This window comes from Gadus morhua, chromosome 4 (assembly GCF_902167405.1).
Source record: "Gadus morhua chromosome 4, gadMor3.0, whole genome shotgun sequence".
NCBI classification, from domain to species: Eukaryota; Metazoa; Chordata; class Actinopteri; order Gadiformes; family Gadidae; genus Gadus; species Gadus morhua.
The window spans coordinates 5,053,207-5,125,295 of NC_044051.1; the positions used below are offsets into that span (position 1 = coordinate 5,053,207).

The window sequence follows — 72,089 nt, forward strand, 5'->3', positions numbered from 1 at the left end:
TCTTGCATCTCTAGTCAAAGCTCATTGGTTTCAATTATCCTACTCCGTTTAATCTAAATTTGAAACCCTCTTGGTTTAAATTTGCCTAGTCTGTTAAATCCAAGTTTGAAACCCTTTGTGTTTGAATTAGCCTACTCAGTTTAATACCAGATTGAAACCCTTTTTATGTAAATTAGCATATTTCGTTGAATACCAGTTTTAAACCTCTTTTGTTTAAATAAGCCTACTCTGTTTAACACATTAAAAAAAGGGTTAGAATTGGGTTACATTTTTCTAGTCCGTTTTATCCCAGTTTGAAACCCTGTTTGTTTAATCAAGCCTACTCTGTTTAATACCAGATTTAAACCCTTTTTTGTTGAAATGAGTCTACTCTGTTTATTCCCAGTTTTAAACCCTTTTAGTTTAAATGAGACTACTCTGTTTAATCTCATTTCGAAACCGATTTAGTTAAAATAAACCTACTCTGTTCAATCCCAGTTTGAAACCTCAGTTTGCTCCTGTTGATTTCTAGTGTCCCCTAAGTCTTTTTTTCATAATTGAATTGGTTGAGCAAATGTTGTGTTGTGTTCTTATGCTGCACTTGGGATCTCTAAACCCACATACTGAGGGTCAACGGTGTGTGACGTTTCCTGCAGCACGGTGGATGTAGAAGCGGTGTGCTTTGACACCATGACGCGTGGCCTCCAGAAGGTCAGGCGTCTCTCCTCCATCTCCTCGGTCCTCCAGCCCACCTTCCTACTCACCACCGAGTGGCTCTGGTACTGGGAGGACGAGCATGGGAACTGGAACCAGTACTATATACCGGTGAGTTCAGCACCATCGCAAAGCGGTGCCAGCCTGTATCGGCTCACAGCCGCAGACCTAATAATCCAGCCGATAGTAAGTCTGTGGTTTTTAAACGTTAAGTTTTGAGTACCTGCTAGGGGGGGCAGGGTAGATAATTGGCGGTAGAGTAAAAATATGCCATCAATTGTGCTTAAACATTTCATTCGTAGAACTGATTTCAACAGACAAATAAACAGAAGTTCTTCACCATTGACAGCATTACTTAATGTGTTTAAAACCATTACTGTGTGTGTGCGTGTGCGTGTGTGTGTGTGTGTGTGTGTGTGTGTGTTTGTGTGTGTGTGTGTGTGTTAATTCGCCCACTTGCTCGCTCCAGAACAACAGCAGCACAGAGCTGGAGAAGAAGTTCCAGAACAACCCCCAGGAGGTGGTGGAGTTCACCGCAGGGTCCCAGACCTACACACTCAGCCTCCAGGGTGAGGCCACCGTTACCCCCCCCCCCCCACCCCCGAGCCACCCATCGGTGTACGGTACACCCCCATGAGTTGGTATTCTCATACGACGGGGGGAGGGATGGTGACGTTGCTGGGGAGTTTCAACCCCTTGGACCGAAGAGGTTGCTGGTTCAAACCCCAAGCTCATTACATTAACATTTAGGACAATTAGCAGACGCTTTCATCCAAAGGGAGTAAGCGATATACAACCACACAAACTGGTCAGGAGAGGTTAGGGTGAGGTGTCTTGCTAATGGACACCTCGACACTAAGCTAGGAGGAGCCAGGGATCGAACTAGCAACCTTCTGGTAACAACTCAAAATTATTAATGATCTGTTTTGTGAACTTTCTGTGAGTCACTCCAGACAGCCTCTGCTGGTTGACATAATTGAAACGTAGCATTATAAAAAATGTATTCCTTTGCATTTTGCAGGCAAGATCCAGACCAATAAGAGTTACGGCACCAAGAGGCAGGTGAGGCGACGGCCTCGCTTCCTGTCCTCCGCCGACGTGCAGGTCATCAGGACAAGGTGCGTTCCACCTGGAGGACGGACTGCCTCTCTGTTCGCTTTTAGAGAAGTCGAACGTCTTGGTCCCGCTACACCAGTGGCTCTCAAACTTTTTCTAGCAGTGTACCCCCTCTAAGATACTTTTTCAGCTTAGTACCTACCCCCTTCACCGGCACAAAACATTTCGGGCCGAAAAAAAACGAAAAAATATGAATAATATATGTGCCTTCTGTTTGGCAGCATAAACATGAACATTAAAAGGGTCACGTTTCAACCACTTGTCCTTATTCTTTATTTTCTAGAGCTGGTTTTCCTGGCCTTGTTCCTGTTGCTGGTGCTGGTGCTAGTGGTGGTGGTGGTGCTACTGGGGGTGGTGGTGCTACCAGAGGTGATGGAAGGAGAAGCCCGCCTCGAGGTAAAGCAGAACGTTTATTTGATATTTTGACGTTTGTTTTCACAGTATGTTTTTTGAGTGAGTGAATTAGTACATTGGCGGCACATGGCTCAGGAGGCAGAGTGGGTTGGCTGTTTGGCGGGAGGTGATAGTTCAATAACCCGGCTACTCCTAGCAGAGTGGCGAGGTGTCTCTGAGCAAGACACCTAATCCTAACTGCTCCCGACGAGCTGGATGTCGCCTTATGTTGCTGACACCGCTGTCGGTGCGTGAATGTGTGCATGAATGGGTGAAAGTTGAGCAATATTATAAAGCGCTTTGAGTGGCCATTGGTTAGAAAAGCGCTGTATAAATGCAGTCCATTTTGATAGATCCGCGTTTCAAAACAACGACGACTAAATATTATTTGAAATGCAACACAGTGTCATAAATGTAATATATTGTGACGTAGTAAAAAAATAAAAATAAATGGATCTGTCCATGGATCTGAAAACAGTTGTTCATTGTTTGTTTTGTCTTTCAGATAAAATCATGATTTGCTTGTTCTTCCTCGAAGGCAAATGTTCCCTACCCATTGGTGAGTTTAAAATACTGAATCGTATTTTAGAACCAATCGTAAAACAGACAGCGTTCAAACCTGATGCCACCAGAGCACCCGAGATGACCTGTTGTGTTAGCCTCATAAATCACTGATACATAATGAATTTTTCCTCTTTGTCTTCTTCAGAAAAATGTTTCGGAGCTCATTACAAGCTGCCTTACAGCTGGGAAGTTCTGGAGGGGGATCAGTGGACGCTGCTGGATCGCTCAGAGGAGATAGAAGAGGATTACTGTAACCCCAACAAAACATACAGGTACGCAACACAGGAAAGTGTATAGATTTGAAGGTACTGATAGGTGGGAGGCTCGAGTCGTTACAAGCAGACCTGCCACTGCTCTAACATCTCTAGTCAAAACACTTTGGTTTAAAATACCCTACTCCGTTTAATCTAAATTTGAAACCCTTTTGGTTTAAATTTGTCTAGTCTGTTAAATCCAAGTTTGAAACGCTTTTTGTTAAAACTAGACTGCTCGATTTAATACCAGTTTGAAATCCTTTTTGTTTAAACTAGCCTAATCGATTTAATAGCAGTTTGAAATCCTTTTTGTTGAAATTAGCCTACTCGGTTAGATCCAGGTTCGAAATCCTTTTGGTTTAAATAAACCTACTCTGTTGAATCTGAGTTTGAAACCCTTTTTATTTAAATAAACTTACACTGTTTAATACCAGTTTGAAACTGCTGTTGTTTCAATTAGCCGACTAAGTTCAATACCAATTCAATGGCCTTTTGGTTTAAATTTTTATCTATTCCGTTTAATCCCATCTTGAAACCGTTTTTGTTGATTTAGTTTAGTCTGTTTAATCCCCATTTGAAACCCATTTAGTTTAAATGAGCCTACTCCGTTTAATCCCAGTTTGAAATCTCAGTTTGCTTCTGTTGATTTCTAGCATCCCTTAAATCTATCTATTTTTAGATCGATTTTTCATAATTGAATTGGTTAAACAAATGTTGTGTGGTGTTTCTATGCTGCACTTGTGATCTCTAATCCCACATACTGAGGGTCAACGGTGTGTGATGTTTCCTGCAGCACGGTGGATGTAGAAGCAGTGTGCTTTGACACCACGTTGCGTGGACTCCAGAAGGTCAGGCGTCTCTCCTCCATCTCCTCAGTCCTCCAGCCCACCTTCCTACTCACCACCGAGTGGCTCTGGTACTGGGAGGAAGAGGATGAGAACTGGAACCAGTACGATTCACCGGTGAGTTCAGCACCATCACAAAGCGGCGCCAGCCTGTATCGGCTCACATCCACAAACGCAAAAATCCAGGCGATAGTTTGTGGTTTGTAAGTAGAGTACCTGCAAAGGGGGGCAGGGTAGATAATTGGCGGGAGAGTAAAAATATGTAATAAATTGTGTTTTAAATATTTAATTTGAAGAACTGATTTGAACAAATAAACTGAAATTCTTTACCAAAGAACGCATGTGTTTAAAACCATTACTGTGTGTGTGTGTGTGTGTGTGTGTGTGTGTGTGTGTGTGTGTGTGTGTGTGTGTGTGTGTGTGTGTGTGTGTGTGTGTGTTCGTTTGTCCATTTGCTCGCTCCAGCCCAACAGCAGCCCAGAGCTGGAGCAGAAATTCCAGAACGACCCTCAGGAGGTGGTGGAGTTCACCGCAGGGTCCCATGCCTACACACTCAGCCTCCAGGGTGAGGCCACCGTTACCCCCCCCCCCAGCCCTCGACCCACCCATCATTATACACCCCCATGAGCTGGCATAGATTGTCATACGACGGGAGAAGGGATGGTGACGTTGCTAGGGAGTTTCAACCCCTGGGCAGAAACGGTTGCTGGTTTAAACCCCAAGCTCATTACATTGACATTTAGGGCATTTAGCAGATCGTCATTTGAGGTTAGGGTGAGGTGGCTTTCTCATGGACACCTCAACACTCATCTAGGAGGAGCCAGGGATCGAACTAGCAACCTTCTGGTAACAAGTTAACCCTTTATCAATGATCTGTTATGTGAACTCTCTGTGAGTCGCTTCAGACAGCGTCTGCTTGATGACACAATTAAAAGGTAGCATCATTAGATTTGTATTCCTTCCATTTTGCAGACATGATCCAGACCAATAAGAGACATGGCACCAAGAGGCTGGTGAGGCGACGGCCTCGGTTCCTGTCCTCCGCCAACGTGCAGGACATCAGGACAAGGTGAGTTCCACCTGGAGGACGGACTGCCTCTCTGTTCGCTTTTAGAGAAGTCAAATGTCTTGGTCCCGCTACACAAGTAGCTCTCAAACTCTTTCTACTAGTGTACCCCCTCTAATATTTTGTTTTTGCCAAGTTTAATAAAAATGTGTGAAAATATGTGTGCAAACATGAACATTAAAATGTTCATGTTAAATAAGGTTTTCTATTATCTACCTTTCAGAATTTAAAGTTGCTCAAGGTGAAAAAAAAAAGATAGTTAAAGATCAATTTCTGAGGATTTCTAACATTAATATGAGTTCCCCTAGCCTACCTATGCTTCGCCAGTAGCTAGAAATTTCGTTGGGTGTAAAACGAGCACTAGGCATTCTGCTTTGCCTTTGAAAAAACGAAGCTCAGACGCGCTGTTTTGGAATTTTCCCAGTATGTCGTCATAAGGGGAGATGCCACCTCCCCTCTTTCTGCCGTGTCAGCCCAGAGAATTTGGCCCACCAATGAGATACGGCCGTGCGAGCGCCACGTGTGTGTGTGTGTGTGTGTGTGTGTGTGTGTGTGTGTGTGTGTGTGTGTGTGTGTGTGTGTGTGTGTGTGTGTGTGTGTGAGATTATACACACTGTAACGTAAGTGTCTTTGTTATTTGATTTGGATAACCGTTCTGCTGTTGAGTCGGACTCTGTCTCTGGTATTTCCACAACGAGACTCGTAGAAGGGGTTACCTCAGCCATGGTTGATTTGGGCGTGTTGCGGGTACTGGACTGGATGCCTGGACTCTCCTCATGGATAACCGGCCAGAACCCCATCACCATTTTAATATGATGTGCATGTATTTACCTGTATGTCAATTGTGGTACCCATTGCACTCCTGACCATCCCTGGAAGAAGGGATCCCCTACACTGCGTTTCTTCTCAAGATTCAGATCCTTGCTGATTCAAGGGAGTTTTTTCTTGCCCGTGTGGGGGCATGGGTAAAGGGGGGTGTCACAAATATTTGGCCTGTTAAGCCCTTTGAGACTGTAATGGTGATTAAGGGCTATACAAATAAAATTCAATTGAATTGAATTGAATTGGGGGAAAGGAACTTTGGCTGTTAAGGAACGGGGCGAGGGGACCCAAGCGCTGGACACAGGGAGGCAGAGACGGGGTAAAAGGAAACAGGGTTTAGGACAAGCGGTAGGGTTCGACAGACGCCTCTCGGTGGACGCCCAACAACAGACGGGTGATCCCGATGGAAGTCCCGGATGAGCGAGGCATCCAGAGTACGACTCCGGGGAACCCAGGAGAGCTCCTCAGGACCATACCCCTCCCAGTCGACGAGGTGTTGGTGACCCCGGCCGCGGCGTCGTACCTCCAGATGGGTGGAGTGGGGGCGGAGCGGGGAGAGACAACGGGCTGGTGGAGACGGGCTTGACCTGGGAGACGTGGAAGGTCGGATGTACACGGAGGGATGGGGGAAGTCGGCACAGGGGTTGATAATAGTCTTGATCTCAAACAGGTCGATGAAGCAGGGGGAGAGTTCGGGAGGAACTCCCTTCAAGGGAAGGTCCCATGCCCGAAGCCACACCCTCTGCCCGGGAGCGTACTGGGGGGCAGGTAGACGGCGCTTATTGGCCTGCCATTGGGAGCGGGAGGATGCGCGGGGAAGCACAGCGCGTGTGCGCTTCCAAGTGCGCTGGCACCTGCGCATATGGACCTGGACCGACGGGACTGAGATCTCGACCTCCAATTTGGGGAACAGGGGTGGTTGGTAGCCCAGTGAGGCCATGAACGGGGATAAGCCGGAGGATGCGTTGACTAGCGTGTTGTCGGCATACTCTGAGAAGCTGAGAGTTCCAGGAGGAGGGACTGGCGTGGGAGGTACAGCGGAGCGCTGCCTACATCTCCTGGTTTGCCCGCTCTGATTGTCTATTGGACTGGGGGTGGAACCCGGAGGAAAAGCTGGGTGTGGCCCCTAGAGGCACGCAGAACGCATGCCACACGTGAGAGGTGAACTGGGGACTTCTGTCGGACACGATGTCCGCAGGGATGCCATAAAGGCGGAACACGTGCCTGACCAGGAGATCTGCTGGCTGTCTTGAGGAGGGAAGCTTGGGAAGAGCGACGAAGAGCGACGAAGAGCGATGAAGTGCGCGGCCTTGGAGAAAAGTTTGATCACGGTGAGGATGGTGGTGTTGCCCTCGGACGCAGGCAGACCGGGGACGAAGTCCAGGGCGATGTATGACCACGGCTAGGAATGGGTAGGGGCCGAGGCAGACCGGAACGGGGACGGGTCGAGGTCTTATTCCGGGCGCAGGTTGCGCACGCCGCAATAAACGCACGGACGTCTACGTCCATGGTAGACCAATAAATCCGCGGCGGATGAAGTCCAAAGTGCGGGCGATTCCTGGGTGGCAGGTGATCTTGGAGGAATGGGCCCCGACCAGTACCCTGGACCGTACAGGGACGGGGACGAACAAGAGATTTGGGGGCCGGGGCCTGGCTGCTGTCTCTGCACGAGGCGTACCGCGGACTGAGTGTGAGTGTGGTGATCTGACAAGCGGGGGGCAGGATGGTTTCGGGATCAGTACAGGGGTTCTCGGGGGAGTACAGGCGGGACAGGGCAACCGGCTTAACGTTCTGGGACCCGGGACGGTGGGTGTGGGAGAAATTGAAACGACCAAAGAATAAGGCCCACCTGGCCTGTCGAGAATTCAATCTCCTAGCAGACTGAATGTAAGCCAGGTTGCGGTGGTCGGTCCAAACTATAAACGGGTGCTCCTTGCCCTCCAGCCGATGTCGCCAATCCTCCAAGGCGAGCTTGACGGCCACGAGCTCGCGGTTGCCGACGTCATAATTGAAGTGACAAATTTGTCTTATTGTGTGCAGTAGAATTTTGATGCATCGCAATGCATCGTAGAATCGAATTGAATCTAATCGAGACCTGGTGAATCGTAATCAAATCGTGAGGGCAGTGCCAATGCACACCCCTAGTGTTTAACGTGGTCTTCCACTCGTCTCCCTCCCGGATGCGGACCAAGTGGTATGCGTTGCGCATATCTAATTTGGTGAAAACCACGGCTCTGTGGAGGGGAACGAAGGCGGAACTAATGAGGGCCTACGGATACCTGTTTTTTACCGTGATATCGTTCAGACCGCGGTAGTTGATACAGGGACGAAGCGAGCCATCCTTCTTCCCGACAAAGAAGAATCTCGCTCCTACTGGTGAAGAGTGATTGCTCCAGTCAGGCGACTTTGTATTGCCATTTCTGCTGTCACACCTCTGGCCTAATATTGACCCTCACATTTCAGTGAGACACAGCTAACTTTTACATCGGGCACTTTGGACCGCTGACCATAAAATTGACACAGAACGGTTCCTTTCTATTATGCTTCAGGTGAAGTTAGACAATATAAAAAAACGGTACCGACGATTGTACGACCTCAGAAAGTGCCGCTGAGTGCACCAGTAAGGCAACTTTGTATCGCCAGATCTACCGTCATACCTCTGTCCTAACGTTGATCCTCATATTTCAGTGAGACACCCACTTTTACGTCGGGCACTTTGGACCGCTGCCAATAAAATAGACACAGAACAGGTCCTTTCTATTACGCTTCCGGTGAAGTTATTGTTATTTTTTTATTTCAGTAGAAGGCCTCCAAATGGTCCACCAAATGTCCAAGCTTTTCCCAGACACTGGGACAAGACCCAGGTTCCTGAGATTGGATGCAAGGTAATTATAATCCTTTTTATAGGGTTACATAGTAGGGTTACATGCAACAACTTTACCTGCCTTTTTAGGTCGAGATCATAAATTCCATGTGCTTTTAGAATATTATATTCATTATTAGAGAGATGTTTTTAACCGTATTCAGATTTTTATCCAGTATTGATGGTGATGACATTCTGGTGATTAATACAGTTAGGATGTATTTAAAAAGATTAGTAAATAGTATTTAAAAAGATGAGTCTCATGACCAGGGCCGTAGCACCAAATCCTGGGCCCCTATACTATAGGTACTAATGGGCCCCCCTGCGCTAAGTTGTTGAGGGGGGGGGGGGGGGGGGGGGGGGGGGCAATTGTTGACGGGGGGGGGGGGGGTTGTGGAGCGATTGTTGACGGGGGGGAAGACGTGGCCGATCGGTCATTTTTTTTTTTCATGGGCCCCCCCTCTGCCTTGGGCCCCCCCACAACTGTCCCCTTTGTCCCCGCAGTTCGTCGGCCCTGCTCATGACATACACCTTTGTGTTGTTCTAACTGTCCTCAAGGGTAAATTAAGAGCTCTCTCCTCTGTCTCTGGTAGAAAGTACTGCTGCAAGATTCATCAATGGAATACAAGGAGGTGGAGACGCTGTTTCGTAAGACGATGACCGCCTTTGACATCGTGAAGATCGAGAGAATTCAGAACAAGTGTCTCTGGGACCAATTTCAGTTGTACGTCGGTTGGTCGGAAAAGCCGTAGAATGGCAGACACAAGGGACTCAAAACGATAACGCTTATTATGATCAACTGTCATTCACCAGTTTTTTTAAACTTTGCATTATCGGTTGGATCACGCTTTTATAACGTTATCTTACGTTATAACATTATCTTATCTTTATAACGTTATCGGTATTTTTTGCAACGCTTTATAACAGTATAAAAAAAGTGAGTTTTTATAACGAAAACGCAAATAATAAAAAGGTTCAAACTGTAATTTGAACCTTTTTTTTTTATCTTGTCTTTTTAAAAGGCTAAGGGAACAAATGAAGAAAAGGAACGGGGGCCGTAGTGTGGCCGAGAGGAAGCTGTTCCACGGCACAGACTCCAAGTTCATCAACGCCATCTGCTGTTCGAACTTTGACTGGCGGATCTGTGGAACCCACGGTACCTCCTACGGCAAGGGTAAGCTAACTGCTACGACAACGCTGCAGGATTGAAAGGTGCAGTGTGTACGATGAGGGGCATCTAGCAGAACAGACTAGGCAGAGATTTTATATTCATAAGTGTGTTTTAGTTATTGTATAGCCCATAAAAAATTATCGTTGTTAATTTGACAATGAGCCCATGCCGTGGAGACGGCCATGCTTCTACAGTAGCGTAGGACGGACAAACTGCTCCAGAATTTAGAATTTAGGTTTTAAAATGTTAAATCATAATCGCTGCCATACTTCGATATCAAACTATGAGCTAAAGCTGGTCAATACCTACCATGTCTTTTGAAAGGGAAAGGTGATGGAGGGGTGATATTCGGTTGGTTGCAATCTGCAACCTCACCTCTAGATGACACTAAATCCTACAGACTGCTACTTTAACAACTGACATGGGTAGGAACGGTTTGGATAACCAAAGGTTGCACAAAGTTTAGATGTGCCGATATACTCGTACTGTATATGAAATGGGTCAAACTTTTTTAGATAAGATGTATTGTTTTTTTGCTATTTTCTGCATGTATTCGATAGAATGATGGTTCATGTTTCAAAGGACAATCAAATGAATTACCTGAAGATAAAGCAACACTTTATATTTCCTTTCCTATCTTGTCACTCTTCCTCCTCCTCTCCTCTTTCTTCTCCTCTCTTTCTTCTCCTCTATCTCCACCTCGGTCTCCGCTCCTCTTCCCTTCTCTCCTCTCCTCTGTCTCCCCTCCTCTCCTCGTCTCTCTCCCCATCCCCAGGCAGTTACTTTGCCCGGGACGCCAGCTACTCCCACGACTTCACCGGGAACGCCTCGACGGTCCGCTCCATGTTCGTGTCCCTGGTGCTGGTGGGTCGCCACACCCTGGGCGCAGCCGGCTACGTGCACCCGCCCTCCAAGGACGGCGGGGACACCCTCAGTAAGGGTGCACTTAGCCGGCGCACATTCTACGACAGCTGCGTCGACGACATCCACTCACCCTCCATCTTTGTCGTCTTCGACCGGCATCAGATCTACCCGGAGTTCCTGCTCACGTACAAGGAGAAGGCTGCGGTCATGGATCACTCGTGGTCCGGGTCGCTGGTCGCCGTCCCCGCCGCGCCGGTGGTGAAACCCACGCCTGTGGTGATACCCACACCTGCTGTGATACCCACGCCTGTGGTGAAACCCACGCCTGTGGTGATACCCACACCTGCTGTGATACCCACGCCTGTGGTGAAACCCACGCCTGTGGTGATACCCACACCAGCTGTGATACCCACGCCTGTGGTGAAACCAACGCCTGTGGTGATACCCACACCTGCTGTGATACCCACGCCTGTGGTGAAACCCACGCCTGTGGTGATACCCACACCTGCTGTGATACCCACGCCTGTGGTGAAACCCACGCCTGTGGTGACACCCACACCTGCTGTGATACCCACGCCTGTGGTGAAACCCACGCCTGTGGTGAAACCCACGCCTGTGGTGATACCCACGCCTGTGGTGAAACCCACGCCTGTGGTGACACCCACACCTGCTGTGATACCCACGCCTGTGGTGAAACCCACGCCTGTGGTGATACCCACACCTGCTGTGATACCCACGCCTGTGGTGAAACCCACGTCTGTGCCCAGAACCAAGCCCCCGCAGCAGTTCACTGGTGCTTACTCGTACTTGAATGCCTCCCCGCCGCCACAGCCCTACAGCCCTCACACAACAGCCCCACCCAGCCCCCCCCCACCCACGTCTGTTCCCAGAGCCACGCCATACCAGCGCTTCCCTGGCGCTTTCTCGTACTTGAATGGCCCCCCTCTGCCACAGTTCTACCGCCCCCTCACAACAGCCCTACCCAGCCCCCCCTCGCCCACGTCTGTGCCCAGAACCACGCCCGCACATCGCATCCCTGGCGCTTCCTCGAATGCCGTCCCGCCGCCACAGCATTATGCCCCCTAACAACAGCCCTACACCCCCCCCCCCACCCTCCGTTTGCGAGAAGGGGGTTGGGGGCTCTGGGGGCCTTTGGGGTCTGGACCCGTCGTTCTAATCTGGAAAGCCTGAGGTTTAATAATAAGAATATGTATTGATGTACGTAAAAATTATGCTAAATACACAGAGAAAAATACTCCATGGTAACCGTGGGTTGCATATGTATACGATATGTGCAACCAATAAATTTATTACACAGCTCTTCTCAATGCTGTAGAATGCTCCGTTCCCTTGCATGGGCCTTCCTGATTCACGTCTTTCATATCACTCGTCCGGTTTCTTGGGTTTTTTATGATTATGATATTATAAATAATATTATTTATGCATCCATCATTTATCACAATTGACCATTATTTATCTCAATCTGGTTTATAGTAATTCGGAACGATGCTGTCCGTCCATAGCAGCCTACCTGCATGCGGCCAATCAGTCTCCAGGATTGCGGTCCTGAACACATCGTAAGACTGCACTTCCCAATATGCATCGGGGGACACGGAGCGATCTGCACAGGGAGTCTGAGCGACATCCTATGAGGGATCGTGATCAGTGTTGCCGGATTGGGCCTGATTTCCCATCCAATCTGGCAACCCTTGGTGCAGCACGGGTTGCCAGATTGGGTGTAGAATTTGTCCCAATCTGGCAATGTTTATCGTGATTGTGGGTCGTCGTCAGATGCATCAGTTTTACGCCGCATTCAGGGCATATTCACACTACATCCGTCCGTCGACGGATCTCATTGACTTCTCACGGGACGCTCTCGAAATGCATTGTGGGTCCATCTGATCTGTCGGCACTGTTGTTTGCGTCAAAAGTTGAGAAATGTTCAACTTTTCAGGCAGCGACGGATCCGTCGGCCAATCAGATCACGTTTTGCATACATGCATTAAAACACTGTCCAATGAAATCGCGTTTGTAATACAACCCGGGAAAACACATGGATACGTCAAAAAGACCCCATCCGTCGACAAACGCATGTAGTGTGAACGAGGCGTGATTGCGCCCACGGTCTCCAGTGCGTCCATCGAGTTACGTTTGACGCACAGAAGAGGGGATCCCTCAGCTGTGTCCCTTACGGCCGCGTTACGCGGTACGGAACGGCTGCGACTTCTGCCCTGCGTGCATTTCCACCGGGGAATGGGTTCGTTGCTAGGCAATAGAAAAAACGCTCTTGGCGCTTATAGGACAAAAAAACATTTTTTTTGTTTTTTTGTTTTTTTTAACGGTCGGCTCAACTTTTCCCTGTTACAAAAAACGCTAGATGTGAACACGTCCTTAACCGTAGTCCTGCCGGGTCCTGACCGGGACAAACACAGAATGCAGACCTTTGGAGATAGTTTGTTTTTCTGTAGTTAAAAAAGCTTTTTGGGCCTTTTGTTGCGGTACTTTTGGCAGTTTTTTCTGCCTTAGGCCACGTTCACATCTAGCGTTTTTTGTAATAGGGAAAAGTTGAGCCTCCCGTTTTTTCAACAAAAAGAAAAGCTGGCAGCGTTTTTTGCCCTAAAAGCGCCGAGAGCGTTTTTTCTATCGCCTAGCAACGAACCCATTCTAGACCCGACGTTACTCGCCTACTACGTATCCAGGCTAGTGCCCAGTGGTGTAGTCTACGTGATACGCAGGTATACGCCGTATACCCACTAGGAACGCGCCAGGATTTGCGTATACCCACTTATACGGATACGTATCAATCGTCTTGTGACAGATCTTTCACTTCTGTGTTTATTTTTTCGGAAATATCGGTTGGGTATAACTGCAATAAAATACTTTAAGCAGGGGAAGTTATCTCCTACATTCACCATTCATAAAATTCCCGCTGCGCGCTCTGCCCTGTCTCTGTTACGAAGCGCGAAGCTGCCCCTGCATCTCTGCACGTTAGTTGGCGGGCCAAGCCCCTCCTTCTCGCGTGTGTGTGCGTGTGTGTGCGTGCGTGGGCGTGCGTGTGTCCAGTCCTCCCGTATTAATGTGTAAACCACATAATAAGTAGTCAACAGAAGACAATTTTTTAATCCCACTTTATATCTCCTTGTTACTTTTAGATGAGAACCCCTGGCCAGCCTTTCAGACTGGGTGTCAGGCTAGGGAATTTAAAAACAGGCATCCTTGGTTAGAGTGGAGGGAAAAAAAGTTATAGGTAAATGTCAGCCAACATACAGTTGGTATACACAATTGAAATTCATAATGTTAATCACTATGCAAATGAGAGTATAGCTAATTCATGGTCATTTTTAAGGTGCAGTAATTTCACACTTTTACACAATTCAATTACTGTATGGTATGTTAGATAACAACAGTAAGAGCTCAAATTAGAGCAATTGAAAGAGTGAAACATTAGTCTCCTGTCATCTCCTTCTCATGCACTGGTTAGCCATGGATGTAAACAGTTCATTCAATTATTTTGAGAAGATTTTGTCCTTGTTTAGCATGTGCTATTGCTACTATAGATATACAAAGGACAACTTGTCATTTTTGTGTTCGATTTGTTCATACTGTTATTAAAACTGGTTCTTTCCATGATTGTTGATAATCGTTATACTCTTAAATCAGCGGGTTGTAGAGTGTGGTGCGACACCCCATAAGCGCCACACACGTACACGTACCGGTCGGACGGGTTTGTACGAGGCTGGGAGGGAATCATCACAGTATACCCACTACAATAAAATAGACTACACCACTGCTAGTGCCCATTAGACATGTCGTAGATCTCAACATGTTCTGTAATTAAAACTATTAATGTCAATGTTCCGCTTGTGTTTGGTCAGTTGCCCAAAAGACGTCTGACGTCGGCCGCTTTCTTCCTGAGGCCGCGTTCAGATCTGGCATTTTTTGTAATAGGGAAAAGTTGAGCATACCGTTTTTTCAACAAAATGAAAAGCTGGCAGCGATTTTTGCCCTAAAAGCACTGAGAGCGTTTTTTCTATCGCCTAGCAACGAACCCATTCTAGACCCGACGTTACTCGTCTACTACGTATCCAGGCTAGAGCCCATTAGACATGTCGTAGATCTCGACATGTTCTGTAATTAAAACTATTAATCGGTCCAACGGCACTTTCCCGAGTGATTTGTCTGCCATTGTTTCTTGTTTTGACAGTTGAGAGTTTCCTTCGTGACGAATTGTCAATGTTCCGCTTGTGATTGGTCAGTTGCCCAAAAGACGCCTGACATCGGCCGCTTTCTTCCTGAAATTTGAACTTTTTTAAGCACTCCGTATGGCAGAAAAAAAACGCTGCCAGAGGCGTTTAAAAAAACGGCCGTGACTTTTTCCAGAAACGCTCTGCTCCATACGAATATAATGTAAAACAAGCGCTGGCAGATTAAGAAAAAACGCTAGATGTGAACGCGGCCTTATGTGTTTTTATTTTCCAGAGGCACATGCTTTACCAGCATGACGTGTATGTGTTGTACCCTTAAAAAGGGGAATAGTAGCGGGAGAAAGATTAAAAAACACACACGCAACTCTCCTTCACTCGTCTTATTTGAATCAGGTTTTACACAACGCATACAAACAACAGACAAATGCATACACACGCACACTCAGCTCCAGGACCACAAATATCATGACATGTATTAAACACAATATATTAATTGAATAATATAATTGAATAATATATAGGGTTATATATAAATGAAGCAGTAACACGCTTTAACACCAGTCAACATTCTCATATCCTACGGCGTGGCCAAAAGGTATTCGGCTGGTAGCTTACACGAGTAAGAGTACGAGTTAACAAGAAACTAGACAACAAATAAGTATAACAAAAAAGTATTTTCTCTACATTTAAGACAAGCATAACATAAGGAAAAACGCAATCAACATGTGTAAATATATAGTTATATATAAATGAAGCAGTAACACGCTTTAACACCCGTCAACATTCTCATATCTTACGGTGTGGCCAAGAGGTATTCGGCTGCTAGCTTACACGAGTAAGAGTACGAGTTAACAAGAAACTAAACAACAAATAAGTATAACAAAAACGTATTTTCTCTACATTTAAAACAAGCATAACATAAGGAAAAACGCAATCAACATGTGTAAATATATATTGCTTTGCAATCGGTAATCACCTTAAAAAGGGGAATAGTAGCGGGAGAAAGATTAAAAAACACACACGCAACTCTCCTTCACTCGTCTTATTTGAATGAGGAAGAGGAGCGCGATCCCCCTACTGGAGCCCCAAGGCATTGTTACCATGGTAACAACAATATAACAACAATATATAATACAAATGCACAACTGTGTGGATAGAATCCTCCCAGTGGCTCCTCAGTTTTCCTGGACCACCACGAGGTGTCATGTTCCTGATTAAGACACGATCACCAGGCTGTAATATTGAGCTTTTCACTTTACTGTCATAATGTCTCTTACTTCTTACAGCAGCTTTATTAGCATTTTCTCTTGCAATCTCATAGGCTTCTTCCATGCCTTGCTTCCACTTCTCCATGTAGTCACTGTGATTACAGTTTCCTTGTTCCGAGGTCAAGTTGAACAACATGTCGACTGGCAGTCGTGGGGAACGCCCGTACAACAGGTAAAATGGCGAAAAACCAGTTACTTCACTACGAGTACAATTGTATGCGTACATCAGTTTGTTTAGTGAGTCTTTCCAGTTAGTCTTTTGTCTCTCTGTGAGGGTCTTCAACATCTGGAGTAGTGTTCGGTTAAACCGTTCTACCTGTCCATTCCCTTGAGGGTGGTAGGGAGTAGTTCTCGACCCAGCAACTCCACAGTACTTTTTCAGTTGTGTGAACAGTTGATTTTCAAATTCACCACCCTGATCGTGGTGTATCCTTGTTGGGAAGCCAAATTTCAATGCATAGTCATTAAATATTTTGTCTGCCGCTGTTTTGCCTGATTTGGAAGTTGTGGCGTAAGCTTGTGCAAAACGTGTAAAATGGTCAATGATTACAAGAATATACTCGTAACCACCCTTACATTTATCAAGGTGCAAGAAATCCACTGAGACAAGCTCAAACGGTTGAGTGGTGACAATGCTCGTCAGCGGTGCTCTTGTCTCTTGACTTGGCTTCTTGTGTTTGAGGCACACACATCTTCTTGCAACATAATCCTCTATCTCTCGCTGCATGTAGGGCCAGTAAAATCGATCTCGTATCAGTGATGTTGTCCTGTCTACACCTTGGTGGCCCATTTCATCGTGAAGTTCCTTTAACACTGTACTTTTATATTTTTCAGGAAGCACCAACTGTTTTCTGTTTGCAGTTTTCCTGTACAGCACTCCACTTTCATTAATTTCCAGTTTGTCCCACTCTCTGAGAAGACATGTGATCTGTGAACTGAGTTGTTTTAGTTCTTGACCTGATGGCTTTTTGTCAGCCAGTTTGAACTGAACCACCGATCCAACAGTGGGATCATTCCTCTGGTCGTGTTTAATTTGTCCTCCTAGTGGAATGAGGGATGTGCCTGTAGCAACTTCCGCACATTCAACTGCAACGCCCATGGACCAAGACACGTTGGATTCATCCTGATTTTCCACAGCCTGTGTAGTTGCACCAATCACATCATATGGCATTTCCTCTGAACACTCTTTCATGAATGTCTCCACATCCAAAGGCATTCTGGACAGACTGTCTGCGTCAATATTTTCTTTACCAGGGCGGTATTTGATCGTGAAATGGAAATCTGCTAGTTCTGCTACCCACCGGCACCCTGTTGCATTCAGTTTAGCAGTAGACAGCACATAGGTAAGTGGATTATTATCACTGTAGACGGTGAAGAATGGGGCATAGTATAGATAATCACGAAATTTCTCTGTGATTGCCCACTTTAGAGCTAAAAACTCTAACTTGCCCGAATGTAGATGATAGTTTTTCTCTGCTGCGGTCAAAGTACGGGAGCCATAAGCAATTACGCGAAGCTTCCCATTTTGCTTTTGGTACAAAACTGCACCTAGTCCCTGGTTGGAAGCGTCAGTATGGAGAATAAAGGGTTGTGAAAACTCTGGGAAGCATAGAACAGGAGGCTGAATGAGGTAAGTGGATTATTATCACTGTAGACGGTGAAGAATGGGGCATAGTATAGATAATCACGAAATTTCTCTGTGATTGCCCACTTTAGAGCTAAAAACTCTAACTTGCCCGAATGTAGATGATAGTTTTTCTCTGCTGCGGTCAAAGTACGGGAGCCATAAGCAATTACGCGAAGCTTCCCATTTTGCTTTTGGTACAAAACTGCACCTAGTCCCTGGTTGGAAGCGTCAGTATGGAGAATAAAGGGTTGTGAAAACTCTGGGAAGCCTAGAACAGGAGGCTGAATGAGACAGTCTATTAACCGTTCCAGTATTGACTGGTGTGCTTCAGTCCACTCAATGGGTGTGCTGGATGGCGTTCCTCTGCTGTTTTGTTTTGTTTGCCACTTCCTCTTTTGGTTTTGCAGGGTCTCAATCTCTGCAGGTTTTTTAAGCAGGTCATACAAGGGGCAGGCAATACGTGAAAAATCCTTGATGTACTGACGGTAATAACTCAACAGTCCTAATATTGCTCTTAGTTTACCAACAGTACCTGGCTGCTTGTCTTTCAGAGCCCTTACTGCAGCAGTATCAGCAGAGTCCATTCTGTTTCCCTCAGCAGACACAATCCTCCCAAGGTACCGCACTTCCGCTTTAAATAGGTCACATTTCCTGGGTTTCAGTTTTATTCCATGTTCCCTCAGTCGTCGCAGCACCCTTCTAACATCACTGACATGATCCTCAAAGGTTTTGCTAAACACGAGAACGTCATCAAGGTAAGGCACACATATTTCATCCCTTAAGCCCTCTAAGCACTGTTCCATACAGCGTTGGAATGCTGCAGGTGCGTTCATGAGCCCAAACGGAATTCGGACCCACTCATACAGGCCCCAGGGGGTCACAAAAGCTGTTAAGTGTCTACTGTCCTTGGACATGAACCCCTGGTGATATGCCTTACCCTGGTCCAGCAGTGAAAACAGGGTGTTTCCCCCAAGAGTGTCCATAATGTCCTGTACTCTGGGGATAGGGTGGCAGTCTGGGTGCGTTTTCCTATTGAGCTCCCTGTAGTCAATACACAAGCGCATAGTACCGTCTTTTTTTCTTACACAGACAACTGGGGAGGAGTAAGAAGAGGTCGATTTTTCAACCCATCCTTGCTCTATCAAGTCCAGTATGTAGTCTTTCATCTCCTTGTACAAAGGTTTTGGAACAGAAAGATATGCTTTTGACACTGGCTCAACATCTTTAAGTGAAATGTCCATTTGTAGGTTTTCCACACAGCCTATGTCATCATCAGACCTGGAAAATGACTCTGATTCTTCGCTTAACATCTGACCGACTATTTTTCTCTGATGTTCTTCAAGGTGAGTCAAATCAACAGGAGGATCCCACGGTTCATGTGCAGGGATGCTTTCACTTGAACTCTGGGCCTGGACATGGTGAATGGATGCAGTTGGTAGATGATCTCTTTTAAATATGTTGGCAGGATACACTAACCTCACCGATTGTACAGTTCCAATAACAGTTCTTCCTGGCAGTGTAATGTCATGACCTGTAGGGTTTTGTACACTAACAATGATTTTTGGGGCCATGCCTGCCTTCACTGACACAAGGGTATCACAGAAGTCCAGTCCTTCAGGCCACTGTGGATTCTCATGAGGTTCAAAAATCAGAGTCTTATCCTCTCTGAAAGGTGGAGCCTGTACTCGACACTCAATTTGGATGGAGTTCTGTTTAGGCACACTGATTCTCTCATTTGCTGTCCTAACATTATGATCACATGCTTGCCCTACACTCACTGCATTAACAAAGGTTTTTGCGTTGTTCTTCCTGAGATGAGGAAAAGCCATCTTTACAGCTTTCACAAGTTTCTCTTTGTCTCCTTGCTTTGGTTGATCTTGCAGGCTATCTAGGACAAGGTGTTCAATTACATTAAAACCAATAATGGGACACTGTTGTTGGTTGCCTTTCAGCACTAGCATAGGTATTAGCAACTCACGATCACTAGCTGTGAGCTTGAATGACACTTCAAGCCAGCCAATGTATGGCATTTCTGTCCCATTGGCTGCTTCAATTTGTAACGGATCAAGTGGGTCGACTAGCTCTGCTACATCTCTGAGTGGCACATCAGGTAAATTGCTTCTTTTCCATTGTTCGTCTATAGCACAAATCTGTGAACCTGTGTCCCAAAGTGCCTGAATCTTTTGTTTGTGCAGGAAACACTTAATTATACACTTCTTCCCTACTAGCTCTCTTACAGTAGATGTTTTCTCCGGAGCACTATTTTTTTTGCATTTAATGTTTTTGCATGACTGTGTTGTCTTTTCCTTAATATTTGAACATGCATAAGGCTTACTGTGTCTTTTGTGTGCCGGCTAGTGGGTTCCTTGGCACTCTTTTGAGGAGTACAGTGTGGTTTTACAAACTTCTTCTTCACGACCTGTGCAAACTTGGGACTTATCTATGTCACTGGTTGTTCCATGTCCCGTGGGAGCAACCCCTCTTAGTTTAAAGGACTCTTTCTAGCTGGCTCTACTGGTCGCTGTGCTTTACAACCTGCTCTGAAGTGTTCACTGCTTCCACACCTAAAACAATGCTGACAGTACTCTTCGCCTGCTTGCATACAAAAGAAACACCTTGGGCGAGAGCGTGGTGCTGGGTAGAACCGCTGAGGTGCAAACCTTTGCTGGAACTGAGTTGTCTCCCTCGTGAGCCCAGGACCGAATGCTGGTCGGTACTCCTGCACTGCTGTTGGTGGCTGCTGTTGGTAAAAGGGCATGGGATCTGATTCATTGTTACAATGTGGGGGCTGTGGGGGCAAGAACACTGGATATGGGGCAGGCATATTTGCTGGTTCTCTGCTTGGTTGGGGATATTGTGGGGGTGCAGGTCTGGATCTTTGGATGGTTTCCCTGATCTGGGAGACCTCAGCTTTCAAGTCCTTCAACAGCACCATGTCAGAGCGCATTTCTTTTATCTCCGAAAGCAGGTCCGGAGGAAGTGTAGCTGTGCGTTGTGGGATGGTGTTTTTCTTTTCTACTGGAAGTTCACTTGACTGAACTGTATTCACATTAGTTACACGTGATGGAGCAGTATGTTTCTTTTTGTCTTGCCTCTCTTTTTCGTTGCCGCATGCAATGTTCAGCTTCTCCAGCAGCAGCTCATCTGAAGTGTTTGTTTGGAGGAGGTAAGGCTGCAGGTCACTCTTAATATTATCACTCTGAAGGCCAGTTAGGACAGTGTGCATGAATAGACTCTGGACCAGTGCTGGGTCGTATTTTAGACTTGAATCAGCTTCCTGAGAAGCAAACAGGATCTTCTGTCTCAGGTCCATTGCTCTTATCAGGAAATTCTGAGGGGACTCCTTACTGTTTTGAACCTCAGAGGTGAGTTGTTTATATAACTCTGTGGCACCTTTCTCCTGGTAATGGGATCTGAGAATTCTGCGAAGGGCAGGCAGGGTAAGTTTGTCTTTCCCTTCAAGGTAACTTCGTAATTGCAGACCTGGTGTGATGGCGTGGATTACAGCATCAGTAATCTCTAACTCTGGATAGTCTCTGCTGAGCCCACTTTCAATTTGTCGGGCTAAACTAGAAAAGGTTAGCCTATCTTTTTGCCCTGGCTCACCTATCTGGCCAGATATCTTGAAGTCTTTGCGCCACATAGAACCTTTAGAGGGTGCCGGGGCCATATTCTTTGCTGTTTTGCTGCGACTAGCAGAGGTGTTAATACTTGATTTCATTAGGCCATGCATTGCATCCTCTTTTTCTTTCAGTGACAGCCTCAGCGCCTCTACCTCTTTCTGGAGATTTTCCTGTTCATCAGCTTGACTTATAGTTTCACATTCACTTAGGTTTGTTGCCATTTGGATTTTGTCTATTGTGTCCCGAACATAAAGGAGATCTGACATACCCTCATCCTCCAGACCGGCCAGTTCTTCCTGCTCGACATACTCTGTTACATGAGAAATTAACTGACGGCGAGTTTTACCAGCCACGTGTTCTATTCCTTGTCCCAGAATCGGAAGTGCATTGCATACTTTAATCAGCTGTTGGACAGTCAGTTGGTACAATGTTCCTTTAATCTCCAGTTGCAGTTTCTCCAATTCAGACTCCATTTTATCAGAGGAGTTGGCACAAGCAGTAAAGTAAGGGTTTATCTGACTTACTTGGCTTCTTTCTGCCACCTAGTGGTCACTTTTGCTCACTTCAGGATACAAGCTGCCAGTATGTGTCTGAAGACCACCTTAATCGCCTTGTCGGACTCTTCTCTCTGATGCCTGGATTGTTTTTAAGGGATGATGGACCCGAGGATTACACTTAGTGCTCAGGGATGGTCCTCAAGCCAAACATCCCAGCGGGGCCTCCAAATGTTGTACCCTTAAAAAGGGGAATAGTAGCGGGAGAAAGATTAAAAAACACACACGCAACTCTACTTCACTCGTCTTATTTGAATCAGGTTTTACACAACGCATACAAACAACAGACAAATGCATACACACGCACACTCAGCTCCAGGACCACAAATATCATGACATGTATTAAACACAATATATTAATTGAATAATATAATTGAATAATATATAGGGTTATATATAAATGAAGCAGTAACACGCTTTAACACCAGTCAACATTCTCATATCCTACGGCGTGGCCAAAAGGTATTCGGCTGGTAGCTTACACGAGTAAGAGTACGAGTTAACAAGAAACTAGACAACAAATAAGTATAACAAAAAAGTATTTTCTCTACATTTAAGACAAGCATAACATAAGGAAAAACGCAATCAACATGTGTAAATATATAGTTATATATAAATGAAGCAGTAACACGCTTTAACACCCGTCAACATTCTCATATCTTACGGTGTGGCCAAGAGGTATTCGGCTGCTAGCTTACACGAGTAAGAGTACGAGTTAACAAGAAACTAAACAACAAATAAGTATAACAAAAACGTATTTTCTCTACATTTAAAACAAGCATAACATAAGGAAAAACGCAATCAACATGTGTAAATATATATTGCTTTGCAATCGGTAATCACCTTAAAAAGGGGAATAGTAGCGGGAGAAAGATTAAAAAACACACACGCAACTCTCCTTCACTCGTCTTATTTGAATGAGGAAGAGGAGCGCGATCCCCCTACTGGAGCCCCAAGGCATTGTTACCATGGTAACAACAATATAACAACAATATATAATACAAACCGTATGTGTGAATAAACTGTTATATACAGAGGAGCGCGATCCCCCTACTGGAGCCCCAAGGCATTGTTACCATGGTAACAACAATATAACAACAATATATAATACAAACCGTATGTGTGAATAAACTGTTATATACAACTTGCTATGAATAAATTGCTATATACAACTTGTCACATATGATGTCATGCTTGCAAATATGAACGTTGTCATGAAATATTCATCAGGCGTTGGGGGAACCGAACTGCTCGTTAATAGACCACACAGTCCTGAGCTAGGGTAGGCCGACCCAAACATCTCTCAGGTCTCTCGTTAATAGACAGTCTAGTACACAGCCCTGGGCTAGGGTAGGCCGACCCAAACATCTCTCAGGTCTCTCGTTAATAGACAGTCTAGTACACAATCCTGAGCTAGGGTAGGCCGACCCAAACATCTCTCAGGTCTCTCGTTAATAGACAGAGTCTAATACACAGCCCTGGGCTACGGTAGGCCGACCCAAACATCTCTCAGGTCTCTCGTTAAAAGACAGAGTCTAGTACACAGCCCTGGGCTACGGTAAGCCGACCCAAACATCTTTCAGGGCTCTCGCTGGAACGAGGCTTTCTGTCGACCTGCCAATCAGGCCAAGCTCTGCTGTGTTGCAAAGGGGAATTTATAAGAATTCATTGTGGGTTTGATGTTGTTAAAATCTTGTTTGTGATTTATATTTTATGGGTTACACAAAAAAAAAGTTACAAAATATGTCACACAAAATTATATTTTGTGTAACAATTTACTTCAAGGCCATCCATTAAAGCTGGTGTCCTAGCCCTATTTCTGGCAGGTGACAGGTAGACTAAACTAAACTTCCCTCAACAAGCAATCACAAGTCTACTACCAGTGCCCTGATATGAGAGCAGCAGACCCCTATAGTACTGCTGAGTGACTTGTGTTTGTCCTCTGTGAAAAGGGGCTATTCTAGCCCGGGCATTACCCCCGTGTGTGTGTGGGAGTGTGTATCAGGGTGTCGGATTCCCACTGTTACTCAATCTCCCAGCACATGAAGGGAAGTGGCCGCTCAACATCCACCCCCCCCCCCCCCCCCCCCCCCCCCCCCCCCCCCCCTCCCTCCGTCCACAGTCACCAAAGACGCTCTTCAGTTGATGGACGTTTCTATGGCAACTGCTAGTCGGCGACGTCTGGACAGACTCCAGACATGAACTCTGATCCGCACCTCACTGATAACAGGTGATCAGTATGGCGTGTCCGCCCCCATCCAGAGAAACCCGCTTGGATAAATTGCCCCATCGATATCTGTGCAGCCACGGAGCGGAGGAAGCGAGCAGGAAAGAGTATCGCTGACCATGGCGGCCCTCACGGTGGCCCACTTTTCCCGACTCGTCCTCTGAGGGGCGTGGTACGTCTCTGCCACCAGAGGGCAACAGAGCGCTGTACCGCCCATGGGAGAGACAGAGACGGGTCTAGCGCAGAGTTGTTACCCGTCAAGAAAGTTTAAATAGTAACACAAAAGGAAAGAATGGGATGTATGATATTCATAAGCCAGTAGACCTACAACTTACCTATGGGTTGTGTTCAAAGATTGTGCAAAGGGGTTTGTACAGCCCTATATTAGTTGTACTTTATGTCGTTATTGATGTACAATTGTACAATTGATAACAAATAAATAAATAATAGATATGGAAAAAAATAATCAATAACTTAAAGATATGATCTAAAACCTATTATACAATGATGTTAATAAGAGGTTTTTCAGTGCTGTTTATTACCTTTCTTTAGAGCGTGCATGTTCCTTATTTGGTCATCCCGGAAGAAACTTGGGTTTCGTTTTCCAATCGTAAGAAAAGGAAAATCATGCCGACTACTGCCGTGAATAAACAAGACCCACCCTTTCTTTAAAAGGTCCATGAACCCACCGAGTTCACAGCCGTGTACAACTTGGAGTGAGAGCAGTGGTGGTTTTAGCATAGAGGCATAAGGTAGGTTAAAAAAATAGGGTTTTTTTTGCACACACAGAAACGAAGCAAGACAAGTCTAAACGATAGACTTTCGTTTAGACTTGTTAAGGGTCGCGGTTATTCACGGCAGCAGTCGGCATGAGTTTCCTTTTCTTATTATTGGAAAACGAAACCTAAGTTTCTTCCGGGATGACTAAATAAGGAACATGCACGCTCTAAAGCGTTAAAAAATAAAATTAAGGGCTAGGAAAGGGTTGGTGATGTAAATTATTTTAGTCTATGCTATTTCTGATGACGTGTGTCAACAGTTATGAATGGTTCTCCACGTAATGGACAACACCATATAAGGTTTGATGATTTTGTAGATAAGTTAAAGACTACAAACATGGCCACTTTGCCATTCCGCTAAAGCCAAGACAGACCAAATGTTTCCCTTGGTAAACTAGAACGTGTAGGCGTGGCTTATTTACAATTCCTCCCACTTGCAATATAAACTGTTTGTTTATCTGTGTTTGGGAGATGCTTCATGAACCACCTCCAGAACTCAAGCTCGTTTACCGTGTGTCTCTGTTAGAATAAACCACGTGTTGAACATTTACCACTCTCCGAGTCATAGAGGAGGCACGAGACCGCCACACCACAAAGGATCAAAATAGTTTTTCAACAATTGGGGAGCAAGCCCGGAAGGCCGCGATCCGGACAACTCAACTTGGCGAGCCGGCACAGGTAAGCAGAGCCTTTTGAAGTCTGTTGTAGTGTTGACTGGGTTATACATGGTAAGCCAGTTTTGTCTGTCTGATCCATTCTCTTAAAATAACCTGGCGTGTGGTATAATACGTGGTATAGTGTTGACGGAGTGATAAATTCCAGGAAGGTTGTTTTATAAGAGGGGTGTGGTTAGCCCTCGGACTTTCGAGTGACGACTCAATGGTAAACTGGTTTGGTAACTAGTTAGTCCTTACACGCCTATGTGATGGAGAGACTTCATGGGCTGGGAGATTGAGTTTGTTTGTATTGTTGCATGGTGGGTAACTTCACCCATGCAACATTTATTCCTAATCGTCCCTTCTTCTGCGTCATCTTATAAACATTGATGCCACTTTCAAATTTAAAGTGCCCCGAGTTTGGCCAGGCATTGGAAGAAATTTGTTTAGTCAAATACAACATTGCACTTCCTCTTCTGAAGTGAAAGTGAGATGTGGGAACCCGGTCGTTCCTGTAGACGTGTGTGGCCGACAGGTTTTGAACAGCAATTTAAATGAGATAATGTCAGAAAGTAAATTGATCTGGGTGGTTTAAAAGAAAGTGTTACCAAAGCGAAAGCCCCCTCAGTGACGTGTGTGTGTGCGCGTGTGTGCGTGTGTGTGTGCGTGCTGTTTCAGTCCGCCGCCCGGCCCACCGGCCGCATGGAGGAGGACCCCGCCCGGCTGCCCTCCCACCTGCGTGAGTCTCACCTGCGCCACAGACAGACAGACAGACAGACAGACACGTCCTGCGTACTCATTCATGCACCCAGGTACACACTGACACACACACATGGGTACTTACACAGACACGTACACATGCACAAACACACGTACATCCTGTCCTGACACGTACGTGCTGACACACACACACAGACACATACGTACACGCGGACACGCATACAAACATACACACACGTACAGTATACGCTGACATAAACTCAAACACTCGTGTACACACTGACACACACGCGCAAATGAAAACACACGGACATGCTGACACACATACACAGGAACGTGCTGACTTGTACACACGCAGACGCGCACACCCAGTCCAGCCGTGAGAGGCTGTCCCTGGGTCCATGCGTGGAGCGGTGTGTTTCAAGGAGAGGAGGAGAAATGGTTTGTTTTGTGTTGTTCAGAATGACGTCAGTAATCCCTAAACTCGGCACGCACTAAAAACATGAACCAATGAGGGGACGGAGCACACACACCAGCGAGAGGCTGTCAACATCAGTGCAGTTCACACACACACACACACACACACACACACACACACACACACACACACACACACACACACACACACACACACACACACACACACACACACACCGAGAGCTCACACTTTGGTTGAATATTAGCACAAAACAGGCAGTGACCTTTTTAAGATGAGATATAAGATAAGATATACTTTATTCATCTCAGCAGAGAAATTTGGATGTTCCAGCCGCCAACATACATACACACACAACACAACACAAAACATGTATGCATACATATCCCACCTATACAAAACCATGAGCCCACAATACCTAGCCTAGGAGAGAAAAAGTGGAATGGATGGTCCAATATACAGGGGTTCAATATACAGGTGCAAAATTAAAAATACAGGTTGATATAAACTTAGCACAAAAAGTAAGGAAAGTTGTGTTTGGTCGATTATTTCTCTGTGATAACAATGCTTTTTGGCAATAAATCTTATACCATTGCAGTGATGTTGATAGGTTTTCAATGTAGTGAGTCCCCGGGACCCACAGGTGGCGAGTTGGGTGGGTCCCTGAGAAATTCAATGGGTCCCGACTCCCCAGTTTAAAAAATGTGTTTCTTTTTTATTATTATTCTATTTCTTAAATTAAATTAATAGTGTTAAACTCCTTGATGGTGGTATGATATGGTTAGAGCTGGAGTACTCAACCGTTCATGTTTAACACTAGAAACGCCGGGCCATTTTTACTTACTCCTAGCGCCGCAAGAGGGGTCAAATGACCCCTAAGTCATTTTAATGAGAGGCTGTGCATTTGCACATAATGATCACTACATGGCGCCAATGAGCTATTACAGCGCGAGCGCCACATTTGTGTGTGCGTGTGTGTGTGTCACAAGCCTAGTCCTCACGATTTTGTCATAAATGTACATATATTCAATGAGAAGGATTGCAAAAGAATCCTGTTTGATTTGCTCATTCGACACGAATGAGCACAGCATCGAGCAGTGGAAACGTGGGTTTATTTACTATGAAGTTCGTATTTTTAATTGTTGAAATGAAATCAGCGGTGACGAGCTAGTTGTTTTGGTAGCGGCTAAATTAGCATGTCGCGATACTTTGTACAGGGGGTCACGTCTGCGCCGAGTAGATGCGCAGAGGGTTGAAACAGCGCTTGTCCGATCTGCTCACATGAAGGTTTCTTTGGCCAGTTACTGTGATTAAACACGAGTTGTTTAATGTTCACTATGTATCGTTTTTCATGGGGAAAATGAGATGCGTCCCCGGGACGCATGGATAGTGAGTTTAGTGCGTCCTTTCAGATTTTAATGCGTCAGGGACGCAGGACGCGTACCTAGCAACATCACTGCCATTGGAAAGCCTGTTTAGTTCCCTTTCAAATGGTGCCCCATTTGTAAGGAACATGCATTTGTGGGATGGTCGGTTGCGCCCATGAAAAATGTTGTCAAATCTTTTCTGCCATTGCCAAACCGGATATTTTGCTGTTGCTATTGAGAATTGTTTTGAGCTTCTGGTACCCCCAGGTGCTGCCAATCAGGTGCCTAATTGGCATTTGATTGGGCAACTTCAAGCTGGTGTTCCGCAAAAACATTATTAGCCCTAGTGCCCTGTCCTGTCCTGTGTACGGCCGCTTGGAAGCTCCAAGTATAGCAGCATCAACACAATGAGATTCCACTCGTTCTCATCAACAGCCTCTGCTCTGTACAACGCTGTACCCAAAAATGTCAAGTCAATCCCAACCCTGATCCAGTTCTAGGCAGAACTTGACCGCTTCCTTCAATCCATCCCTGACACTCCCCCTACTCCTGGATACACTGGGGCCAACAGAAATTCTCTGGTGGAGTGGGCTAGCAGCAAAAGTCAACTATAGCTGCTACCAACGGGAAAATGGCGGTGGAGACACCCAGGGGTGGACTGGGAGAAAAATTCAGCCCTGGGGTCTCATTTATAACCGTTGCGTACGCACAAAACGGGGCTGAAAGTTGCGTACGTGACTTTTCACGCCAAGGTTGTGATCTATAAAAAACCAACTTGACGGGAAAATGTGCGCAGCCCTAAGCAAACTCTGACCCATGCGTACGCATGGTTTGGAGGAAAAGGAGAATTGGCGACACAGATGGTGTGGTGGTGAACTGAAGTCAGACCGAAGAATTGCAGAGTGAGAACGTTTTATCATCGCCCTTCATAAATTTAATTTCAACCCGTATCATGCGTTAAATCCTAATCAGAATAATTTAAGTCCACTGCGTTATTTCTCAGTTATAACTCCAGAAATATCTCCTTAGAATAGAAATAAAAATAAATTCTCTATATTTAATCCCGTTACTCCACCATACTGTCCACTGACGGCGCGACTGCATGGAATAGAGCATCTGTCCAACATGTGTCAATAACATCATATCTTTATGTGACACTGTAAACATCTGTAATCCTTAGCCCAAGTGAAGGAGTTCAAGTAGGCTACCTCGGGGTCTTGTTCGCGAGTGAGGGTACTATGGAGCGTGAGATTGGCCGGAGAATCGGAGCAGCGGGGGCGGTATTGCGTTCGCTTTACCGCACCGTTGTAACGAAAAGAGAGCTGAGCCGCAAGGCAAAGCTCTCGATCTACCGGTCGATCTTCGTTCCTATCCTCACCTATGGTCATGAGGGCTGGGTGATGACCGAAAGGACGAGATCGCGGGTACAAGCGGCCGAGATGAGTTTTCTCAGAAGGGTGGCTGGCGTCTCCCTTAGGGATAGGGTGAGAAGCTCAGCCATCCGTGAGGAACTCGGATTAGAGCCGCTGCTGCGGCTGCTCCTTTACTTAGAAAGGAGTCAGCTGAGGTGGTTCGGGCATCTGGTAAGGATGCCCAGTGGGCGCCTTCCTTGGGAGGTGTTTCAGGCACGTCCAGTGGGGAGGAGACCTCGGGGAAGACCCAGGACTAGGTGGAGAGATTATATCTCAACACTGGCCTGGGAACGCCTCGGGATCCCCCCGTCAGAGCTGCTCAATGTGGCCCGGGAAGGGGAAGTCTGGGGCCCCCTGCTTGAGCTGCTCCCCCCGCGACCCGACCCCGGATAAGCGGACGAAAATGAGATGAGATGAGACTGTAAACACATAATCAAATGTCAATTAAATCAAGTGTGAAAAACCAAGCCACACTCCTCATCACAATCGTTGTCCGTTACTCTTGATGCTTTTCATGACAAATCAGGCATTAAAAAGGGGTTATGTTCAAGAACATTTTACGTGGGTGATTACAAACTGATTATCCAAGGCGTTCTCGTCAGTCTTATTACCGTAACCCTATAAATACAGAGGTGAGCGCCGTGGTAACGCTGCACCATATGGCACTTCTGGCGGACCATTCAAATGGCAGGATTCGGAGGGAGAGGGTATTTAGGGACCATAACGATTTATTGGTAGGCTACATAAAAATATATAACTCCATGTCAGACCACTTCTTTTTTTAATTCTGGGAAAGTACGCTCCGTGCTACTGACAGAGTTCACTGCTGCAGCAACATGTTGCCACTCACTCTGCTTTTTGTTGTTGGCGATCCCAATCCCGTGACCGCCGAACAACTCACCCACAAGTGTCTCCACTTCAACCTCCGTGAAATTTCGCTTTTTTGATTTTCTCAGTACTTCTGCCATTGTTTCCAACAAGACATAATACCGGCATCTGAGTCTGTTTTATATGCAGATCGCATTCATGAGGTCATTTGCATTGACCATTTATGGTTAAAAAGGGGCGTGTAGAGGGCGGAACGTGAAGCTGATTCAGCTGCGCACAATTGTAGTCAGTATGTGATTTATAAAGCAAAGATTGCGTACAGGTGTGCGTACGCAGTGTTTTATAAATCCGAATATTTTTTGACGCACGCAAAACTTGGCTTCTGGGCGTACGCACATTTTTAGTAACGATCCCACGCACAGTTTTATAAATGAGACCCCTGGCATTTTCTCTCCAGACCAGCCCACTACATTATTAGCACAAGGGGTGGGAGGAGACGAACGGGAAGAACCTATATCCGAATAATAGTACAGTTTTTTGTTTTTCAAGTTTGTGTTTCTTGTGCTGCTGACAAGAAAGGTTTGAAACCCGCACAGGAAGTTAACAGACATCCTGTGGTTGCTGCATCTCCACCCGCCATATCTCCTACAAAACCCTTGTTACATATCACACATGATCAAACGCTAAATCCTCTCTTGCAGTTATTAGTCTGTGACTGTGAAAATCGTTTGGTGTAAGCCCAGCATTAGTTAAAACCAGACTCGGACAATAATAAAAAAATCTCCTGACAAATAATCTAAATAGAAACATATTACAGACAGTAACATCATTAGAGCTGAAACCAATTTGTTTTAACGGTGACTCAGTCATTATGAAACCATAAATAGAGAATTGAATTTTTTTTCTCATATACTTCTCTTATTCTCATACACGTGTATGTGCACATGTATGTATACATGTGCACATGCATGTATATGAGAATGCATATCTATTCAGACCTGTAATTCGGCCTACCTGCATAACTGTTAATTTAACTTAAAAGATATGCAAATGTTTGAAATTAAAATCTATGTGAAAATCTTCAACCAGGAAATAATCATAATCAAACCTTTTGTTTCAATCTGAGGCAAAACAAGTTGCATAATAAACTCACAAAGTCAAGAGAAGCTCTCTCTCTCTCTCTCTCTCTCTCTCTCTCTCTCTCTCTCTCTCTCTCTCTCTCTCTCTCTCTCTCTCTCTCTCTCTCTCTCTCTCTCTCTCTCTCTCTCTCTCTCTCTCTCTCTCTCTCTCTCTCATAGAATAACTTCTAGCAGGTGAGGAAAACCTGTTTGACAGGAGATGATGGTAGCAGAGAATATAAAGAGACATTTATGAATAACCAATTGTCATTTTATCACACATATAGTATGTTTCTTCACATAAACCTTTAAACATACACATATTGCATTCCTCTCGAAATAGTCATCACCTCAGTAAACAATAAATGAATTGAAAGATTACAATAAATTCAATGGCAAATATTGCAAATTAAACTAATTATTTCCAATAGGTTTACTTGTATTTTGTGCTAAAATTCAAAGTGTCACATCTGTATTTACAATACAGCTTGATTCTGCATCTCTATTTACAGCTCATTATTAGTCCATGTCAATGTTTACTGTTGCTATGGCAACAAGGGACTGCTGACGTTAGCAGCTGTTAGCTAGCTTAGCCAAATCATCTGAACAATAATAACCAATAATATCACAATTCGGCCTATTTAAACAAAATCAACCACCAACAGTCACAGCCCTTCAACTCTGGGCTAATATGTTGTCACAAGTATGCAGTTAATTAGGTCACATCACATTCAATGTAAAAACGTTTTCTACTTGGTTTTTGACATGTCTCAAAATGTAGCCTAGCTAGCCCCAGGCTAACGTTACTTAGCATATATGCCTCCACTCGCTCGTCTCCTGGCGCAGCAGCACCTGCTGGGGTGTGGACCCTGGCACCAAATAGGTCTGTCAATTTTGAACATTTAACTTCCATCTCCAGAGGCTTAAGTCGCCGTTTTTCAGCACCACCCGGGCGTTTTCAGCTCCGTACCGGCTCCCGGCTCCGGACCATGCCATGAGGTCCCGCCAACCCTAGTTTGTGTTGTGATTGACAGCACTGTCAGGGCTCTCTGTGCCAGTCAGCCCATGATTGATTGACAATGACAAACATAGACCAATAATATGCGTCGATGCTGGCAACACACTGCTAGCTCTCTGTAGCCCATTGGCCGGCCCAATTGGAGGGAATTTAGAGAGAGAGGAACATAGCGGACCGGACCGGCCCACATTGGGTCAACGGCCCACCGGGACGATGCCCGGTATGCCAGATGGCCAGTCCACCCCTGGAGACACCTGATGTCTTGACCTAGGTGTTCTAACCTGAAACAAACCCTAGGTACCCTAGGTAGGTACCCTCTCCAAACTGAAGGCCAAGTTCTATATAACGGGGGATGTCAAAGACAGGCCGCGACGTGGGCGTCCCAAGAAGACGACACCATAAGAAGACCATTTCATCACCCTGTCAGCACTTAGGTGCCGTAGGCTGTCTTCTACAGATTTGCAGTCAAGGTTTGCAGGACGACATGGCCGACGGCTCTCTGCCCAGACAATCCTGAACAGACTACACCCAGCCAACCTCCGGTCTCATAGGGCTCCCAGGAGTCCTGCCATGACTGCCCTTCACCGTCAGGCCCGTTTGCGCTGGTGTCGGCAACACGTGCACTGGAACCTGAACATATGGAGGAACGTTATGTTCAGTGATGAGTCCAATGAGTTGGATCGTAGGGTCGAAGTGTGGGGAAGACGTGGAGAACACGATGCTTATTGCTGCACCGATAGCATAACTCTTTTTGGTGGAGGCAGTGTGATGTTGTGGGGTGGCATCTCCCTCACTGGAAAAACGAGCCTTGAAAGTGATATAGAGATGAGATTCTACAACCAGTGGTAATCCCATATCTCCACAGTCTGGGACCGAACTCTATCCTCCAAGATGACAACGCCCCCACAGGGCGGGGTTTATCAGAGACTACCTCCAGAATGTGGGAGTGGAGAGGATGGAATGGCCAGCTAGCAGTCCTGACCTCAACACCATTGAAAACGTATGTGATCAGCTTGGGCGTGCTGTTTGTGCCAGAGTGACCAACACAACCACATTGGCTGACTTGCGACAAATGCTTGTTGAAGAATGGGATGCCACCCACAGCAGTGTGTGACCAGGCTGGTGACCAGCATGATGAGGAGTTGCCAGGCTGTTGTGGCTGTGTGTGGTTCTTCCACACGCTACTGAGGCTCCTGTTTGTGAAATGAATAAATTGTTTAATTGACAATATGTCTTGTTTCTTCAAACTTCAATCATCCAATACACCAAACGAGTTAATGGCAGAATAAGCTGTTTGGCATTGGCAGAAAAGATCTGGCAAATTTTTCATGGGCGCAACCCACATACTCAGCTCTGCTGCTCATCCCACAAGTGCATGTTCCTTACAAATGGGGCTTGAAAGGGAACTACACAGGCTTTCCAACGGTATAAGATTTATAGCCTTACTAATAGGGGAGCTTTATGAAGTGCAATTTCAGTAGGTTAATAAAGTATTCTTAAATCTCTCCTTTCTGCAGCTTAGCTGCCGTAGCCTACCACTAAAAACACTCTTGTTTACTTGTACCATCCTTCTCTCCATCACCACCTCCAGGGACACTATAGCAGTCCCCAGTGTAGAGCCAGCCCTCCTAATCAGGTCGTTAAGCTTTTTAGAGTCACAAGCCCTGATGCCGCTGCCCCCAACTGATGGCTGCAAAGAAAATGGCACTTGCCACAACAGACTGATAAAACATACATAACATTTTGCTACACACATTAAAAGACCTAAGCTTCCTCAAGAAGTAGAGTCTGCTCTGTCCCTTGTTGTAGACAGCCTCTGTTTGTTGCTTCCAGTCCAGTTTATTGTTCATGTGCACACCCAAGTATTTATAGCTCTCTACCACGTGCACTTTATCCGCAAGGATCTAGACGGTGCTTAGCTCAGGCCTGGCCCTCCTGCTTTCCACCACCATTTCCTTGGTCTTTGTAACATTTAAAACAAGGTGGTTTTCCCCACTCCATGCAACAAAGTTATCCACCAGCTGCGTGTATTCTGTCTCATCTCCACCACAGATACACCCCACTACCGTACTATCGTCTGAGAACTTTTGTAAATGACAAGCCTAAGAGTTATGCTTGAAGTCGGAGGTGTATAGTGAGAAGAGGAAAGGGGACAGCACAGTCCCCTGCAGCGCTCCTGTACAACTGGGGATGTCTGTCAAAGACAGACAGGGGACACAGAAGGAGATGTAGTCTGTTATACAGTCCGTCAGGGAGTCAATGTTATTCCCATGTGGTTCGCAGAGCACATCCCAGTCTGTAGCCTCAAAACACCCTTGCAGGAGCTCATGGGTTTCCTGAGACCACCTCCTGACTGTCCTTGTGGTTACCGGTTGCCACTGAACAATGAGTGTGTAGGTGGGACTAATTAGAACCAGGTTATGGTCTGACCTGCCAAGGGGAGGAAGGGCTGTGGATCTGTATGCATCCTGTGCGTTTGCATACAGTAAATCCAGTGTTTTATTGTCTCTGGTAGGGCACATGACAATTTGGTGAAAAGTTGGGAACGATGTAGAGAGATAGGCATGATTAAATTCCCCTACGTACGGTAGGAATAAAGTCAGTACCTGACTGCCAATTCCCAGAATACAAGACATGCTGGACTCTCTTACTGGCAGCTATTGGTTTTCAGTCCTGGACCAGGGTATTGCCTATACCACCAAGGCTTCTTAGATGAGCAGAGCAAACCCCTAACAGCATTCATCACTCCTTAGGGTTCATAACACTGGACTAGAATCCCATTTGGCCTAAGCTCGGCCTCTGCCGAATTTTAAAGAAACATGGAGGAGTGTTTGTGTGGCCTAAGAGATGTCATGTGTCAACTGTACCTGGACGATAACCTGGTACATAGTTCCAGCTTCGAGGGTCATCTTCAGTGCATCTAAAGAGTTCTACAGCGATACCAGAAGCATGGTGTCAAACTGAGTCCAGGCAAGTGTGAAGCATTCAAGAGGAAGGTGCGCTTTCTTGGACGCATGGTGTCAGGTGGGGTCTCTGCAACAGTGGGTGACCTGAGAGAACTGCTAGGATTTCTCTTCTACTACAGAACATGTATACCAAACTTTTCCAGGTTAGCAAAACCACTGTATCAAGGGGAAAAGACAAGAAATGGCTGAACACAAGAAACAAAGGTAATTTTGCCCCCAAATTGCCCCATTGACTGGACACAGACATCAAGCCATCAAGAAAGGCTGCACTCTCTCATTGACAAGTTGACTGTGCCACCCATCTTAGGCTACCTAGATCTCACCGAGCCCTTTACGCTTCAATGTGATGCATCAGAAGAGGGGCTGGGGGCCCCTCTTCACTGTCTATTCATACAATAATCCTTTGATTTATGTCCTTTCAACAGCCAAATTAAATGCCTCAGGGCATGGCTGGGTTGTTCAGCTGGCCGACTTTCATTTCTCTATTAAGTACCACCCAGACAGGTACAATGCCAACGCTGTCGTGTTCTTTTAGAAAAGGTAATCAAATCAGGATTGCTTTTAACTCACTTCATTTGTTAAAGTTTCGGTATGGTAACTATGAAGCAAAAGGAGGGGAAGTGTATGTAAACGTGTGGAGAGACGCTTGGCAGGGCATCCCGGCTACCCTGCCTCTAGAGTTTCTGCTCTATTCTTGCATACGCCCTATTTAGATACGGAGTAGGTGCGGCCTCTATGACGTAGTATGTGCTCTGATTGGCTATGATGTTGAGTCCCCGGCTTCTTCATATTTGTGAAGGTGCTGCCATCTTGTGGCTATGTGCGGTTATTACAGCTTATACCACGGTCTGCGGGAATACTCGATTCTGATTGGATGCAGGGTGTGCATTAACTCCTGATATACGGACACCTGGACAAGTAGTTCCGTCAAATTGTCTGTTTACCGTTCTCAATTAATGCGCTAGCTGGCGTATCGTCTCTAAAATAGTAGTAACCATAGCAACGGGAAACAAAACAAAGCTGAGCGGACTATAATACCTCCCGCTACCTCCCGTTCTAAAGTCGTAGCTATGGCCCGTCCTAATTACTGGAGGAGTGAACAACGTTTCCGTTGCATGAGAACCCAACGGGCGTGTAATGGTGGTTCCGGGTATTAGTCAGACCCTCAGGCGTAACCAGGCAAACAAATGTATGTTTTGTGGAAAACTTTATATTCGGATTGTAAAACGCATGAAAATATAAATTAATGGTCTTAATTTGGTCACCGTTGGTAAGTGACCGTGGAATAAGCGGGATAATGCCCTTCGAGGTGTCCATTATCAGGAATTAATGGAACCGTCCTCCGCTTCGCGTCGGACGGTTCACGCCTCCACGTCGTCCATTAATTCCTGATAATGGACACCTCGTCGGGCATTATCCCTTACATATATGTTGGTTGCTGCTCCCTGGTGTCTATGCGCAGTTTATTTGCTGATTCGCGTCTCAATTCCCTCCTTGGTCATCACAGATTACCATTCTACAAGCCATAAGCACACTCTACCACAACAAATATATAAAGGTCTAAAATAGAAAGTCAAAATAGAAAAAACTCATGGTTACATAACTATGCAACAATCATCAACACCCAATCATAGAGTCAATGGGCACACATATAAATTCATCCATATAAAACTCATCAAATATTTCTAGGTATGTGTAACACAAAGTTATACATTTTCAGCATGCATTGAAAGTCAAAATGACAAAATAATGTAATATAAGAATTAAAAATTCCCTGCAGGCTTGCATGGATTTGAATGGCTCAGGTGATCTTCATGTATTGGTGCACTGTATGTATGTGGGAGGTTTTGGACATTGTTCTAGTCGTAGCTCCTGTTTCCCTTGCTGTCATCCGGACCAGTAATTCATGAATCCAATGTTCGTCTCTTTTTGTCAAGGGCGCGGCTCACATGGAGAGGTTACTAGCATGATCACATGTGAGCAACCTCCTGGCGTCCAATCGTCAACTCGCCCGTACCAAAAGTTAGGAACAGCAGATGTAGCGCTAATCCACCTGTTGTCCTTAACCATAGAGATAAAAAAATAAGAAATCACATATTCAATCTTCAATATTAGGCGACACACTTCTGTGTTAACCATTACTCATAACCACAATTACCTTCATTATTCTATCCAATTATCTTACACACCTATTTAAATTGGATGACGTAATCTTCTTTTATTCTACCTATTGCTCGTATTTTATTCACTTCAATGTACCTAACACGTTCCTCTGTGTTGTCCTTATCTAGTTTTTCGTTGGTCACCATCACATCGATACATTATTTCCATTTTCTAATCATGACTGACTTGAATTCTCACCGAACCTGTGATCGCCAACCTTCCCAGAGAAGTGGTGGACAGTAACGAAGTACAAGTAATTTGTTACGGTACTAAAGTAACTTTTTAGCGTATCTGGACTTTACTTGATTATCATTATTTTATGAGACTTATACTTTAAATCAACTACATTTCGTAGGTGAAAATCTTACTTTTTACTCGACTACATTCCAAAAACCTGTCGCTCCTTTCAACGTACCTTTCAACAACATGCATGCATCACCATAGACGCAGCTAACCATTGCGACGTTGCGGATACCAAAAAATGTCAATATTTAACCTAGAAGTACTTTTATGCAAAGCGAACTTGACCGCTGTCAAGGAAAGTGGATTTTTGCCAGATTCACGTCTTTGTTAACACTCTGCAAGTAGTCCGGTAACTTATCAACCCCAGCGTGTGCAAAGAGCTTTACAGAAAAAGGAAAGAAGGCAAAACAACCAAACAAAAATAAATGTCTAAGAACAATTGTATCACAGGTATTTTTTTTACAATTATAAAAAATAAAAATAATAATGCAAGAAATGAAAAGTGTACCAGGCAAAACATAAAAAATAGCACAATTTCACTTAAATAAACTTTTTAAAGCCTTTGCAGTGCAGGTGAGTCTTAAGGAGGGGCTTAAAATATGTCACTGGATCAGCTTACCTTATTTGCTCAGGAAATGCATTCCAAAACTTTGGGGCTAACACGGAAAAGACCTGTCCCCTTGAGTAGGAGGCCGGGACTCAGGAATAGTAAGTAAACCTTTGCCTGCAGACCCTAATGTGCGAGTAGGACAATAGGGCACTAGTATTTCTGAGATGTAAATAGGAGAAAGGCCATGGAGAGCTTTAAAAGTTAGCAACATATTTTTTAAATTATTTCTCCAGCAAATTGGTAGCCAGTGAAGGGATGCAATATTTGGAGTAATGCGTTCACACCTTTTAGTTTTGGTCCGGAGCCTGGCAGCAGAATTCTGTACTTTTTGAAGCCTATGTATGGACTTTTGGGTGAGGCAAAGGAAAAGACTGTTGCAGTAGTCCAGGCGTGAGGAGATGAAGGAATGTATGATGGTTTCTGTGTCTGTTGATGGTAAAAGGGGTTTAATTTTGGAAATATTCCTTAATTGATAAAAACTAAATTGAACTAGCTTTGCGATGTGTTTTTCAAAATGTAGATTGTTATCAAACCAGAGACCGAGATCCTTGGCAACAGGTTTGGCTCTATCACGTAACGGACCTAAAAATTTCAAAATCTGTTTGTTTGACATGTGCTGTGACCCAATGTTGAGTATCTCAGTTTTATCTGAATTTAGCTGGAGAGAGTTATTTGACATCAAATTTTTAGCATCATATATCATATAAGTCCAGACCAACATAACGGTTGTGTGCGAGTTACATATAAACGTACGCTTACCACTTTTGTAAATGCCGTATATAAGATAAGATAAGATAAGATAGTCCTCTATTAATCCCCCTTGGGAGACATTCACAGGTGACCAGCAGTACAGTGGGAAAAGAGAAGTGCGAAAAAACAGTATATATACAATACATTTACTAATTGAAAATAAAATTATAGTACAAAACTATTTGAATAAGATAAAGTTAAGATAAAACAAACATACTATATACATGTAACTCTCCGTTTGTAGGTGACCTGTGTGTTAAGTAAATAAATAAGTATGAAATATGAGGTATAATATAAATATAAGTATAAATATAAATGTGCCAAATGTGCAGGGACCCTGAAGTAATCGAAAAATTTAGTAAATAAATAACAAATAACAAGGTTAACAATAGGTGCAGTCCTTAGGTGTGCGGTTTAGTCCTTAAACAGGTCTGGATAAAGGAGCTGTTGGGACTATCTGTTTCAAAACAATGACTAAATATTACTTGAAATGCAACACTGTGTCATAAATGTTATGTATTATGACGTAGTAAAAATTGTTTTAAGTGTAACACGATGTCTGGAGAACATCTTTAAAACCCATTTTAAATCTTACGTGGAAGTGCTCGTCCATGGATCTGAAAACAATTGTTCATTAATTGTTTTATCTTTCAGATAAAACCGAGATTTGTCTGCTCTTCCTCGAAGGCAACTGTATCCACCCCATAGGTGAGTTCAAGTGAATAGATCATATTTTAGAACCAAACGCATAGAAGACAGCTTTCAAACCTGATGCCACTAGTGCACCAGAGATGACCTGATGTGTTAGCCGCATGAATCACCAATAAATAATCAATTGTTCCTCCGTCTTCTTCAGAAAAATGTTTCGGAGGTCATTACAAGCTGCCTTACAGCTGGGAAGTTCTGGAGGGCAATCAGTGGACGCTGCTGGACAGCTCAGAGAAGATAGAAGAGGATTACTGTAACCCCAAAGTAACATACAGGTATGCAATACACAACAGCATATAGGATTGAAGGTGCTGATAGGAGGGGGAGGCTCTAGTCGTTACAAGCAGACCTGCCACTGCTCTTACATCACTAGTCAAAACTCTTTGGTGTAAATGAGCCTAGTCCGTTTAATCCAAGTTTGAAACCCTTTCTGTTTAAATTAGCCTACTCGGTTTAATACCAGTTTAAAACCCTTTTTATTTAAATGAGCATATTCCGTTTAATACCAGTTTGAAACCGCTTTTGTTTAAATTAGCCTACTCGGTTTAAATCAGTTTGAAACTCTTTTTGTTTAAATGAGCCTAGTCCGATTTAATGCAAGTTTGAAACCCCTTTGTTTGAATTGGCCTACTCCATTTTAACCCAGTTTGAAATCCTTTTTGCTGAAATTAGTGTACACCATTTATACCAGTTTAAAAAAAAAAATCTTCAAATGAGCCTACTCTGTTTTATCCCACTTTAAAAGCCTTTTAGTTGAAATGAGCCTACTCCGTTTGATCCCCAATTTGAAACCTCAGTTTGCTCCGGTTGATTTCTATTGTCCCCTTAATCCTGTCTGTTTTCCATAATTGAATTGATTGAACAAGTGTTGCGTTGTGTTTTTATGCTGCACTTGTGATCTCTAAACCCACATACTGAGGGTCAAAGGTGTGTGATGTTTCCTGCAGCACGGTGGATGTAGAAGCAGTGTGCTTTGACACCATGACACGTGGACTCCAGAAGGTCAGGCGTCTCTCCTCCATCTCCTCGGTCCTCCAGCCCACCTTCCTACTCACCACAAAGTGGCTCTGGTACTGGGAGGAAGAGGATGGGAACTGGAACCAGTACGATTCACCGGTGAGTTCAGCACCATCGCAATGCGGTGCCAGCCTGAATCTGCTCACATCAGCAAACGCAATAATCCAGCCGATAGTTTGTGGTTTTTTAAGTTTAGAGTACCTGCAAGGGGAAGCAGGGTAGATAATTGGCGGGAGAGTAAAAATATACCATCAATTGTGCTTAAATATTTATTCGAAAAATATATTCAAACAGACAAATGAACAGAAATTCTTAACCAATGAAACCATTACTTAACCCATGTGTTTAAAAACATTACTGTGTGTGTGTGTGTGTGCGCGCGCGCGTGCATGCGCGTGTGTGCGTGTGTGTGTTTTGTTGTCCAGACCAGCACAGAGCTGGAGCAGAAGTTCCAGAACAACCCCCAGGAGGTGTTGGAGTTCACCGCAGGGTCCCATGCCTACACACTCAGCCTCCAGGGTGAGGCCACAGTTACCCCCCCCCCAACCCCCGATCCACCATCGTTGTATACCCCGTGAGCTGGTATAGATTGTCATACAGCGGGGGAGGGATGGTGAAGTTGCCAGGGAGTTTCAACCCCTGGGACCGAAGAGGTTGCTGGTTCAAACCCCAAGCTCATTACATTTACAGTTAGGGCATTTAGCAGACGCTTTCATCCAAAGGGAGTAAGCGCCATATAACCACACACACTGGTCAGGAGAGGTTAGGGTGAGGTGTCTTGCTCATGGACACCTCGAAACTAAGCTAGGATGAGCCAGGGATCAAACTAGCAACCTTCCGGTAACAACTCAACCCTTTATTAATGATCTGTTTCGCTTCAGACAGCGTCTGCTGGATGACTCAATTGAAACGTAGCATCATAAGATTTGTATTCCTTCCATTTTGCAGACATGATTCAGACCAATAAGAGATACAGCACCAAGAGGCTGGTGAGGCGACGGCCTCGCTTCCTGTCCTCCGCCAACGTGCAGGACATCAGGACAAGGTGCGTTCCACCTCGAGGACGGACTGCCTCTCTGTTTGCTTTCAGAGAAGTCTTGGTCCCGTTGCACAAGTGGTTCTCAAACTTTTTCTATTAGTGTACCGCCCCTACGATTTTTTTTTAACCAAATACTCCCTTCACAAAACATTTTCGGCCGAAAAAAAATGAAATGGAACATGAATAATATATGGGCGTTCTTTTTGGCAACGTAAAGTTAAACATTGAAAGGGTCACGTTTCCACCACCTTTCCATTTTCCAGAGCTGGTGCTACTGGTGGTGCTGGTAGTAGTGCTGGTGTTGTTGCTACTGGAGGTGGTGAAAGGACAAGCCCGCCCCAAGGTAAAGCAGAACGTTTATTTGTTATTTTTACGTTTGTTGTCACCATGTGTTTTTTTCCTATTTGCCAATTCCCCACACAGTGACATGATTGATAACAGAAAACCGCTTGCGGCGTGGATTAGTATTATTTTTTAAGTGCTCGTGCTGCCCCCCCATGTGTCATGAAATAATGCCGCCCTGGGCGGCTGTCTGCTTCGCCCGTGCCTAAAACCGCCACTGGTGCTCATCAATTGATCTGAAAACAATTGTTCATTGTTTGTTTTGTCTTTCAGATAAAATCGAGATTTGCTTGTTTTTCCTCGAAGGCAACTGTATCTACTCCATAGGTGAGTTCAAACCACCCGTGGCGCTACCATTGGCCCACCCATTTTAGGTCCGGGCCCGCCATTTTGACCCAGGCCAATTGTGAGTAGTGAGGGATTTTCAATCTAGCTGTTCATCCAATAAGCAGCCTGAGGAAAGCTTTGAGTAAAAGCTTCTCAGCCAATCAGCGGCTTCTACCCCACGTGTGGACTGCCTGCCCGCAGGCTGCAAGTGATCCAATGAAATGAACGACGTTGGCGCACAAGCTTTTCAAGAAAGCTCAATGAGACAGACGCAGACAGTAGCTAGCTATTAGCTAATATGAGACGCAAAGCAGCTTGTTTTCATTTAAATTCAGCAAGAAACTCCTGCCTTTTTAAGTAATGCGATTACAAGTGACGAGTTACCATCCTGATCGCCCATCTTCTCCCCATCAAGTCCTCCCGTAGCCCCCCCCCCACCCTCACACCTGGAAGGCAAGTAGGCTAAAAGTTAGGCTAACATAAATGCTAGTGTCTGGCTATCTGTATGCACATTTTCTGGAGAGAAAAATAATATTGGCAGTTGGCCAATAATATAAGAGGTAACTTATGATAGCGTTTTATGTGTTATAGGAGGAGACAGAGTTCAGTAGCCTATAAACGCCATTCCCCAAGAAGACCTGTCACAACCTCCACTAGACCTGTCATCAATAGATGAGCCTGCAAGCCAGCCCAAACTCTGTACATTCCCAGCCACACACATATCGGGGAAAGATAGGAGTTTTTCTGACGGGTGGTACTCAAAATCCCTGTGGCTGGAATACAGCATCTCAAGAGATGCTGTTTTTTGTAAGTCATTTCCCTGAAGCAGCTAATGAGGCTAGATTCATTAATACGGGCTTCAACGACTGGAAACATTTTTCTGAGGGTTGTGGCAAACATGAAGTCAGCAGGGCACACGCTGCAGCTCTGGGGAAAATGGATGGTTTCAAGCAAAGTCATCAGCCAGGACAGGGAAATATTATGTGATTTTAGCAGATGAGTGCAAAGGCTTGTCAAAAAGAGAGCTAGTGGCAGTATGCATCAGATATCTGCGCAACGGCACATTGAAAGAACGGGCTGTGGGATTTGTGGAAACAGACAACATGACTGCAGAGGCAATATCAGCTAAGATTTTGGAAGTGCTGGAGCCATTTTAGCTGGACCCGGGGCTGTGCGTCGGATTTGGCTTGGACGGCGCATCAGTCATGTGGGGGAACAGAGGAGAGGGGTACATGTGATACTGAAGAAGACATTTCCCCACGCTATTTATGTGCATTGTAACTCACATAGATTTAACCTTGTCCTGTGCACAGCAGCTAAAGTGTCTCCTGGCATTTCAACGTTTTTCGATATTAAAAACAGCTTGCATAACTTTATGACTGGGGCGCACAGACATGCCAAATTTCTGGAAATTCAAAAGCAGATGCGACCAGGGCAAAAAACACTGGAGCTGGAGAGATCCTGTGATGTGAGGTGGAGCTCATGGTCAAAAGCAGTCAGTATGGTGTTACGATCCTGGGACCTATTTTGGAGACCCTCGCCACAATCAAAGTTCTGATCAAACAAAACTTGAGGCTGACTCCCTACTGCACGGAATGCAAACGAAAAAGTTTTTGTTTCTGCTTGTCACATTCAACCAGTTATTTGAGGTCAGCGACTACAACACTAAGCAATCTTCCACACTATCAGTTACAGATTGTATTGATCTGATTGAAGGGCTCAAGGACAGCTACACACAATTCAGGAATGAAAGTGGTGCATTTGATAAAGTAATGGCACTGACAGATGAGTTGATGAACAAACATGAGATTGTGTGCTTGGATAACAGTGGATCACGCAAGAGGAAGTTGCCGGCCAGGTTAGACAATACTCACGTTGATTCTACTCTGGGCAAATCATCACCTGTACAGCAAAACTCAGACCTACAGAAATTATGGAATGACATACTGGACAAGCAGATCATCGTTCCAAACCCGACACATAAGGCTTTATAAGAGACACATTTGGTGACAAGGCTCTCATCAAGCCTGCCTGCGTGCACTTTATCATTCCGTTGGAAGACGCAGAGCACACTGTGTTTGTGCTGCAGCTTAAAAGAAAGGGAAAGGCCAATAAGACCATGAACGAGAAATAAGAAACACTCGGTAGGAGTGCCCGACGCGTGCCCCCGGGATATTTTCCCCAACATGAACAGTCTCCTGCGGGCCCTCCTCACATTGCCCATGATTACATGTACTGTGGAGAGACTCTTTCCAGCTGTCAATCGGATGAAAACAGGCACCAGGGCAACAATGTTGACAGATAGACTGAACTCTTTGACCCAGCTCTCATTTGAAAGGGAATTGACTGATCACTGGAATATCAAGTAAATGTGCTGTGTTCAGCATGAAACCCCGCCTTCTCCTGCTGTTACAAGCCCCAAGTCCCACAAGCAAGTTTGAATTGAATTGTGTGCATGTGTGATTATTGATCAGTTATCTCGGGTTGTTTATATTGTTAGATATGTTATTCATTCAATTATTCTTAAGAAATAAGCTACAGGAGAAATACTTTGATCGTTATCCTGCTGTTTGTGTTTAGCAGCTGTGTCAGATTTAATGCTGCTGTTATTTCATGTCCATACAGTTCTTCTGTCATGTCTTTGTCCGCTTCAGCACTGAGCTGAGGACAGCGACAAAAGAGCCACACAGGTAGACTACTGATTCGCTGTCCTCAGTGCCGCAGAAAAGCGCTGAAACGGAGATGAGGGGGAACCTGTTTTTTTTTTTTTGGGCTTATTTTAACTGGCCCATCCAGTTTTCTGGGGGCCCACCCATAATCAAAATCCTGGCGCCACAAGCGGGTCAAACTACTGAATTGTATTTCAGAACCAATCGTATAGAAGACAGCAGAAACCTCATGCCACCAAGGCACCGGAGATGAACTGTTGAAATGAACTGCTAGCCTCATAAATCACCGATGCATAATCAATTTTTCCTCTCTGTCTTCTTCAGAAAAGTGTTTCGAAGCTCATTACAGTCTGCCTTACAGCTGGGAAGTTCTGGAGGGCTATCAGTGGATGCTGCTGGACAGCTCAGAGAAGATAGAAGAGGATTACTGTAACCCCAAAATAACATACAGGTATGCAACATAAAACAGCGTATATCAGGGGCCTTTTCAACATGCAGTGCCAGTTTGAAATGTTCTTGTTAATGAGTGTACCTTAAGCAACAATATATTAAATATTACGCTGAATTATGACACAGTGACCAAAAACATTTCCAGAAGACCTGGAATTGTATAATGTTTTTTTTGTTGTTATATTTGCAACATGGGATTACAAATTATAATTACATATGTCCCATCTTAAAACACCACTTTCAGAAACTCATTCAAAAACATATTTGCAATGTGAGAAATGTAAAATAGAAGAATATATGAGAATGTTGGAACCATCCACATCATATCTTTAAGACATGTAAAGCTTTGCAAAACCATGTGAAGCCGATGCATACAGGCCACTTGCAAAAATATTTTAAATATTTTGTTCTATATTACTCACAAGGTTTAGGCTACATACTATTAATTGATCCCATTTCAGAACACTGCTCTCAGTAACTCAGTTAAACATATTTGCACTGGGAGGAAATGCCCTAAACAGAATAAAGTGCAAAAAAAATCGGTAGTATTGATTATGCTGCCGCATTGTGCGGTGACATTTTTTGATAATATATTTTTTTTCTCAACTGTGCCAATGTTTAAGCCGGCCACTGGCCAGTGGTGGCACGCGTGCCTAGGGTTGTCGACCCCTGGCGTATAGGATTGAAGGTGCTGATAGGATGAGAAGGCTGTAGTCGTTACAAGGAGACCTGCCACTGCTCTTACCTCTCTGGTCGAAACGCTTTGGTTTAAATTAGCCTACTCTGTTAAATCCCAGTTTGAAACCCTTTTTGTTGAAATGAGCCTACTCCGTTTTATCCCTGTTGGAAACCCTTTTTGTTTAAATGAATCTACTCTATTAATACCAGTTTGAAACCCTTTTGGTTTGAATTAGCCTACTCTCTTTAATCCCAATTTTCGAAACCATTTTAGTTTAAATAAACCTACTCCGTTTAATCCCAGTTTGAAACCTCAGTATGCTCCTGTTGATTTCTAGTGTCCCCTAAGTCTTTTTTTCTTTATTGAATTGATTGAAAGAATGCAGTGTTGTGTTCTTATGCTGCACTTGTGATCTCTAAACCCACATACTGAGGGTCAACGGTGTGTGATGTTTCCTGCAGCACGGTCGATGTAAAAGTGGTGTGCTTTGACACCATGATGCGTGGACTCCAGAAGGTCAGGCGTCTCTCCTCCATCTCCTCAGTCCTCCAGCCCACCTTCCTACTCACCACCGAGTGGCTCTGGTACTGGGAGGATGAGCATGGGAACTGGAACCAGTACGATACACCGGTGAGTTCAGGACCATTGCAAAGCGGCGCCAGCCTGTATCGGCTCACATCCGCAAACGTAATAATCCAGCCGATAGTTAGTTTGTGGTTTGTTAACGTTAAGTTTAGAGTACCTGCTAGGGGGGGCAGGGTAGATAATTGGTGGCAGAGTAGAAATATGCCATATATTGTGCTTAAATATTTATTTGAATAACTGATTTGAACAGACAAATAAACTGAAACGACAGTATTACTCAACTCATATGTTTACTGTATGTGTGTGCGGCGTGTGTTCATTTGCCCGCTCGCTCTCTCCAGCCCAACAGCAGCACAGAGCTGGAGCAGAGGTTCCAGAACAATCCCCAGGAGGTGGTGGAGGTCATCGCAGGGTCCCAGACCTACACACTCAGCCTCCAGGGTGAGGCCACCGTTACCCCCCCAGCCCCGACCCACCCATCGTTGTACACCCCATGAGCTGGTAAAGATTGTCATACAACGATGGTGACGTTGCTAGGGAGTTTCAACCCCTTGGACCAAAGAGGTTGCTGGTTCAAACCCCAAGCTCATTACAATAACATTTAGGGCATTTAGCAGACGCTTTCATCCAAAGGGAGTAAGCGACATACAACCACACACACTCGTCAGGAGAGGTTAGGGTGAGGTGTCTTTCTCATGGACACCTCGAAACTAAGCTAGGAGGAGCCAGGGATCAAACTAGGAAACTTCCGGTAACAACTCAACCCTTTTATTAATGATCTGTTATGTGAACTCTCTGTGAGTCACTCCCGACAGCGTGTGCTGGATGACTCAATTGAAACGTAGCATCATAAGATTTGTATTCCTTCCATTTTGCAGACATGATCCAGACCAATAAGACATACAGCACCAAGAGGCTGGTGAGACGACGGCCTCGTTTCCTGTCCTCCGCCAACGTGCAGGACATCAGGACAAGGTGCGTTCCACCTGGAGGACGGACTGCCTCTCTGTTGGCTTTCAGAGGAGTCAAATGTCTTGGTCCCGTTGCACAAGTGGTTCTCAAACTTTTTCTTTTAGTGTACCACCCCTAAGATCTTTTTTTTAACCAAATACTCCCTTCACAAAACCTTTTCGGCCGAAAAAAAATGAAATGGAACATGAAAAATATATGGGCGTTCTTTTTGGCAACGTAAAGTTGAACATTGAAAGGGTCACGTTTCCACCACCTTTCCATTTTCCAGAGCTGGTGCTACTGGTGGTGCTGGTAGTAGTGCTGGTGTTGTTGCTACTGGAGGTGGTGAAAGGACAAGCCCGCCCCAAGGTAAAGCAGAACGTTTATTTGTTATTTTTACGTTTGTTGTCACCATGTGTTTTTTTCCAATTCCCCACACAGTGAGATGAATGATAACAAAAAACCGCTTGCGGTGCGGATTAGTATTATTTTTTAAGTGCTCGTGCTGCCCCCCCATGTGTCATGAAATAATGCCGCCCTGGGCGGCTGTCTGCTTCGCCCGTGCCTAAAACCGCCACTGGTGCTCATCAATTGATCTGAAAACAATTGTTCATTGTTTGTTTTGTCTTTCAGATAAAATCGAGATTTGCTTGTTTTTCCTCGAAGGCAACTGTATCTACCCCATAGGTGAGTTCAAACCACCCGTGGCACTACCATTGGCCCACCCATTTTAGGTCCGGGCCCGCACATTTTGACCCAGGCCTATAGTGAGTAGTGAGGGATTTTCAATATAGCTGTTCATCCAATAAGCAGCCTGAGGAAAGCTTTGAGTAAAAGCTTCTCAGCCAATCAGCGGCTTCTACCCCACGTGTGGACTGCCTGCCCGCAGGCTGCAAGTGTTCCAATGAAATGAACGATGTTGGCGCACAAGTTTTTCAAGCAAGCTCAATGAGACAGACGCAGACAGTAGCTAGCTATTAGCTAATATGAAATGCAAAGCAAAGCAGCTTGTTTTCATTTAAATTCAGCAAGAAACGCTGCGAGGAGCAGGAGGAGGAAACTCATTTTAAGTAATGCGATTACAAGTGACGAGTTACCATCCTGATCGGCCATCCTCTCCCCATCAAGTCCTCCCGTAGCCCCCCCCCCCCACCCTCACACCTGGAAAGCAAGTAGGCTAACAGTTAGGCTAACATAAACGCTAGTGTCTGGCTATCTGTTTGCAAATTTTCTGGAGAGAAAAATAATAGGGATGTCCGATATTGGCTTTTTTGCCGATATCCGATATGCAATATTGTCCAACTCTAAATTTTCGATTCCGATATCAGCCGATACCGATGTCGATATTTGGGTTATTTTTCCTCAAACCTAATTTAGGTAACATTACATATCTCCTGTTGTGGAATTAACACAACATGCTTAATGTTATTGTAATACCCCACTAGGGCTGTCAACGAATATTCGAAGTTCGAATATTCGTTCGAAATGTATCCAAAAACGCGAATTCGAACGTGAAAATTAATATTCGAATGTGAAAAAACACTCCCGCGGTACAAGCGCCTCTATCTGCTTTGTGAATGAGCCTCTGTCTGTTCGCGATGTCCCTCATAATATTCAAATGTGAAAAAACACTCCCGCGGTACAAGTGTAACAGACTACTATTGTGAAGAGCGAATGTATTTTATCCCCTCGGGGTTTCCGTACTTGGATATAGGTATTCCAGCTCGGCTATGCCATTCAATAAGCATCCGAAGTAGAGCTCAGGGAGCTAGTATTCTGGCTGGTGAAAGCTGCTATAACGCAATGTTCTCGGCAAAGTCCGAGACAGCTTTTTTTTCATGAATCCGAACGGTGCGTAGTGCTGGCCCTTTCGCTGGCATGGTGGAAGACGTAGGCGACATGCATTTTTTTCTTTATCAATTTTAATAGGCCTTCTCGATAAATGGTAAGCAAAGCAAGGAACGTTACCACTAGCATACTTTGTAACATTCAGAAGCGGGCGTCTTCTTCAGATTACTATAGTTTGCGCGCTTGCAGGTGTGGTGGTGAAATGCAAGCGATACAAAGTTGTGGCTTTCATGATTAGGCCTCCACGTTACTGGGCTGTTTATAGGATATATATATATCCCACTAATTTGAACCATGGTTTTGTCGCATTATTGACATATTGACGGCAACTGCGTAAAATAGGCAACCAGATATTCGAATAGTTCGAATTCGTGATTTTTTTCCAAACGAACATTCGAATGTCATTTTTGAGCAATTTTGACAGCCCTATACCCCACTGGATGCATTCTTGAATGCAACAAGGCTTTCCAAATGTTAACATTGTCTGTGCAAAATAAGAAAAATACTTCAACTTAATTTAAGGGAAAAGTGCCATGTTTATTTTTATTTTTTTAAGGGTCTCAGACAACAGTTTGGATTACACTCTCCCTGAGATAATCTTGACAATGCCCACAACAAATAGGGCAAACTTGACTTCACAAATGATAAAACATTGTACCTGAACAACTATGTGCAACATAGCAGTATGTTTCTTTAACTAAAACTCAATAACCTTAATTGAATAAATGCACAAATATGAGTCAATTACAATGTGCACTGTACTGCCCAATTTTGAAAACATTTATTTGAGCTATAAATAAATAAAAAAAATAAAAAAAATCGGTTTTAAGGCAAAAAAAATCCGATACCGATATTGACAGATATTACATTTTTTTGCTAATATCGGGCCGATAATATCGGTGGGCCGATAATATCGGACATCTCTAAAAAATAATATTGGCAGTTGGCAGAGGTAACTTATGATAGCGTTTTATGTGTTATAGGAGGAGACAGGGTTCAGTAGCCTATAAACGCCGTTCCCCAAGAAGACCTGTCACAACCTCCGTTAGACCTGTCATCAATAGATGAGCCTGCAAGCCAGCCCAAACTCTGTACATTCCCAGCCACACACATATCGGGGAAAGATAGGAGTTTTTCTGACGGGTGGTACTCAAAGTAAACATTGTTCTGAGGGTTGTGGCAAACATGAAGTCAGCAGGGCACACGATGCAGCGCTGGGGAAAATGGATGGTTTCAAGCAAAGTCATCAGCCAGGACAGGGAAATATTATTAACCAGCTGAACAACGATGCCATCGTTGTTCAGCTTCATTGAAAGGCATAGACATTGAAAGGCATAGACAGCACATCATGATGGTAATAGATCTCGTCCTGTTCTGTGCAAAAGAATAAAATCCCATTGCGTGGGCATCGGGAAAACCCAGATGCATTAAACAAGGGTAACTTTTTGGAACTACTTGACCGCCTTCTCCTGCTGTTACAAGCCACAAGTCCCAGAAGCAAGTTTGAATTGAATTGTGTGCATGTGTGATTATTTATCAGTCATCTCGGGTTGTTTATATTCTTAGATATGTTATTCATTCAATTATTCTTAAGAAATAAGCTACAGGATAAATATTATTTGATCGTTATCCTGCTGTTTGTGTTTAGCAGCTGTGTCAGATTTAATGCTGCTGTTATTTCATGTCCATACAGTTCTTCTGTCATGTCTTTGTCCGCTTGAGCACTGAGCTGAGGACAGCGACAAAAGAGCCACACAGGTAGACTGCTGATTCGCTGTCCTCAGTGCCGCAGAAAAGCGCTGAAACGGAGATGAGCGGGAACCTGTTGTCTTTTTTTGGGCTTATTTTAACTGGCCCATCCAGTTTTCTGGGGGCCCACCCACAATCAAAATCCTGGCGCCACAAGCGGGTCAAACTACTGAATTGTATTTCGGAACCAATCGTATAGCAGACAGCAGAAACCTCATGCCGCCAGAGCACCGGAGATGAACTGTTGAAATGAACTGCTAGCCTCATAAATCACCGATGCATAATCAATTTTTCCTCTCTGTCTTCTTCAGAAAAGTGTTTCGGAGCTCATTACAGGCTGCCTTACAGCTGGGAAGTTCTGGAGGGCTATCAGTGGACGCTGCTGGACAGCTCAGAGAAGATAGAAGAGGATTACTGTAACCCCAAAATAACATACAGGTATGCAACATACAACAGCGTATAGCAGGGGTCAGCAACCTTTTCAACATGCAGTGCCAGTTTGAAATGTTCTCGTTAATGAGTGTGCCTTAAGCAACAATATATTAAATATCACGCTGAATTATGACACAGTGACCAAAAACATTTTCAGAAGACCTGGAATTGTATAATGTTTTTTTTGTTGCTATATTTGCAACATGGGATTACAAATTATAATTACATATGTCCCATCTTAAAACACCACTTTCAGAAACTCATTCAAAAACATATTTGCAATGTGAGAAATGTAAAATACAAGAATATATGAGAATGTTGGAACCATCCACATCATATCTTTAAGACATGTAAAGCTTTGCAAAACCATGTGAAGCCGATGCATACAGGCCACTTGCAAAAATATTTTAAATATTTTGTTCTATATTACTCACAAGGTTTAGGCTACATACTATTACTTGATCCCATTTCAGAACACTGCTTTCAGTAACTCAGTTAAACATATTTGCACTGGGAGGAAATGCCCTAAACAGAATAAAGTGCAAAAAAAATCGGTAGTAATGATTATGCTGCCGCATTGTGCCGTGACATTTTTTGATAATATATATTTTTTCTCAACTGTGCCAATGATTAAGCCGGCCACTTGCCAGTGGTGGCACGCGTGCCTAGGGTTGTCGACCCCTGGCGTATAGGATTGAAGGTGCTGATAGGATGAGAAGGCTGTAGTCGTTACAAGGAGACCTGCCACTGCTCTTACCTCTCTGGTCGAAACGCTTTGGTTTAAATTAGCCTACTCTGTTAAATCCCAGTTTGAAACCCTTTTTGTTGAAATGAGCCTACTCCGTTTTATCCCTGTTGGAAACCCTTTTTGTTTAAATGAATCTACTCTATTAATACCAGTTTGAAACCCTTTTGGTTTGAATTAGCCTACTCTCTTTAATCCCAGTTTTCGAAACCATTTTAGTTTAAATAAACCTACTCCGTTTAATCCCAGTTTGAAACCTCAGTATGCTCCTGTTGATTTCTAGTGTCCCCTAAGTCTTTTTTTCTTTATTGAATTGATTGAAAGAATGCAGTGTTGTGTTCTTATGCTGCACTTGTGATCTCTAAACCCACATACTGAGGGTCAACGGTGTGTGATGTTTCCTGCAGCACGGTGGATGTAAAAGTGGTGTGCTTTAAAACCATGACGTGTAGACTCCAGAAGGTCAGGCGTCTCTCCTCCATCTCCTCGGTCCTCCAGCCCACCTTCCTACTCACCACCGAGTGGCTCTGGTACTGGGAGGATGAGCATGGGAACTGGAACCAGTACGATTCACCAGTGAGTTCAGCACCATCTCAAAGCGGTGCCAGCCTGACTCGGCTCACATCCGCAAACGTAATAATCCAGCCAATGGTTAGTTAGTGGTTTGTTAACGTTAAGTTTAGAGTACCTGCTAGGAGGGGCAGGGTAGATAATTGGTGGCGGAGTAGAAATATGCCATATATTGTGCTTAAATATTTATTTGAATAACTGATTTGAACAGACAAATAAACTGAAACGACAGTATTACTCAACTCATATGTTTACTGTATGTGTGTGCGGCGTGTGTTCATTCGCCCGCTTGCTCTCTCCAGCCCAACAGCAGCCCAGAGCTGGAGCAGAAGTTCCAGAACGACCCCCAGGAGGTGGTGGAGTTCACCGCAGGGTCCCAGACCTACACACTCAGCCTCCAGGGTGAGGCCACCGTTACCCCCCCAACCCCGACCCACCCATCGTTGTACACCCCATGAGCTGGTAAAGATTGTCATACGACGATGATGACGTTGCTAGGGAGTTTCAACCCCTGGGCAGAAAAGGTTGCTGGTTCAAACCCCAAGCTCATTACATTAACATTTAGGGCATTTAGCAGACGCTTTCATCCAAAGCGAGTAAGCGAAAATACAACCGCACACACTCGTCAGGAGAGGTTAGGGTGAGGTGTCTTGCTCATGGACACCTCGAAACTAAGCTAGGAGGAGCTAGGGATCAAACTAGCAACCTTCCGGTAACAACTCAACCCTTTATTAATGATCTGTTATGTGAACTCTCTGTGAGTCGCTTCAGACAGCGTCTGCTGGATGACTCAATTGAAACGTAGCATCATAAGATTTGTGTTCCTTTGCATTTTGCAGACATGATCCAGACCAATAAGAGATACAGCACCCAGAGGCAGGTGAGGCGACGGCCTCGGTTCCGGTCCTCCTCCGACGTGCAGGACGACAGGACAAGGTGTGTTCCACCTGGAGGACGGACTGCCTCTCTGTTTGCTTTTAGAGAAGTCAAATGTCTTGGTCCCGCTACACAAGTGGCTCTCAAACTTTTTCTACCAGTGTTCCCCCTCTAAGATACTTTTTCAGCTAGCACAAAACATTATGGGCATAAAAAAAATAAAATTGAACATGAATAATATATGTGTGTTCTTTTTGGCAGTGTAAACATGGACATTAAGAGGGTCATGTTTCAACCACTTTCTCGATTATCTATTGCCTACGTTTCAGTATTTAAAGTTGCTCAGGGCGAAAAGAAAAAAGACAGTTAACTTTACGATTTTCTGAGTACCACCTGCAGTACCCCATAGTACCCCTAGGGTTCAGGGTACCCCCACTTGAGAACCCCTGTACTAGACAGTACCGACGATTGTACGACCTCAGAAAGTGCAGCTGTAAAGCAACTTTGTGTCGCCAGATCTGCCGTCACACCTCTGTCCTAACATTGATTCTCATATTTCAGTGAGACACCCACTTTTACATCGGGCACTTTGGACCACTGCCCATAAAATAGACACAGAACGGGTCCTTTCTATTACGCTTCAGATGAAGTTAGTGTTATTTTTTTATTTCAGTAAATGGCCTCCAAATGGTCCATCATATGTCCAAGCTTTTCCCAGCACCTGGGACGAGTCCCAGGTTCCTGAGATTGGACACAAGGTAATGATAATCCTCATTATAGGGTTACATAAAAGGGTTACATGCAACAACATTACCTACATTTCCTTTTTCAGGTCGAGATCATATATTTCATGTGCTTTTAGAAATGTTATATTCATTATTAGAGAATGATGTTAACCTTATTCTGATTTTTATCCAGTGTTGATGTTGATGACATCCTGGTGATTAATAAAGTTGCATTGATGATGTATTGAAAAAGATGAGTAAACAGTATTTAAAAAGATGAGTTTCATGACATGAACCTTTGGGTTGTTCTAACGGTTCTCAAAGGTAAATTAAGAGCTCTCTCCTCTGTCTCTCATAGAAAGTACTGCTGCAAGATTCGTCCAAAGAATACAAGGAGGTGGAGACGCTGTTTCGTCAGACGATGACCGCCTTTGACATCGTGAAGATCGAGAGGATTCAGAACAAGAGTCTCTGGCACCAATATCAGTTGTATGTCGGTTGGTCGGAAAAGCCGTAGAATTGGAGACACGAGGGACTCAAAACGATAATGCTTATTATGATCAACTGTCATTTTAAAATTAAATTAATTAATTTTACGTTATCTTACGTTATAACATTATCTTATCGTTATGAGGTTATCGTTATTTTTTGTAACGTTTTATAATGTTAAAAAGTATGTTTTTATAACGATTTTTTTAAATCGTGTTTTCTAAAAGGCAAAGGAAACAAATGAAGACGAGGAACGGCGGGCATTCCGTGGTCGAGAAGAAGCTGTTCCACGGCACAGACTCCAAGTTCATCGACCCTATCTGCTGCTCGAACTTTGACTGGAGGATCTGCGGAACCCACGGGACCATCTTGGGCAAGGGTAAGCTAAGCACTACAACATCGCTTCAGGACTTAAAGGTGCAGTGTTTACGATTAGAGGCATCTAGCAGAACAGTTTTGGCAGAGAAGGTATATTCATAAGTGTGTTTTAGTTATTGTATAGCCCATAAAAAATCATCGTTGTAAATTTTTACAATGAGTCCATGCCGAGGCGGCGGCCATGCTTCTTCAGTAGCCTAGGACGGACGAACTGCTCCAGAATTTAGAATTTAGGCTTTAGAGTTTAAAATGTTAAATAATCGCTGTCATTCTTACACTATCAAACTATGAGCTAAAGCTGGTCAATACCTACTTCCACATCACAAGCCAGTACAGGCCGCCTTTCCTGTCCTATGGCTTTTGAGAGGGAAAGGTGAGACAGGGGTGATATCCGGTTGGTTGCAATCTGCAACCTCACCTCTAGATGCCACTAAATCCTACAGACTGCCACTTTAACAACTGGCATGTGTTGGAACGGCTTGGATAACCAAAGGTTGCACAATCAAAGTTTAGATGTGGCGATATACTCGAAAGAAATGGGTCAAACTTTTTTGAAAAAGATGTATTGTTTTTTGGTATTTTCTGCATTTAATCGATACAATGATGGTTTATGTTTCAAAGCACAATCAAATAAATTATCTGGAGATAAAGCAACACTTTATCTTTTCTCTTATCTTGTCACTCTTCCTCCTCCCCTCCTCTTTCTTCGCCTCTCCTCTTTCTTCTCCTCTATCTCCACCTCGGTCTCCCCTCCTCTATTCTCCCCTTCTCTCCTCTCCTCTGTCTCCCCCTCTTCCCTCGTCTCTCTCCCCATCCTCAGGCAGTTACTTTGCCCGGGACGCCAGCTACTCCCACAAATACACCGGGAACACCTCGACGGTCCGCTCCATGTTTGTGTCCCGGGTGCTGGTGGGTCACCACACCCGGGGCTCGGCTGACTACGTGCGCCCCCCCTCCAAGGACGGCGGGGACACCCTCTTCTACGACAGCTGCGTGGACAACATCCGTTCACCGTCCATCTTTGTCGTCTTCGACCGGCCTCAGATCTACCCGGCGTTCCTGCTCACGTACCAGGCGAAGGCTGCGGTCGTGGGCAACTCGTTGTCTGGGTTACTGGTCGCCATCCCCGCCGCCCCGGTGGTGAAACCCACGCCTGTGGTAATACCCACACCTGTGGTGATACCCACACCTGTGGTGATACCCACACCTGTGGTGATACCCACACCTGTGCCCAGAACCACGCCCCCTCAGCAGTTCCTTGGCGCTTCCTCGTACTTCTTTGTCCCGCCACTACAGCCCTACCATCCCCTCACAACAGCCCTACCCAGCCCCCCCCCGCCCACGTCTGTGCCCAGAGCCACGCCCACACAGCTGTTCCCTGGTGCTTCCACGTACCTGAAAAACGTCTCTCTGCCACTTCTTTACCCCCCCTTCACAACAGCCTTACCAAGCCCCCCCCCGCCCATGCCTGTGCCCAGAGCCACGCCCCCACAGCTGTTTCCTGGTGCTTCCACTTACCTGACATCGTCTTTCTGCCACATCTCTACTGCCCCCTCACAACAGCCCTACCCGCCCCCCCCCACCCCGCCTGCGAGCTCCTGCCCTCAGACCCAACAGGGGTTCCAGGGCATGTCCAAGAGAATGCGAGAGAAGGCATCGGCCACGGACGACTGGCACAGTGTCCCGGGTGTCGCGCCGGAGGTGAAGCGCCAGCGCCTGTGACCAGAGCCACGCCCCGCAACAGCGGTTCCGTGGTGCTTCCACATACTTGAAAAATGTCCCTTTGCCACAGCCCTACCGTCCGCTCACAACAGCCCCCCCTCACCCCGCCTGCGAGCCACAGTCCCCAGCGGTTCCCCGGCCCCTTCACATACTCGTCAGCCGTTCCTCCGCCACACTCCTACCGACCCCTAACAACAGCCGCCCGCCCCCGGCCTATCGGCCTCAGACCTACCCGGAGTTCCTGCTCACGTACAACAGAAAGTGTGAGAAGGCGTCGGCGACTGGTACAGTGTCCCGGCCACCACGCCGGTGGCGAAGCCCACACGCCTGTGCCCAGAGCCACGCCCGCACAGCGGTTCCCCGGCGTACCCATTCACGTACTTGAAGGCCTTTCCTCCAACAAAGCCCTACCACCTCCCTCCCGCCTTCCAGATTTAGCCCCCTGCCCCCAACATACCTATTATTCCAATTATGCAAAATACACAAAGAAAATACTTTATGGGAACCGTGGGTTACATATAGGAAATTTTGTAAAGTGTTTAAAAAAGCAATTAACGGTGGCAAACTTGAAGAAAAATACTTGGATATAAACGTGCAAAGTACAATACAAATCAGGCGCATGCCTTCCATATGGGCAGGTGGGGAAGCGAACTCCCTGCAAAAGCATGCTCCCAAAAAAATAGTTCCTCATTGCTCCAAGCTTATTTTTAATAATATTTTCAAATTAACTACCTATAGTTTCTGTAGGCTTTTCAGATATTTTTGGTCTGTTGGCATCAAATTTTGGATGATGGGGGCGATTCTAGTTGAGTTTAACGTGTCATGCGATGTTGGGGCAGGGCAGCTCAGCAACCTCGTCCCTCCGTATGTTTCTCGCATAACCCTGCAGGCTGCAATAAGAATTGCAATCCGCACTATAAGACGCCCGTATGGTTGAAAAGTAGTCTGCCCCATGGTCATATTCTAGGAGTGTTGTTGTTTTAACTCGAATTATTCCGCCAGTATCGACCTGCCGACATTCCTCTCTGTGAAAATGTGCAAATTTCCCGACTCGTGTGCAAATTTCCCGACTCGTCCTCTGAGGGGCTGGACTGGGTTGCCCCGCCCATTCTCCCGGCAATTTGAGTTCGCCATGCACAAGGGTCTTGAGAAGAGCAATACATTTCTTTCTGCTTCCGAAACGTTTTTTGCGGGAGCCAATCACCATGCTGGCTTTTCCCCTTGGTGCACTATTGGCTGACGATGACGACAGGGAAGCGACGGCAAGCAGCCAATCGTGTACAGAGTCAGTTGAACTAGGCCCGTTGATCACGCCTCTGGTGCTGAAGAAATTGACAGCAGCTTATAACCCGTCAAGATAATAACACAAAAGGAAATAATGGGTTGTATGACATTCAGAAACCAATCGACCAACAACTTACCTCTGAGTTGTGTTTGCAACTGTGCTTAGTTGTCCTTTATATCTCTATTGTATTACAACTTTTTATCTCTACATCAATAAAAAAATTATAATGGATGAATCGATAACAATTCATGATGCTGTTTATTACCCTTGTTTACAACATGCATGTACCCTCAGCCATCCCGGAAAACCCTTCTATGGTTGGACGTCGACGCAACGCAACGACCACCTATCTGCTCGCTCTGACTCCGTCGTGAACCTTTTTTGGTCCTGCGTCGGGTTTACGTTAGTGGACCAATCACAGCCCTTGCTACTGCGTTGCATCGACGCAAGGTTACAATTTTTGTGAGGCGCCACCATCGCAAGGCCTGACGTGCGCCTCCAAAAACAGGTAACCTTGCGTCAAGGCATGCCGCAAATGTCCTTCAATGTATCTTAATGGTCGCCATAACATAAGTTCAGAAATGTCTTGGATGCTGCATGCCAACTGGCATATTATTGACACCTGTTGTTTGTGTCATCTTTTGTGTTTATATCCACACATCGGCTGCTTATAGCAGCAAGCGACTTGATTGGCTGCTGTTTGGTAGATTTCTGCTTCCCTCCTCACCTCACAGACCCAGAGCTACGCCCCTTTATTTCCCCCTTCATTTTCCCAATTAGCCCATATCAATCAGTTAATTACTCCCTGCCCTGCCACACACTATTTAAGCCTCACTTGTGACCACACCCCTTTCCTTTGTTCAGAGACACTGAACACCTTGAGAGCTCTACCTTGAACTCCTTGTGTGCGCATACAAAGAATCTGAGTTGTTTTGTGGTCAATGAATTTTGTTATGTAACCTTAAAAGGCTTCTACGATTTATTGAACTGAACTTGTGGCAATGCATTGTGGAGCTGATTATTGTTCATTTTGTTTGAGTCCCAGAAACCACACATATCCTGCCTTAAGGCCTGATTCCACCGGACGCGTTACGGCAGCGTTACGGCTGCGGCACGTCTTGGCCGCGGTCACCGTAACGCTGCCGTAACGCGTCCGGTGGAATCCCGGGGTCAGCCACAAATACCTTAGCCACCAGTGTTGGGAACATTACTTTAGAAAAGTAATTAGTTATAGTTACTCACTACTTGTTCCAAAAAGTAACTGAATTACTCTATAATAAAAGTGACTAGTTCCCAAGGAAAGTAACTATTTGCGTTACTGTAAAAAAAATAAGTTGCTATGTCAAAGATGCTTTGGATTTTTTAAATGGTTGAACTGCCAATGCAAGGCCCTGATATACTTCACACCTAGTTGCACATTAGCATCATACCTACCAAGACCCATCCATACAGCCCTGCTCGCACCTTTGGACAATAAAGCCTATACAACTTGGAACTCTGACTGGGCAACCCTGTGTTCTCACGACACCCCCATTGGTCTCAAGCCAGCACTAGACATTCCCAAAACCTCCTCTTCAGCTGCAGTATGCGTCTACAAAGAATAGTCCCGTATACGTCACACACGCCCTCGTCATCCGTCGACAGACGCATTTAGTGTGAACAAGGCGACTACCTCTGTCCGTCGACAGATCTTATTGACTTTGCATGGGACGCTCTTGAAATGCATTGTGGGTCCGTCTGTTCTGTTGGCTCCATGGCCTGCGTCAAAAAGTTGAGAATCGTCCAACTTTTCAGGCAGAGATGGATCCGTCGGCAAATCAGATCACGGTTATGCAAATACACTCCAAGCAACTCCTGGATCCATTTTGCAATAACAAGCAGGAAGAAGCTGGACAGTGTATTTGCGCATATTTGCAAAACGCAATCTGATTAGCCAACGGATCCGTCGCTGCCTGAAAAGTTGAACATTTCTCAACTTTTGACGCAGACCACTGAGCCAACCGAACAGACGGACCCACAATCCATTTCGAGAGCGTCCGATGCAAAGTCATTGAGATCCTTCGAAGGACGCATGTAGTGTGAACGAGGTCGCATTCACACTGCCTCCGTCCGTCGACGGATGGGGGCTTTTTGACGTTCCATCTGTTTTCCTGGGTTGTATTACAGAGGCGATTTCATTATAGTATACTTGCGTATATTTGCATAACACAATCTGCATGAATCAATCAAAAGGCCATTGCATAATCGTCATCATTATACAAGAGTATGCCAATTAAAACACTTATTATCAATTATGTAAATGTCAATACTATTAATACTGGTGGAAGCTGCATTGCCATGAAAACGTTTGAGTACCAAAATCATAAAACAAACAGACGACCCAAAGCAAGAGCAGACAATAGGCTACACTTTCAACTGATAAGGCCTTGGTTATTAAAGTAAAGGATAAATAAAGCGTACGGTTGGCTAATATTGCAACAGCAGGCTATTGATCTGAAGCAAGCTAATATTAAATGAATACTAAGCCTTAATTATTCTACATGATGCATAATAACTTAAGGCATATAGGCTAGTGAGCCCCAGACGTCATGACATTACAAAATGGGGGGGGGGGGGGGGGGCATCAGGACTTCTTGTATGTAGGGCCCAGAAATCGGTGCTACGCCCCTGTAAGCAGTCCTATGTTAACCGCAGAGACGAAGGCAACCTGTATGCTTTAGGATTAGAACTCAATGATTAGGATCAGGTCATAATTTTCCACAACACACATCTCTGACAGTGTTGCCAGATTGGGCCAGATCTCTCGCCGTTAGCCGTGTTCACCCCCTCTTTCAGGGGCTACTTCGCGACGTGAGGTGGTGTAACGTCGCTGGTGGCCTTGGTCATCACAGATCACAGGGTACTTCTGTATGTACGTATGTGTAAAGTAAATGGGCCAAGAAAATTTACTCACTGATAATCGAGACTACAATTGGCACAGAAACAATGCAGACTCAAAAACGATTTGATTTTTCAATAAATGTATATAGATTTTAAAAATAGATTCACAGTTACAAAGGCTATCACAGCTTGTTCCTTCAGGATGATACACACTACAGCAAATAAATGATGTTTTTAACCCTGCAAAACAACCTGTGTTTTAAGGTAATCAAACGCAATCATGACATTGGTCGTAGTGTAGTTGGTTCGTGTGTAGTTGCTGCCCTCTGCTGGCCACAGGTCAGTACAGCCATTTAAATGTTTTATATACACTCGTGATGACGTCCTCTCGCTGACGTGTGGACAGACTGGATTCGTCGTGAATCCTTCATCAAGGCCAGCTGTGGTTTCCATCGATTTGAAAAATTATTCAACTGTGCAATCAAACTCATATGCACAGAGCAACTCAAATATCATCTCCCCCGGTTACCATAAAGCATTTTTCTCTGTGTATATTGCATAATTGTGACGTACATCAATACATTTTCTTATTAGTATACCTCCGGCTTTTCAGAATATACCTCATGTTGAAGGGCGAGTCGAGACCCAAAGCCCTTCCACAGAACCACCGCCCTTTCACGACCCAAAGGTAGATCTAAAAAACCAAAACAGATTCCCAAAGTCCTCCAGGGGCGTGTCTCCATGACTCCCGAGTCCCGACACACCATGACTCAGCAGAACTCACCGGGGATGCGACCCTCATGAGCCCTGCGCCCCAATCCAACACCCTAACAGAAACCACCTTAGTAGCTCTGCCTCCCCGCCCCGTCCCGCCCTAGCTCACCACACACTTCTTCGGGCTAGGGGAGGTCGGGGGGACATAGAACTGTGAAGTGGGTTCCTCGTAGGCCTGGGTGTACACCGGCGTGGCTGTCAATCTGCGGAGGAGCGTGGCCCTGTGCACGGGCATGGCACTAGGCACGGGTGTGGCCGTTGGCACGCGTGTGGCTCTTGGCACAGGCGTGGCACTGGGCACGGGCGTGGCCCTTGGCACGGGCGTGGCACTGGCCTAGAACACAGACCCGCGCACAAACCTGGCACTGGGCACGGACGTGGCACTGGGCATGGGTGTGGCACTGGGCACAGGCGTGGCCGTTGGCACGCGTGTAGCTCTTGGCACGGACGTGGCACTAGGCACGGGCGTGGCACTGAGCATGGGCATGGGCATGCCCGTTAGCATGCGTGTGGCTCTTGGCACGGGCGTGGCACTGGGCACGGGTGTGACCCTTGGCACGGGCGTGGCACTGGGCACGGGCGTGGCACTGGGCACGGGCGTGGCACGGGCGTGGCACTGGGCACAGGCTTGGCACTGGGCACAGGCTTGGCACTGGGCACGGGCATGGCTGTTGGCATGCGTGCTGCTCTTGGCACGGGCGTGGCACTGGGCATGGGCGTGGCACTGGGCACATGCGTGGCCCTTGGCACGGTCATGGCACTGGCCAAGGATGCGGACCTGCTTACCAACATGCCAGTTCGTAAGCAGTACCGGCGCGGCGGCAGTACCGGCGTGGCGGCCAGTACCCCGGAGAACAAGTCGTCTGGAGCCCACACCTTTTCTCGCTTTTCCTTGTAAGTGAGCAGGAACTCCGGGTAGATCTGAGGCCGGTTGAAGATGACAAAGATGGAAGGCGAGAGGATGTCGTTGACGCAGCTGTCGAATAAGAGGGCGGACGCGCGTAGCCGGCCTCGCCCCGGGTGTGGTGACCCACCAGCACCCGGGACACGAACATGGAGCGGACCCTCGAGGCGTTCCCGGTGTAGTTGTGGGAGTAGCTGGCGTCCCGGGCGAAATAACTTCCTGGGGATGGGGAGATAGGAGTCGAGGAGGGGAGAGGGGGAGACAGAGGAGGGAAGGGGAGAGGGGGAGAAGAGGAGATAAGACAGAGGAGAGAAGAGAGGGGGAAGTGTGACAAGATAAGAAGAGAAGAAATATGAAGTGTTGCTTTAACTCCAGCTTGTGCTTGTGTTTTGAAACACAAGCACATTCATCTTATCATCTTAAGATGATAAGATGTTCATCTTATCCAAAAAGGCTCAACCCTTTTCAAGTATATCGTCACATCTAAACTTTTTTTGGTCAGCCTTTGGCTATCCAAGCCAATCGAACACATGTCAGTTGTTAAAGTGGCAGTCTGTAGGATTTAGTGCCATCTAGAGGTGAGAATGCAGATTGCAACCAACCGAATATCGCCCCTGCCTCACCTTTCCCTTTCCACGACGTAGGACAGGTAAGGCGGCGATACCGACCTGTGAGGTGCCAGTAGGTATCGACTAGCTTTAGGTCATAGTTTGAAAGCTTAAGTATGACAGTGATCATGATTTAACATTTGAAACTAGTCCTTCTTCGTCCATTCTAGGCTACTGTAGAAACATGGCAGCCTCCATGGCATTGGACGCCCTCTGTAGACATTATAGGTTCATTGTAAATCAACAACACACGATTGGGATATTTTTTTATGGGCTGTATGATAACTCAAACACACTTTTGTATACACAATCCCTGCCACGACTGTTGTGCTGCATGCCACTTATCCTACACACTGCACCTTTAAGCCCTGCAGCGGTGTCGTAGCGGTTAGCTCACCGTTGCCGTAGACGGTCCCGTGGGTTCCGCAGATCCTCCAGTCAAAGTTTGAGCAGCAGATGGCGTCGATGAACTTGGAGTCTGTGCCGTGGAACAGCTTGCTCTCGGCCACGCAACGGCCCCCGTTCTTCGTCTTCATTTGTTCCCTTTGCCTTTTATAAAACAGGATTTAAAAAATATTGTTAATATTTCAGTTGATTGTTGCAAACGTTATCGTTGAGTGGAACACCGCACAGGTCCGCACCGTACGAGTCGAACACGTACATAAAATGGCCGACGCGAGAGAAATCAAACACCGTATGGTGTTAGAATCAAAAAGATATTGCTTATAATGATAAAAATAATAGTGTTTAATGCTTATGATAAAAAATCGTGTTTTTAAACCTTGTCCTTTTAACCATTTAAAAGGGTTAGGGGTTTAAATGACAGTTGATCATCATAAGCGTTATCTCTTTGAGTCGAACATCGTGCTGTGTTCGATTTTCCTGGTGTCGGCCATTTTACGTCTTCTCCGACCGAGCGACGTACAACTGAAATTGGTCCCAGAGACTCTTGTTCTGAATCCTCTCGATCTTCACGATGTCAAAGTTGGTCATCGTCTGACGAAACAGCGTCTCCACCTCTTTGTATTCTTCGGACGAATCTTGCAGCGGAACTTTCTACCAGAGACGGAGGAGAACGGTCTTAATTTGCAAAATTTTCAAAGGTGTATATCATGAGACTCGTGTTTTTAATTACTTTTTAAATACATCCTAAATTTGTTTATCATCAGGATGTCATCACCATCGACACTGGATAATACTGAGAAATAAAGAAGTTAACATCATTTTTCTTATAATGTTTCTATTAACGCATGTACTTTATGATCTTAAACTAAAAATGAAAGACGCAACATGTGGTTGCTTGTAACTCTTCTAATAAATTATAATTATCTTAACCTTATGTCCAGTCTCAGGAACCTGGGTCCTGTCCCAGTGCCTTGGCATAGCTAGGACATTTGTTGGACCATTTTGAGGCCTTCTACTGAAATAGAAAAACAATAATAACTTAACTTGCAGCGTAATAGAAAGGACCCGTGTGTGGTTTATTAGGCAGCTATCCAAAGTGCCCGATGTAAGAGTAGGGCTGTGTCTCACTGAAAGAGGAAGGTCAATATTAAGAAAGAGGTGTGAAGGCAGACACGACGATAAAAAGTCGCCAGTCAGTGGCGCTTTCTGAGGGCGTACAATCGTCTGTGCGTGGACATTTTCATAAAGTAGGAATGGAACATTTCCCAAAGCTTCGTGGTCATGAAGCAGTAAAAGTGATAGTGATTGGATTCATCAGGGTTGGAGCTGGGTATGGGTGTGCCTGAAGGGGGCTGGGTCATGCTTTTCTTATATTGTGTATAACTGGTTCTCAAATGGGGGTACGCACACCCCTAGGGGCACTTTGAGGTACCACAGGGGATACGAAGCAAATTAAAAAGTAAAGTTTATCTTTTTTTCCAACATGAGCAACTTTCAATTCTGAAAGCTAGACAATAGCAAATCGCAGAAACTGGACAAGTGGTTGAAACGTGACCCTTTTAATGTTCATGTTTACACTGCCAAATAGAACGCACATACATTATTCATGTTTCATTATATTTTATTCTGCCCAAAATGTTTTGTGCAGGTGAAGGGGGCACTCCTTCCGCTGAAAATATAACTTAGGGTGTACTCACACTACCATACTCAAGTACGATTGCCCCCCCCTCCCACCTCTGTGCCGCTGGCCTGTGCTCACACTAGGCAATCTCAACTGGGCTTGAGTACGGTTGCCTCTTGTACATACGGTTGCGTATTAGCATCTGTACCGTGGCTTGAGCACATCTCTCTGAAGTGTACTGAGGCCACGGAAAGTAACTGTACTTGAGTACGGGTGGCGTACTCACACTAGCCAAACGATCTAGACTTTAGGGGATGAACGTACTCGGGTGCGGTACAGATGGCATATTGTGAGTGTGCCCTTAGAGGGGGTACACTAGTAGAAAAAGTTTGAGAGACACTGGTTTAGCGGGACCAAGACGTTTGACTTCTCTAAAAGCTCACTCACACTAGGGCCGCGGCCCCGTGCCCGAGCTCATTTGCATACTAAAGTCTGGAACGTTTGGGTGACCACGCCCTCCGTATTCCAGCACGGAACAGCCCCTTGGCCACGGCACACTTGGGAGAGGTGTGCCGTGACCAAAGTACAGATGCTGATAAGATGACACGCGCACACTCCTTGCGCAACCCTTCTTTCTTTATAGGTCCATGCCCTTCTTCCCCACAACAATCATTTTAAACAATGGCGGCAAGCGGTTCACTGGTGGGTTTACGTTGGTGCGATGGTGAAGTCGAGTGTTTACTTGAAATTTGGGCCGACGACAGAATTCCGTCGCAGCTGGACACCACGCTTGGTGATGACGTATTTATCGTATTACGACGTGATGACGTATGTATGAAGGAGCAATCGTGCCCAGTGCGACGGCTAATGGGAGCAGTGTGACCACGGGCCAGCGGGGGGAGAAATCGTGCTGAATCCTCCTGCAGCACGGAACAGGCAAACTTGCCTAGTGTGAGTGCGCCCTTGATTGTGTAGTCCTGGGACCCTGCGGTGAACTCCATCACCTCCTGGGGGTCGTTCTGGAACTTCTGCTCCAGCTCTGTGCTGCTGTTGGTCTGGAGCGAGCGAGTGGGCGAATGAACACACACACACACACACACACACACACACACACACACACACACACACACACACACACACACACACACACACACACACACACACACACACACACACACACACACACACACACACACACACACAAAAGTGAGCTTTTGTAAGAACAAAACAGATTAGTATTTCTGTTTTTTTTTTCCTTTCAGGTCAGTTCTTTAAATAAATATTATTTAAGCATAATTTATGGCATTTTTTGTACTCTACCACCAATAATCTACCCTGGCCCCCCTAGCAGGTACTCTAAACTTAACATTTACAAACAACAAACAAACTATCGTCTTATGTCTGCAGATGTGAGCTGATTCAGGCTGGCGCCGCTTTGCGATGGTGCTGAACTCACCGGTGAATCGTACTGGTTCCAGTTCCCATGCTCATCCTCCCAGTACCAGAGCCACTCGGTGGTGAGTAGGAAGGTGGGCTGGAGGACTGAGGAGATGGAGGAGAGACGCCTGACCTTCTGGAGTCTACACGTCATGGTGTCAAAGCACACCACTTCTACATCCACCGTGCTGCAGGAAACATCACACACCGTTGACCCTCAGTATGTGGGTTTAGAGATTGCAAGTGCAGCACAGAAACACAACACAACTTTTGTTGAATCAAATTAATGATTAAAATTGACCAGACATTGGGAATACTACAGGAGCAAAGTGAGGTTTTAAATTGGGCTAAAAGGAGTAGACCAAATTAAAATGAAAGGGGTTTCAAACCAGTATCAAACCAAGTAGTCAAATTTAAACCAAAGGGGTTTCAAACTGAGACGGTAAATACAGAAGGCTATTTTAAACAAAAAGGGTTTGAAACTGTTATTAAACCAAGTAGGCTCATTTAAACAAAAACTGTTTCAAACCCAGTAGCGTACCGTGGGGTTTAAGTCAGGGCCTTCAGTAACGAACTCCACCGACGGCCAACCCCCAAACACAAATTTCATATCAGGTGCCCAATACAGCCACAATATGCGCTACTGCATAACATCCACAAAAAGACAGATGATCTTCAGCAACAACAACAGCGCACACGCACACCACTTTGCAATACACAGAGTATTGCAGGATCACCATCAGATCTTTCCTTATGTCACTCCGCAACCAGATTGCACATCACACACACAAAAACAAGTGTTCACAGTTAATGTTATTTTCACCGGATGCTTTCGCAACTTCAACGGATTAAATAAAGTAGCCTATAGCGATAATATTACAAGTGCAACGCCAGTTCATTAATTGGGACCTATTATGCTTTTTCGACTTTTATGACCTATAAACGTTGTTATAATGATTGATAGTCATGTTTAACCATACTAAAGTGTCAAATAATGACGTACATGCATTTCTACGTATTCCCTGCTGACAGTCTGAGGTGGCGGTGAAGTAACCAATCACAACGGAGTTGGGTTGGCAGGAGGGGGCGGAGTAGGACGAAACCGAGCGTTGACAGAGAATGCTGAAAGCGCCCAGATGAGAGGAAGAGTTTCCCGAAAATCTGAATCGTTTTTTGTGTATGGTTAAACATGACTATTAATCATTCTAACAACATGTATAGGTCATAAAAGTCGAAAAAGCATAATAGGTCCCCTTTAACAAAAATAAGTAGGCCTTTATCCCACATATTTTACAACAGCTATTCCAGCCAGAATATTAAGCCAACAGGAGTAGTAGTGAACGGGTTAATTGAATATGCTTATTAAGCAGCATCCACACAAAGCATTACCATTAAGCCTACTGCCCAAATTCCAGCAATATATTTGTGTTTCAAACCATTAAAAAAAATGCGTTATGAACTAAAGTACCACAACAACATTATCGCTCCTACACAGTGCAAAGTAAAACTCACCCATCACCCATGGCCTGATGTTTTTTAAAGCTGCCTTGGTGAAGCTACAAGACTGCTAAATCCGGCGCTGTTCCATGTCCCCTCAGTGATGTGGAACAGCAAACACGGCGAGTAGAATAGGTTGTTCTGAACGGTGCTAGCCGTTAGCCAGTCATAGCGGCTGTAAAGTGCCGCACAAAACCTTTACCGGCCCGGGTCAGCCTATCGGGCTTCGGTGTAGGTCTTCCTCTTGAAATAAAGTCTGTCTTCTCTCCAAACGATCGCCTTGAAAAAGGCAAACGAAGGAGATCAGAAACAGGATCGCTAGGTGCTGTGAAGGCGGTGGGCATAGTAGTTCACTATCAACTCTGTACTAGTGTTGGCTCGTTCGTTCGCGAACCGGTTCGAATGACCGAGTCTTTAGGACGAACGAACTGAACCGGTTCGTCTCTCTCGTTCGTTCGGTCGTCTCGTTCACCATTCGATTCACCGGAGACCCGACTGAACGAACGAACGAGTTTCCGGTAGCACTAACTCCACTGAGTCTGACTGATTACATTTGATTGGCTGATTACACACGTCAGTCAAATTTATTATCCAATGGGAGGTGGCAGCTTCAGCGAAAGGGTAGCAATACTTTTAGTGCTGGCCCCGCCGGTCCATGTAACCTAGCTGTGGGATGCTGTAATGTTGTAAGTACTGAAATAAAATTTGGAATTAAGATGCGTTCAGACACAAATTAATGTCATTTTGAAAAAAAAAAAAAAAAATTATTATTTCGATTTTGACAGGGCCAGCAGAGAAGGCCCTGCTGGCCCTGACGGCCCACCAATGTTCAAACCTGGATTCAACTTCTTAGGCTAATTTAAACAGAAGAGTTTCAAACTGGGATGTCCCATACCTGTATGTCTTTTTGGGGTTACAGTAATCCTCTTCTATCTTCTCTGAGCTGTCCAGCAGCGTCCACTGATGGCCCTTCAGAACTTCCCAGCTGTAAGGCAGCCTGCAATGAGCTTGGAAACACCTTTCTGAAGAAGACAGGGAGGAACAGGATTATCGGTGATTCATACGGCTAACACAACAGGTAATCTCTGGTGCTCAGGTGGCAACAGGTTTTTTGTGTACAATTGAGTTTTAAATAAGATCCGTTCCTTTGAACTCACCTATGGTGTGTCTACAGGTGGTGCCTATGAGGAAGTACATGCAAATCTCGGTTTTATCTGAAAAACAAACAATGAACAACTATTTTCAGTTCAATGGACGAGCACTTCAATGGAAGGTTTAAAATGGGTTTAAAACCCAGTTCTCCAGACATCGCACTTAAAATGTCATAATATATTTTATTTATGACACTGTGTTGTATTTCAAATAATATTTAGTCGTTGTTCTTTTGAAACTCAGATATATCAATGGACTTTAGAATGTGCTGAAGCTGATTCACTCACTCACAAAAACATATAGGGGTAAACAAATGTTAATATTAAATCCTCATTCCGGCTTTACCTCGAGGCGGTCTTTTCCTTCCACCAGCTCCACCTCTTGGAGCTCCAGCTCTACCGATAGCAATAGCACCACGAGCACCACCCATAGCACGACCAGCACCACCAGCACCACCAGCTCCACCAGATCCACCGGCACGACCACCGGCACGACCACCGGCACAACCACCACCGGCACAACCACCACCACCACCACCACCACCACAACCACCACGACCACCACCACCACCAGCCCCAGGGACCTGATTGGTCTGTCCGGCCTGCTTGGCCTTGTGCTCGATGCCGCTCAGGACCCTCTTGTTGATGTACAGCGGCTTCATGGCCGCCATGAGGTCGTTGGGGATGCGGCTCTTCTGCAGCACCTCGAAGGGCTGCGGCTCGTAGAAGTCGTGGGACCGCGAGCAGCAGCAGTTACGACGCAGGTATTGCTCACAGATGTGGATCCTTTTGCAGCCCTCCTGGCATCCGGTGTTGTTGTAGTCGAAGCAGACCTGTCGGGGTGGAGAGGGGGTATTTGTAATGATTGTCATTCAGGACAGAGATATTCGCATGGCAGAGAAATGGTGATCTACATAGTTAAAAAATATAATATATTATATAAAGACATTTCAAGGAATTTAAAAAAAATCGGAATTCAATTTCTATTTTGGAATCAAATTTGTATTCTAAAATAAAAAAATATTTAACTATTGGTAATGGTCGCTCACAAAATTATAATGAAAGTGTATTTTGAGCGACAGAATCACATCAACATCTATATGTTGCCTTCTGACAGTATGCCAAAAACGTACAGAGGGGAGCAGGTCCATGTCGTTCTGCAGCAGTAACACACATATCTCCTTCTTGTCCAGGGGGGGGGGGGGGGGGGACGTCCGCAGAAAACGGTCAGGGTGTCGCATGCATTTGGAAAACATCACGTGTTCAAGTAACGCCTGCCACGAGATGATAGGCGTTCCCCTCACGAGAAGCCGAAGAATAACGCATTTACAAATCACATGTGATGGTACCCCTTTAATCTCACATAGATCACCTTTAACTCCACTGGGCAACGTCAACGGGGGTCCACCACACTGTGTGTTATGGTTGTTTTGAATTACATAAATAGATATAGATATAGATAGATGCATAGATAGATGCATAGATGGATGGATGGATGGATGGATGGATGGATGGATGGATGGATGGATGGATGGATGGATGGATGGATGGATGGATGGATGGATGGATGGATGGATGGATGGATGGATGGATGGATGGATGGATGGATGGATGGATAGATGGATGGATGGATGGATGGATGGATGGATAGATGGATAGATGGATAGATGGATAGATAGATAGCGAAATGAACTGCAGGTCAAGGTTTCTCTCTCTACGGGAGTGTTTTAACACTCGGTAAGTGATACAAAATAAATGTAGGGCCCATTGGTGCACCATGCATGAGAGTAAATCGGCCCTCACCTTCCAGGAAACGGGCACTCGCCGTACAGGTATGTTTTACAGAGATGTAAACTGCTGTATCCAGGTCCAGCGCACACCAGCCTTCTGCACAGTCGGAGAGCCGTCTTGGCGATCAGATGCTTCTCTCCATTATAAGGCGCGTTGGCGAACCGGTCTCGGTTGCTGATGATCTCGTTCACCGTCGAGGCGTCACCAAACACAC

At 45.3% G+C, this 72,089-nt stretch overlaps 1 protein-coding gene and 1 pseudogene across 2 annotated transcripts; one reads left to right on the forward strand and one right to left on the reverse strand.

Moving 5' to 3' along the window:
• Nucleotides 1-24,759: 24,759 nt before the first annotated feature.
• Nucleotides 24,760-59,789, forward strand: LOC115542664 (uncharacterized). 2 transcript variants are annotated; one of them, XM_030355004.1, is made up of 24 exons: nucleotides 24,760-24,907; nucleotides 25,461-25,612; nucleotides 26,269-26,329; nucleotides 39,876-39,929; nucleotides 40,078-40,204; nucleotides 40,877-41,045; nucleotides 41,372-41,465; nucleotides 41,895-41,991; nucleotides 42,249-42,328; nucleotides 42,601-42,654; nucleotides 45,648-45,774; nucleotides 46,914-47,082; nucleotides 47,379-47,478; nucleotides 47,916-48,012; nucleotides 48,278-48,357; nucleotides 48,622-48,675; nucleotides 51,897-52,023; nucleotides 53,170-53,338; nucleotides 53,635-53,734; nucleotides 54,172-54,268; nucleotides 54,882-54,966; nucleotides 55,292-55,422; nucleotides 55,650-55,801; nucleotides 56,621-59,789. In XM_030355004.1, exons 3-24 carry the CDS (start codon nucleotides 26,293-26,295, stop codon nucleotides 57,520-57,522), a joined length of 3,102 nt encoding a protein of 1,033 aa, XP_030210864.1. In that variant the 5' UTR covers nucleotides 24,760-24,907; nucleotides 25,461-25,612; nucleotides 26,269-26,292; the 3' UTR covers nucleotides 57,523-59,789. The 2 variants fall into 2 exon arrangements, with proteins under 2 accessions (XP_030210864.1, XP_030210865.1); XM_030355005.1 differs by lacking the exon at nucleotides 24,760-24,907 and having other exon boundaries at nucleotides 24,949-25,612; nucleotides 26,269-26,402.
• Nucleotides 59,790-61,729: 1,940 nt separating this feature from the next.
• Nucleotides 61,730-66,718, reverse strand: LOC115542700 (protein mono-ADP-ribosyltransferase PARP12-like; annotated as a pseudogene).
• Nucleotides 66,719-72,089: the final 5,371 nt, after the last annotated feature.

Excerpts from the sequence above, each read along its gene's own strand:
- LOC115542664 (XM_030355004.1), top strand. The coding sequence starts at position 26,293 with ATGGAGGAGGACCCCGCCCGGCTGCCCTCCCACCTGC. Across the intron at positions 39,930-40,077 it reads CAACTGTATCCACCCCATAG|AAAAATGTTTCGGAGGTCAT; the intron begins GTGAGTTCAAGT and ends CGTCTTCTTCAG. Across the intron at positions 54,269-54,881 it reads GTGCAGGACGACAGGACAAG|TAAATGGCCTCCAAATGGTC; the intron begins GTGTGTTCCACC and ends TTTTTATTTCAG.